Source organism: Colossoma macropomum, unplaced genomic scaffold (genome assembly GCF_904425465.1).
Source record: "Colossoma macropomum unplaced genomic scaffold, Colossoma_macropomum, whole genome shotgun sequence".
NCBI lineage: Eukaryota > Metazoa > Chordata > Actinopteri > Characiformes > Serrasalmidae > Colossoma > Colossoma macropomum.
In genome coordinates this window covers 19,945,918-20,018,006 of record NW_023494798.1, presented here as the reverse complement: position 1 = coordinate 20,018,006, position 72,089 = coordinate 19,945,918, and the positions used below count along the sequence as shown (strand labels likewise).

Here is a 72,089-nt window from a genome sequence, read left to right as displayed (position 1 = left end):
TAAAGGTATCCTCGGAGGAATAACACTCATAAACCTATAGTGGTTTAACTCCAAAGCAACTTGGCCTCAGTCTCAAATTACAAACAGCACACTAGAGGAGTTATACATTGTTAAAAAAAATGTAAAATGACACTGTAGTCATTTACTGTATTCCTTAAATACTTTAAATTCCTCAAAACAGTGCATTCTGGGAGAAACAGGGCAAGCTTCCCGTAAACAAAGTTAAAGGGTCAAATTTTACAGTAATTAGCTGTTAGTTGCAAAGCATATTGGGAAAATGACTGGTACTTTGTGAAGTCAGTTGCCTGTTTCTGAATACTGCAGCACTGTGGGTGATTTGGTTGGTTTCTGTTAATTAGCTTTTATATCTTTACCTTCAATTCCTTTTACATGAATTTGCTTTTGTTATTCTGACCTCAAAGATACGTTTGAATGCATTTTAAATTTTAAATAGGGCTGTAGTCAAGACCACCTTTGTCAAGTCCAGGAAAATTCCAAGACTGTAGTCGGGACTTAGTCAAGACAGAGTCTAAAGAGGAAAACGTCCAAGTCAAGACCGAAAGCGAGACTAAGTCAAGACAGAGTCTAAAGGGGACAAAGTCCAAGTCAAGACCGAAAGCGAGACTATGTCAAGCCCGAGTCCAAATAAGAGTGAGACAGAGTCGAGACAAAACCCAAAAAATCAAGTCCTCCTCAAGACCAGGCTTCAATTAGTCTTTATCTCCTTCCAGTCCAACTTACTGGAAAAAATATAAAGGAAACATTTTCTTTCCACAAAACTGCATCAAAATCTAACCACAATAAAATACCACCTCTTCTACTTACAAAAGTAAATGTGGTACGGATTGAGAACTTCTTTGCATTCAATGCCTGCTCTGAATGAATGCAACCAATGCCCATTTTAAATGAAAGCAACCAATGCCTGCTCTAAATGAATCTAACCAATGCCTGCTCTGAGTGATTCCAACCAGTGCCCACTCTGAATTAATGCAGCTAATGCTCACTCTAAATGAATGCAACCAACGTTCCTTTTAAATGAATCTAACTAATGCCTGGATTATGAAATATCATGAAAATGAAACAGCCTATCTGTTTCTGTCTTGGCTTAGTTAAGTCAATTAATTTACTTGGCTGTTTTAAATAATTCTTGTTAATCCGCTTTGGAATCCAAATTGTATCAAGATACCTTATTATTCTTTTCTGACAGAAAAGAAAGTCAAACTAAGGCCTTTAAATAGTGTGGAGTACAATACAGTTTAAACAGAATACTTGTAAAATGGTTCACATCTATGCAACACTTTACTGCCAGGTTCAACACCACCCAATTAAAGCAAACCAGCCTTCCTGCCTAACACAACTAACTAACTTAACTCTGATTAGCAATATTAAACTACAGACATGTTAGCTAGCTAGCTAGGTGCAAGTGTGTGCTTTCAGTGTACATTTAACAACAGTCAATTATCAAAAATGTAGACCAAGCATCATAGATTTGCTAGGCTCTCAAATTCAGTAAAACCCATTTACACACACAGACCCACTGAACAAATGTTTGAGTTAGCTTCCTCAGTCGTGACAGCTATCTGGCTACACAAACTCGACTAAATACCTCTGCGACTAAATGCGTTAAATTACTTCAAATTTAACAGGATAAACAACTGAAAATACTCTGGGCTACTTGTTGAGGTATAACGTTAAATTTAAACATCTGTATATGTAGTTAAAACATTATGAAATAGCAGGAATGAAACAACCAATAGTTACATGTTTGTGAACTCAACAGAACAGTTACGAGGAGGACCGTTTAAACGCACAGCGGCAAAAAAAAACAAATGAACTTGTGAACTTGTGGGGCAGGTTAGAGGTAATTTCTCACTGTGGCTTATTACAATGACCAGCCGTATAGATTTCCCAAATATTTTACACCAAATGGTTTACATTTCCATCAAATTGCAGCACTGGAGCTCAGCTCTGTTTGCTGTTGAAAAAAGACAAACCTGCTAAAAATCTGCTCCAGTTCACTCTGGCCCAGTTTAACCCCTGAGTTGTTTGAGTGCGAGTCAGCGCGTGCTGGAGACCATTAAAAAATAATTTTTTTAAACAGTAGTTGAACTCTGTCAAGACTAAAAAATAAATTTGGCAAGACTGATGGCCGAGTCCACGGACCCCACGACAAGTCTGAGACAATACAACCACAATAATGTTTTGTGTTTTGGTTAACTACTTCATGTTGTAGCATAACATTAACCAGACACTGGGTTAAAGCCAGCTTTGTGATGTTAAAGACTGCCATATATGAAACTGCTACAGTGCCTTGTGTAAATGCTGTGCATGGTAAACAGTTTAACACTGTAATTAGCATAATCACACTGTTGGCTTTAAGATCTTAATTATAATAGTTAATTAGCTAAAACACAACAATATGTAATATATCCTTGAAACATTTGGCAACAGTAAGCTATCCATAGTAAACTATTATTTAATGTACCAGTATTACTCTTACAGTATGGTGCAACAGTGCTGTATAAGCAATACTTACTGTCAAACAATACAGTTTTCTGTAAAATTACATTAATAATCTATATATTTAGATAACAGCAATGTGCTGTAATTGTGAACTGCAGTGTCAGTATTGTAAATAAACAGCACTTTTCTGGAGAAACTGTTGGCAGTTAATTACTGTCATTTTACAATTTTTTGCCAGTTAATTACTGTCATTTTACAAATTTTTGCAGAGTTGATATTGCGCTCGAAAATAAACATGGTCTACACCATAAAACAGATATTTCTCTGGTGTATTCCCTCTCCAGGCACTTCTTTAACCATTATAAGTTGCAACTATCGTCAATGATAATATTTATGAATTAGTATTTTGTTATTAAATGATTATTAATCATTATTTCACACTTGTAGACCAATAAAACAAGTGGAGACATTCTGTCAAAAGTGCAAATTCTAAATGTTCAATGAATGTCATATTTGTTTTCGTAAGAAGAAATTTTATTCTGATTTGCATTTGAAGAAGTAATTGTTATGCACATAGTCTTGTTTTACAAACAAAATAAAATTCTTCCCCTTTATCGCAGAAACAAAAAAGTGCAGAATGTTTCAGAATACAATTCAAATGTAAATATAATATAATATAACTCACTATAAAATAAAATATATATTAATGCATTTACATTTGAAAAGTATAGCAAAACAATAGTAATAGCTCTCAACTTCTAAGGGTTCATTGAATTTAATAACATTATTTGGTTGGTCCTTTGCCTAAACCTAACCTTAACCTCAATTCAAACTTACAGACCTGAGTCTCATCCTAACCCGCACCACAAAGCTACTGAGAGTCAACTACATTTCACCAGATGATTTGTTAGTAATTTGAGCATCTCTATATAATTTATAAATGACTATACGAATGAAGTGGGACCTTTAATTTCATTAGATGTTGATTCAGTGTTGAACTGCAGCCTTCTCTCCATCACAGTGGCCTAATTTCTGGTAGTGGTGGTTTCAATGGCAGGTGCCAAACCCAACAGGGAAAAATGCTCAACCATTACAGCTCCCATATCCGGAACACAGGCAATGCAACGAAACGTGGCATCTTTCTTCTCCTGCACCTTGTTTTGGAAGAAACGATCCTTCCAACCTTGTTGATCCAGGCCTGGGTGCACTCAAGCAGGGCTTAAAGAGGGACTTACTGTTCGGAGTGTCTGGAAATCATTACAAACTCCTCTCCTCCGCTGCACGCCCTAACTATACCCATATACGCTGTCCAAATGCTTCACGCAGCCTCTCAAAGGGCAACCCTCCGCCAACAGAGCAAGAGAGGGAGAGAGTTGAAATTTGGCAGAGCCTCATATGACATGGTGTGCAGTGCATGTGCTGCTAAACAAACACTGGAGGGCTGCTGTCTCCAGAGTTGAGGAGTGTGGGGGGGCAGTCATCAAACTGACTCACTACATAAATAAACACTTAATAACTCCTAATGCCAAAGCTAACACCAGCCTGCCAGTGCATGTGCTTATATATATACACATACATGGCCTTCATGGTAGCCACACTGCTTTTGGAGGTGGATCACAGGCAATAGCATGTCACTATGCATACAGCAGTAGGTCAAACACTAACTGGAGGAAAAACTGTGGCTTGATTGTATGTTAGCTCAGTAATCTATAAGCAATGGTCAGGAAGCGGGGCCAATGGGCAGCGTGCAAAGAACGATGTGGTCCGGCTTATTGAAGAGGTAAGGAACGGACACTGTGTAAATACACGCAGCCGGCTGGCGTGACACTGCATTTAGGGCTTAGCGTTTTAGCTCAGGCTGCCAACACACACACCCCTACTACAGCCTGCCACTCAAAAAAATGACACAGCAGCACAGATCTGCTGGGATATGGTTACACTGCAACTTCACTTCAAAGCCAATCACTGTCAGCACAGGGGCCGCGTCCAGCAATGCACTTGACCGCATTCAGTGCCCCCAAAAAGCAGCACTGCGGTGGCATCCCGAGGGCAGCCAATAAAGAGTCAGAACACTGCATCGTCAAACTGTACCAATCTACACAGTCATTCTGTTACAGTGTCTCCACGGCAACCAGCAGGTTCAGAATGGGGAAGGCTTTATTTACAAAGCTTCATTCAGTTGCTGGTACAGAGTGCAGTGTGCATAAAATGAACGCATAAAGTTCTGATTGTGTAAAAAATTCAGGTAAAGTCAGTGGGGGAAGCTCATCAGACGCAGCACATATCCATGTGGACTGATGGCATTCTGTATGCCATTGAAGGTCAAAAAATGTACAACCCCATTTCCAAAAAAGTTGGGACACTGTGAAAAACGTAAACAAAAACAAAATGCAATGATGTGCAAATCATTTTAAACTCTATATTTCATTGAAAATAGTACAAAGACAACATATCAAATGTAGAAACCGAGAGATTTTATTGTTTTTTGAAAAATATCTGCCCATTTCGAATTTGATGCCAACAACACGTTCCAAACAAGTTGGGACAGGGGCAACAAAAGACTGGTAAAGTTGTGTAAAGCTAAAAAAAAAAAAACACCTGGTGGTTGATTGGCAACAGGTCAGTAACGTGATTGGGTATTAAAAAGCAGAGACTGATGAGGAGGGGTTCACCACTGTGTAAAAGACTGCACAATCAATTGTGCAACAATTCAAGAGTAACGTTTCTCAACATAAAATAGCAAAGAACTTTTGTTTTTCATCATGTACGGTACATAATGACATCAAAAGATTCAGAGAATCTGTAGAAATCTCTAAATGCAAGGGCCAAGGCTGAAAACCAGTATTTGATGGCCATGATCTTTGGGCCCTCAGGCAGCACTGCTTCAAAAACAGACATGATTCTGTAGTGGAAATCACTGTATGGGCTCAGGAACACTTCTGAAAACTACTGTCTGTGAAAACAGTTTGTCACGGCATCCACAAATGCAAGTTAAAACTCTAAAACACAAAGAAGAAACCATACATAAACAGGATCTAGAAACGCTGCCGCCTTCTCTGGACACGAGCTCATTTAAAATGGACTGAGGGGAAGTGGGAAAGTGTCCTGTCGTCTGACGAATCAACATTTGAACTTCTTTTTGGAAATCATAGACACTGTGTCCTCCGGGCTAAAGACCACTCAGCTTGTTATCAGTGCACAGTTCAAAAGCCAGTAATCATGACGGTATAGGGCTGCATTAGTGCACATGGCATGGGTCACGTGCACATCTGTGAATGCAATATTAATGCTGAACAATATATACATGTTTTGGCAACATATACTGCCATCTAGACGATGTCTTTTTCAGGGAAGGCCTTGATAATTTCAGCAAGACAATGTAAGACCACATTCTGCATGTATTATAACAGCTTTGCTCTGTATTAAAAGAGTGCTAAACTGACCTGCTTGAAGTCCAGACCTGTCACAACTGATAACATCTGGCGCATTATGAAATGAAAAATATGGCAAAGGAGACCCTGAACTGTTGAGCAGCTGAAATCCTATATCAAACAAGAACAGAAAAACATTTCACTCTCAAAACTACAGCAGACAGTCTCCTCAGTTCCCAAACACTTACAGAGTGCTGTTAATAGAAGAGGTGATGAAACACAGTGGTAAACATGCCCCTGTCCCAATTTTTTTGGAACATGTTGTTTGCATCAAATTCAAAATGGGCATATATTTTTCAGAAAACAAGAAGATTTCTCAGTTTCAACGTTTGATATGTTGTCTTTGTAGTATTTTCTTTTAAAAATATGGTCTACATGATTTGCATGTCATTGCATCCTATTTTTATTTACATTCTGTATAGCGTCCAAACTTTTTTGGAAGTGGGGTTGTACAATTAAATTATTTTTTTTACTGTGTAACTTTTGTGGATGGTTTATTTATTTTTATTCTTTTAATTGCTGTGAACGGGTCCAGGCTTCCATTCCTCACCACAATAAACAAAAAGAGCCCAGCCAGTCTGCATTGATTTCCATGTAATTACTTATTAACTTTTAGGATGTTATGCACCTAAGAATTAGGAGTGGGCAGATCAATACTGAAATGCTGATGCTTTCGATCCTGATGTTTCTTTTTAAGAAACAATCATCATATGACAATATCTAAACAAATGTGAATAAGTATTATTAAACTGATAGTGAAAAAGTAAAAAAAAAAAATCATAGCAATTAAATGTGTAGGATAGAAACAAATTTTTCTTCTGCCTTTCCCTCTGCTTCTCATACACACAGGCACAATGTTAATGTCCACAATGTTAATACCCCCCCCCACCCTTTAAAAATAGTGGTTTCACAAAAGTCCTAATAGCAGATAAAGAGAACCAAATTAAACAAATCAGACAAAAATATTAGACTTGATCATTTATTTATTGAAGAAAATAATCCAATATTACATATCTGCAAGTAGCAAAAGTATGTGAACCTTTAGGATTAGCAGATAATTTGAAGGTGAAATTAGAGTCAGGTGTTTTTAATCAGTGGGATGGCAATCAGGTGTGAGTGACCACTCTGTTTTATTTAATTAACTGGGATCTATCACAGTGTGATCTTCACATGTCTGTGGAAGTGTATCTTGGCACAAACAAAGGAGATTTCTGAGGACCTAAGAAGAAGAGCTGTTGATGCTCAATAGGCTGGAAAAAGGTTACAAAACTCTCTAAAGAGACTGTGTAGAAATGGAGGAAATTCAAGACCACTGTTATGCTCCCCAGGAGTGGTCAACCAACAAAGATCACACCAAGAGCAATGCATCTTGGCCAGGATGGCCTGCCATCATTGACGGAACAATGAACTCTGAATTATACCAGCAAATTCTAAAGGAAAATGTCTGTCTGTGAGCTAAAACTCAAGAGAATGTGCGTCATGCAGCAAGACAACGACCCTAAACATACAAGTCTTTCTACCAAAGAATGGTTAAAGAAGAATAAAGTTAATGTTTTGGAATGGCCAAGTAAAAGTCCTTACCTTAATCCTATAGAATGTTGTGGAAGCACCTGAAGCAAGCAGTTCATGGGAGGAAACCCACCAACATAACAGAGTTGAAGCTGTTTTGTCTGGAGGAATGGGCTAAAATTCCACCAAGCCGATGTGCAGGACTAATCAACAGTTACCAGAAATGTTTAGTTGCAGTTATTGCTGCACAAGGGGGTCACATCAGATACTGAAAGCAGAGGTTCACATACGTTTGCCACTCACAGATTTGTAATATTGTAACATTTTCCTCAAGAAATAAATGTCCAAGTCTAATATTTTTTGTCTCATTTGTTTCATTTGGTTCTCTTCATCTACTATTAGGACTTGTGTGAAAATCTGATTAAGTTTTAGGTCAAATTTATGCAGAAATAAAGAAAATTCTAAAAGGTTCACAAACTTTCACACACCACTGTGCATGCTTTTTGTATAAAAAAACCACATTCATTTGTGAGGAACCTTTGTTAAGAACAATGTTTGCTCACTCCAAACCACTGTATAATCTTAGTTTAATGTCATTTCAATGTATTATGGTAGTTTTCTTCATAACAAGCATAAGAAAATAGCATGCTAATGTCACGGTAGCTAGCTAGCTAACTTTCCCATTCCACCTTAAATAATAATAAATAATTGTCGAGGTTGCTGAACTTTACCATTCTCTGCTAGCACTGAAGATGGGCTGGGTCGCCTACAGAGCACCGCTAGTAGCCTATTAATGAAGCATTGTTTTTTTTTTTTATTTGAGGTTGTCCCATTTTGTAGGGCAAGATTTCAACCACTACCCCTTGTAACTCAGTTCCAAGGGGTTAGGGTGACATTCGAAAACAAGAGGTAGGGGTAAAAAGAAGAAACGTGATTGGGCCTTAGTCTTTGAAATCAGTAAAACCTTAAAATCTGTATCAGTGGCAATTTTCTCATTTAGTTTTCATGTCATGTCAGCCCTAATTTAAAGAACTGTGCGGTAGTGCGATTTTGCCTAATGTGAAGAGCAGCTTTAGAAAGCTGAATCATCAGGGTTCTCTCTCATTCCAAGATTGCTCTGAATGATACTGCTCTATTTGTAACACATGCTGAGTTCCTCAGCTCAGCTATTGACAAGCTTGAGCTTAAACTCCTTTGGTTTAATTTTATACTTCATCATCTGTTCTTGTGTGTATATATATATATATATATATATATATATATATATATATAGGGTATTTGCAGTGTGCATTATACAGTAGTATAATATCTTACTGTTAACAGAAGTTTGAAGGAAATACTCTATATTATTATTATTATTTAAAGCCAGAAGTATGATTGCACAATCAATTAGTGTTTAACTCTTTTAATAAAATATTACAGCAGTTATGTGTACATACGGATATTTTTAAGATCGCAAAGCTGACAGTAACCTGATGCCCTTTTTAATATAATACAACAGGATCAACTGGTTGACCGAAACACAAAACACCATCATAGTTAGAATAACAAAATATTTTAAATACACTGAAATGTTTATTTGAGGTAAGAATAACATACTAAAACAAAAACTCATGTAAGAGGAATTGTAGATGCAGAAATTAAAACTTCTTAGCAGAAACTAACAAAACCGCAATGAATGCTAAGAAGCTCCACCCCCAGTGTTACGATATTCAGAGACAGGCTGCTCAAGACTGTCATTTTCCCAATTTGCTTTGCAAACAGCAGCTAACTACTGTAATATTTGGCAATTACACTTCTTAGACAAGATGCCTGACTGGTTTCTCCCAGTACGCATCATTTTTTACAGCAACCTTTTGAATTTAAAGAATACAGCATATTGATGTAGGATTTCCATCAAAAATAAAAAATTACAGAGGGCCAAAAGCCACAAAATGGCTTCATCTGGCCTGCTCACTTCATGACAGCAATGAAACTTTAGGTGGTATTTCAGCAAGAATGTGAACATTGTCAGAGTTCTTGCAGGTATGTAACTACGCACTCACCCGTGACACAAAAACAATCACTCACATCAACTTCATATACACACACACACACACACTCTCTTTTTCTCTCTCTGCACTCTGTCTGCTGTGTATCAGTGAACCCTGCTCTCCTGCGCTGGCTGTGATCAGCAGCTGTCTCTGCCTCATTGAGCTTCTCCACACCCATACAATAGGACAAGAGGACCTGATCTCTGAACCTGGATACAGCACTCACAGAGTAAATCACTCTTCATGAATGTGGATGTGTGTATGTCTCTACAGATGTTCAGCACATGCCCCCATAACACTGTTCACACTCTTTAGGAACTGCTGACCTGAATCAGAGTGTCACTGGACTCTCACGAGGATGCAAACAGACTGCTGATATCTGGGAAACCATCTCAAATGGATGCTAGTTTTAATTACATAATTTAAAGCACATCGTATGTAGACGTTTGGGTGCCTGGTCAATGACGTGTGTTGTTGATTTTATATAAGTTAACACACCCTCTACAGAGAACATATATTTGCACATTTAATACATAATTACTGCTTATTTGTTGCATTTAACCTGTTAACCCCCAGACTTGATTCAGTTTTTATGAGAGTGAACATTTTGAGCCCACATTTGACACTTGCAGTTTAAGGGGTTTAACATACTGGAGAAAAAAATACTTATGTAAAAATCATTTTACATTTTATATTCACTGTTTCATTTTTTCCAACAGGTTAAAAATGATTCTCCTAAAATTAACATTACATAAAAAAGAGACATGAACTACAGCAGATTATCCCTGCAAATCTGAGCACAATGAGTACCTTTACTAAGATCTCTACTCGAACTCAAGAGGAGACACGTGAGATTACTGAGGTCTTTTCTTTAGGAGAAACATCTGAGTAGTAGGTGACTTAAGCAAAAGCCTCCTTTATCTTTCCATCTGATCTCACTGTTGTCTAACAGACACTACAGAGATATTTCACTACAGAGAAACACTAAATTAATGGGCTGAGCCAAGGTTGCCGCCTCAGCCATATAAAATCCAAAAAAAATCCAGGAAAATCCTGGATAATCAAAAAAATCTTGGACAGGTGACAACCCTAGCCTGCGTGGCTACAGCTGTTTCAAAGTTGTTAGTAAGCTAAAGTAACATAGAGCAGCTAAAGTTACTCTAAGGCATTTGCTGAAATTTTCTGGCATAGTTACCATATACAATGACATTATAAACAAACAAAGTTGAGCTACAAGAATAAAGTAAAGATACTCAGACTGAAAGCATTGAGAGAGACAAATAAAGGCAGTAATGTATAGATCACAAAGAAAACCCACAAGCCACACTGCAAGGCTACAATACAGTTGATAAGTCTCTATGAAGCCGGATTATTCAGTGATAGATGCTTGTTGTAGCTATAATTTACTGACTTATCCTATCAGTGTCACTTTGCACATGGATGCAATTTAGTTATCATTTATTTGTCTGTTTATCTGTTTGATTATGTTTATTTAACAAGGACAAAACAGATAAACATTCTTACATATTTACAGCCCCAAGTATTGTAATGCTTGTTCAATCTGGTTCAATCCGCTGTTTTAAAAGAAGACATTTGTGTATGAATAATGGGAAATATTTTACAGTGTCAGTTTAGCAATACAGGGAACAGCACATGCAGTAGTTGTTGTGTTGGGCCCTGAAACTCATGTCCTTCCTGCTTTTTCCATTCTGGCCATACAGGCTAGAATGATCATGCTTCTGATATATAGATATGCTGCAACATAGAGGTCTACAGTCAAGAATGGACAGAGACTGAGATGAAGAAAGACACCGTTGTTATGTGTTTTCTATCTCTGACTGATGTATGCCCATGTTTCCATGCTGGATGTGCAGGTTGGCTTTGCAGTGATGGCCTGCAGTGCTATGTGTGGGTATACAGAGTAGAAGAACACCGCTAGCTGAATTTTCCATTACAGTGTGGGGCATTCTCTGAACCGTGATAAGCGAAGTCCTCTCCATTACACACATGGGCTTTCATGCTCTGATAAAGCTATGTCAATACAAGGCTAAGACAAGGACCCAGCCTGTAGGGCAACATCATTCTCAACAATGCTATGTGAAATGACTTGCGAGTAATATTGGCCTTTCAGAACATCCAAATACAAACAGGCATCGTACAAAGAGAATATGGTTTCAACATGATTGGAACTCGTTTTGCTGCAGCTCAAAACACAAGTTTCAAAACCCTGTTTTAAATAGAACTATCAAATAACTCAGACTTAATTATGATATATGTATTTAAACTACAAACCCTTATAAAAAATCCAGAAATGTTGGGACACTATATGAAATGCAAATAATATCTGAAACCTGTGGACTGTGTTCATTTAAATACATTTGAATCCACTTTGACATGTATTTAAATAAACACAGTCCAAAGACAAGATCTTTAATGTTTTACCTTCTAAACCTTTTTGCAAATATACATTCAATCTGAAATTGATGTCTGCCACACGATCCAAAACGGCTGGCACAGGGGCAATTTAAAACTAGAATTGCTGTAAAAAAAATAAATAAATAAATAAAAAATAAAAAATAAATTAATTAATATTAAACAGGTAATGCAATCATGATTGAGCATAAAAGGAGCATCCAGGATAGACATACTCTTTTAAGAGCAAGGATTAGCAGAGGCTCGCCACTTTGCCAAAAATATATAAATAAATAATCCAACAGTTTAAGAAATTTGTTCCTCAATGAGTGACTTTTTACTCTACTAAGCATAAAATCATCAAAATGTTGAGGTAATGCAGAAAAAAATCTGAGTGTGAAGGGCAAGGCCAAAAACTAGAGCTGAATGTCAGTGACCTTTAAGCCCTCAAAAGGCACTGCATTAAAAACAGGAATGTTTCTGTGTTGGATGGGCTCAGGAATATTTTGACAAATCACTCAATAAACACCACCCGTTGCTGCATCCACAAATGCAAGTTAAGTGTATTATGCACAGTGGAAGTCTTAGGTCAACAACATCCAGAAAGACATTATGTTCTTACAAATGATTACAAAGTTTCTTACATAGTTTTGCTTTTGTATTGAAAATATTTGCATATGTAGTGCAATACATTAGATGGTGGTGGTCTGAAAGACACACATACTTGTCACACAAATGGAACATGCCTAATGCCTGTCCATAAATGGAAGAAGCCTCGTTTGACTTGCTTTAGTCCCACAGGCCATAATTTCCAATGCCCAAACTGCACGCATGTCAGTGGTCTCCAAGGTTCATTCATCACATCACTATTGATACACAATCTCAGAGGTAGGCATGTTTATGGAGCGCATCTGTGTATACAAAGCATTTAGTCAGTGAGGTACTCATCACAACCTCTAACCTGGAGAAGCCTGACTTTTGGGCCACAATCTAGTATGGCAACATTAGCCTGCAGTACTGTGTTCATGTTTTCACCTGTCGTTCTATTTGTATACTTATTATATCAGTACATTATTTTTCATAACAAATAAAATAACAAATCTAGCCGCAAGCGGCAATGAGCGGGTTCAAGCATGCAACAGCAGTACGGGCCCTCCTGCAGGTTTAGCCCATTAGGCCTAAAAAGGCCTCAAGGTTTTGGTTTAGCTCATTAGGCCTAAAAAGGCCTCAAGCTTCTTGTTTAGCCCATTAGGCCTAAAAAGGCCTCAAGCTGTCGGTCTTATTCATAAGCAGAGTAAACAGAACTGAAAGGAAGTCAGTTCATCAAAAGGCCTTCCGTTGCCTTAAACAATGAGTAGAGGTCTTTAAACACATTATGGGTTTACATTAATATGTACTGATCTACACTGGTTTGTAGAACATTCAAGAGGTTGTCAACATACATATCAAAACTACATGACTAATGGTAGCATTTGTCACATAGTAGCACTTCCTCAGTGGACTGGTTCTATATTTAAGCCATTGATTTCATGTAGACCATAGAGGCCCTATTGGTGTGAGGAGCTCAGTGAAAGTGGGTCAGAATTAGTGAAAAGGCCACATAATGGTATCATTCTTGATCAGGGACCATATCCAAAGATGTTCACCAAGTTTTGGTCAAAATGACCTTTTGACCTTTGTATAATAAGCCTTTGTATAGTGAAATCTTTGAATGAATAAGCCAAAATAAAAGACAAGCAGTGCAATTTTTGACATAACGTAATTAGAAAGTTGTTCATGTGAGTGAACTGAGTCACATGGCATCAATTGTTTATATGTCGACCTTGTAATAACATTGTAATAGCATTTTAATTGAATTTTAAGTGTTTTGGGGTGCTAAAGCGCCCCCTAAAGGCCAATCTGGACCAAATTTGGCATACACCATTCAAGGCTAAATTTGTACATATCCGTAAAGTTTGGAGATGATCTGACCAATGACTGTTGAGTTATAGTAAATCAAGCTAGCAATGCCATGTTTACAGTAATTAATTGGTTGATGCTCAATACACTGAGTGGAACAGTCAAAATGTTTTTGATAATTCTTGAGGATCAGTGTCTTCTGAATCTTAAGATACTAATTTGATGATAATTGGCAAAACATCCTGAGACTAGTTCGCAAGAATAGGTTTTTCACATTATGCAAATAAGCTCAAAAAATAAGGGGCTGTGGCAAAAATTGACCGGGATGCACTTGTTCAGCATGTCCCAAGGAATCAGCAGAAAAAAGAATTTTGTCTCTATCTCACTCTGATCAAAAGTTACAGGCAAAAATATGAGTAAAGTTGAAAAAGATGAAAAATAGAAACATAGGACTAAAGTAAAGTATGAGCTCAGTGAAAGTGGGTCAGAATTAGTGAAAAGGCCACAATATGGTATCATTCTTGATCAGGGACCATATCCAAAGATGTTTACCAAGTTTTGGTCAGATTGACCTTTTGACCTTTGTATAATAAGCCTTCGTATAATGTAGTCTTTGAATGAATAAGCCAAAATACCAGACAAACAGTACAATTTGTGACAGAACATGTACTTGGAAAGTTGTTCATGTGAGTGGCCTGAGTCGTATGGCACCATTTGTTTATCTGTCGACCTTGCAATAACATTGTAATAGCATTTTAATTGATTTTTAAGTGTTTTTGAGTGCTAAATCGCCCCCTAAAGGCCAATCTGGACCAAAATTGGCAGACATCATTACAGTCCAAATATGTAAAAGTTTTTAAAGTTTGGACATGATGTGACCAATGACTGCTGAGTTATAGCTAATCAAGCTAACAATGCCATGGTCGCAGTAATTAATTGATTGATCCACACGACCCTGAGTAGAAAAGTCAAAATGTTTTTGATAATTATTTCCCTACACATGCCAAAGAATTTTTCCAGACCAAGTTCAAAAAGATTGGATCAAAATCCAGGGACTAGTTCGAAAAGTAGGCTTTTTAAACAGTTACGAATTACAAAAAAACTATGCACTTTTGTAATAAATATGCATTTGCAAAATTGTTTGGAATGATGTACTACATATGATACACAAGAATGTTCAAGCAAACTTGTAATAAAATAGTAATAATATGTAATAATATGTTAATTTTTATGAATAGCGCCCCCCAGTGGTCAAATTTTTTCAAACTTTATTGACTGTTAGAAAGTGGATATATGTAGAGATCATTCAAGTTTCATGATGACTGGTCAATGTAAAGCCTGTCAAAGCCTGCTAAATGCTGATTGGCCGATGGCAACCATGTACTTCAATTAATCAAGTTGTCCTAAAGGACTCATTTATAGTCTGGCCAACAGATGGTATTTACAAAGTTTCAGCCTGATCGGATGTACGGATGCTGAGAAACAGCCATGTAGCATTAACTCCGCCCCCTAATGACATATGCGCACAAAAATCGAATGGCTACGTCAGAATCTTCTTCCAAATGTGTCTGTCAAGTTTGACATTTTTTGGCTGAAGGGTTGTGGAGTTACACAATTTTCAATTAATTCTGAATTATTTTGAATTTATCCAGAAGGGTTCATTTGCATATGACAGCCATGATGTTTAGAAAAGTCAAAATGTTTTTGATAATTATTGACCTTCAGGCTCTTCTGAATTTTTTGACACCAAAAACATGAGGATCAGGCAAAAATTGTAGGACTAGTTCGCAAAAGTAGGTTTTGCATATTATGCAAATTAGCTCAAAATCTAAGTGGGCGGTGCTAAATGGTCCAAATGACAAAGTTGTTTGTTTGGACCCAAGGAATTTTGGCTTGTCTGGCAAAAATCTGGTTTAGGAGTTATAGACCCAAACGCGTTGACCTGCGCTATAGCGCCCCCTTGTGGCCGACTGGGCTGATTCCTTGTGCCTAAGTAGCGGGAGGGAGTACTACCTATTGACCAAGTTTGGTGTCTCTAGGACTTACGGTTTGGGAGGTGCGTTCCGTTTCAGGGAAGAAAAGGAATAGGAAGAAAAATCTTGACAATTACAATAGGGTTCAATGCATTGCATGCTTGAACCCTAAATATAACCATGTCAAGATAAAACAGCACAACTGCAACTTTCTTGTAATCAAAATAGTTGTGTACAACTGCCACTTACCTGCCTGCTCCCCTACATAGTAATGCATGTACATTTATACTGAAATATATTTAGTCAAGGTTGTTGAAGAAAAAAATGCATAAAGAGCAACAAGTGAGGGAAATGGGCAGAAATCGCATTTTATGGTTACTGTGAAAGAAGGCTAACCTTATTAGAGAACGGATATCGAAAAAGACAGGACCAATTCACATTCAGTACTGTTTCTTAGTTTTGGGTTTATTATAATAGAACAATTTTATAATCCTTCTACAACAGAGGTCTTAAAATATGGACCTTAAATCCAGTTCTCAAACCAGGACGTTGTAATTATTTTCTTACCACTAGTAGGTATGACACAATGAGGGCCAATCAGTTACATCAGTAGTTCAGTTTGCTACCAGTTATTACTGGTGATGGGCAAAATACTTTGGAAAAAATAGTGATGGCTGAATACTGAACACACTAGCTGCGTTCCAAAGCCTGGGATGCATTTCTCGGCCGTTATGTCATAGAAGCATGTTCCAAAGTGAAGCACCCTTCGTATACAGCCTAGAAATGCAGCCTACGTTCTGAGTGATTTCAAAGACGCATCAGATGTATCCTTAAAGGCCTTCAGTTACCCATAGCTCTCTGCGCACAAACAATGCGAAGGGAAAAAAAACAGCATCACGAAAATGTCGTAAAACAAAGCCGTTGGAGCCGAGTTTGTTTTAAAATGTAAGCTGTTCACGTACTTAAGTTCGTCTTCGTTACCGTATAAAGTGTAAAATGACTGATTAATTAAAGCATTAGTCCATATATCATATATCGTCCATATATTGTATTTTAGTATTTGTATATATGTAGTTTATTGTACTATATAAGAGCATCTCCATTTCCTGGAAGAAGTGAAAAAAGTGATGAACACAATACACAATGTTTTGCGCCGCTCTGGTGACATCACCACGCAGCCTTGTTAGGACTGTTCCATTTGTGTGACCAACAGGCTACTAAGGAGGAGTCTTCACAGGACAGTCCCACCGAGGACCCGCACTACCTCGGCTGCAGCCTAGGCTTTGGAATGCAGCTACTGTCTTCAATGTATACAGTAATGTATTCTGTTACAATGCATAAAGAAAGTAACATATTCAGAATACATTTTGAATACATATTGATCAGACACATACATACATATATACAAACACACACACACACACACACAAACACACATTTTCTAAGCCGCTTATCCTTCTCGTACGTGGGGGGAATGGAGCCTATCCCAGCAGTCACTGGGCAGAAGGCAGGATACACCCTGGACAGGTCACCAGTCTATCGCAGGGCAGACAGACCAGACAGATGGGAAATGTAATTTCTATTTATACTATGCTGTTCTTCACTGTTACTGGTTGGCAGTTTTGTTCATGTAATTTTTCTGATAATATATTTCATGAAAAAAGAATTTCAATTAAATACAAAAATTAATACAAAATTCTCAGTGTTATTTCAGCTCTCACTGCCTGCTTCAGTCCACTGCTGCTCCCACAATCCCACTTCCCTTTCATGACTTAAGCCAACAATTTACCATATCCCAACAACAAAATCAGGGAAATTTCACTATAAAATGAGTAGCTATGTGATTTTCAGTAAGTAATACGTATGTTGCCATGGAACACATGCACAAGTCCAGTACAACACCAAAGCTGAGCTTATCACTCGCGAACATATCCACTACTCAGTTCAGTCATCCCTCAAAACAGTTTAATAACACTCAGACATTAATGATGTTTCTTTTAAAGAAGGTATATAATTCTTACATTTGGTGGGTATGTATTCTAAAAGTATTCTCTTAAATTGTAAAAAGTAACTGTATTCTGTACATTGCCTTTACAAAATGTAACTTGGACTGAATACAGATACTTAATTTCTGTTTTCTGAATAGGTATTCCCAATCCTTATACTCCGTTACATCCCAACCCGGGTTATTACAAACTACATGGCCTGAAACTGGACTTAAGGTCTAGATTTCAAAACCTCTGTTCTAGAGAAATGAAATTTAAAAATAAGGACATTAGCCTTAAATGTATGTTTGTGTATGCACTGTGCTACTTTAAAACACAAGCAATTTAACAGAGCACTGGTACTGGATCAGAAATAAGTCCAGACATCAGAATCGAGAGGGAGAAAAATTAGATCGGTGCATCTCTACTTATTAATAATTTATTTCATTTCTTCCACCACTTCCTACTCTACACACTTCAGTAAGATAGTTCTTCAAGGGTTCTTAACCAAAGATAATGGTTCTATAAAGAACCAGGAACACTCAAAGAACCCTTTGCATTGTAAAATGCTTCTTCATATTGATGGAAAATGTGCTGTAGGTGGTTCTACATAGAACCTTTTTGAAAAGAGTTCTATATAGCACCAAAAAGAGTTCTTCTATTGTTACAGGCTTGACATTGTAACAATAGCAGAACCCTTTTATTGGTGCTATATAGAGCCCTTTTCAAAAAGGTTCTATATAGAACCATCTACAGCACTCTGCAATTTGTAATCTGAAGAGTCCTTTCATGATGTAAAGGGTTCTTTGAATGTTCATGGTTCTACATGGAACCATTTTGTTTACTAAAGTACCTTTGAAGAACCATCTTTTTTTAAGAGTGTAGTGGCTCTCACTTTCTCTCTCTCGTCATAGAGAATGTCTCTCAGTATAGTCAAACACCACTGCTTGTTCTCACACATGAAACATTGTTAAAACTTACCTACATAAAACCTACATAAAATTGGAAATTATTGAGAGCAGAAGTGGACGTTGCACAGGTGTTGCTTACACTACAAAGACAAACTGTTGCAGTAAAGCCAATTTGAGGTGTGTTGTTTTAATCCACCAGCAGAGGGCAAGCAAACCCTACCCATATTTTAGAAGCTATGCACTTACTTCACCACCAGATGGCAGACTTGTTTCATTCTCTCCCCCAGTCACGTAAAAACTTGAGCAGACTTCAGCTCTTCATAAAGAAATACTCAATTTAACTTTACATGTTGACGTATGGGTCTGTGGTGGTAAAGACAAGTTATCTGCTGTAAAGGTTCTATGAATGTATTGTAACAATTTTCCTTATTTGAAAACTGAAACTCTTCTCTGTCACTGGCAGCTCTGGTATAAAGCTTGGTTTATCTGAGGAGAGAGATCCTGACTGGCAACACGTAAAGTAATAATGAAACCTCAACTGAACAGGCCACCCTGCTTCCTGCTACATTCCACAGAGTTAGACCCAGATGTTGCCACCAACACTACTTCCTGCAGTAGCCTATACGATAAGGAACAAGGCTACTTTGTGTGGAGAATGGAAATGTATGAACATCAGCACAACACATACAGCCTACACACACTAGCCTTCCAGTGCACATTAGAGAACAAAAGCAACGGTGTACACTTTCATGCTTTCTCTGGATTTTTTTCATAGCAAAGTGTGCAATGCCACCTTGAGTAATCAGTAAATCTTAGCTGTTCAGCGGGTGACCACTCATCCTGATCAAATCCCAGAACTTAACTTTTTCATGTTCCCTGCCATACCTTTATAATTTATGCTAACAGCTCAAAATCTAAAGCAAACAAGCTGCGACATACAGCAACAGTGGCTGGCCTGTACTACTGTGGGACACAGGTGTCATGGGTCTATGGATAGGGGTCTAAGTGTGTACTAGGGTGGTCTAGGGGCATGGCCCCAAAATGTCTACTTTTATAATAGGAACAACCCAAAACATACATCAAAACATGGCAATTTTGTCAAACTGGCAAATAGTAGATCTGTCTCAGTATAGTTTATACTCAGCAAAGAGCTATGACTTAAATACATCTGTCCACTTAAAACAGGCAAAGATTCAGTACTGAATCAGTACTCTACAGTGCTATCTCCTCTCTCTTAGACAAAAGTCTTGAATATATTATTCAATTTACAGATTAAAGATCAGCTCAGTCTCAGTTCATGAAATCAGAAAGAGTGTGATTTTGCTCTGTAGCATGTTTAATGAGCTAGGTGACACAATTTCATGGTCATAGTGACAAATATTTTCTCAGTTAAATTCAATCAAAGTCAGTTCTAATTTTAATGAAAAGCTTAAACAACTCTCCCTCACTTTCTTCTTCACCACTAACCTCCATTAGATCTGCTCCTTCAGCCCTGTCAGTCTCCTTCAGCTTCTTTCTCTCCCTCTCTTCCTGTGTTTAATAATATTGTTTTTATTAAATTCAGATTTACAAGAACTCAAGGAAACAATGAGAGATCAATCAGTTCAGTTTTTCCATGTTTTAGCTGGTAAAAATCTCATCTGGCTGGCCTTCGACAGAGCTGCCTCCTAATGTCCATCTACACGTTGAGGAACTGAGGGATATGAAATTGTATTATGACCAACACTATGTGACCTTTTCACTGACATTAACTTGAACAACAACAACATATGGCTAATACTGGTGTCAAGGTTTCCAAATACTGAAGAAAAAATACAAAAACGAAGAATATAAAGGGCTGTCAATAATGTTTTTCTATCTCTGTGGCTCATTCACACTCTCACTAGAAGTTTCTTCATTTTTTTTAACTAGTTGGCTTGTTAGCAAGCTAACGTTAGTGTTAATCTAACCGTTTTTCTTTGCCTCACGTAAACCCAAAGTTAGCTAGTGGTTAACTAGTTAGCCAACAAGCAAGCAAGTAAAAACTCGATATCCAGATATACTGACCACAATTTGCCACAAATCCATGCTATATGTAAGTATCTTCACTCTGTAACTACTAACCGTTTCGCTCTCTAGCTATGTTGTAGATTTTGAACAACGTCTAGTGTTTTTTGGCGACCTTTTAGCCAAAACACTGACACAGGTTCAGTGGCTGCCGACCGCCAAGAGCAAGTTAAACCAGAGGCCCTCCCCCAGGTCTCATATGATTGGCTTACAATTTGCAAACACTGATATGATTAGTCAAGCGACAAGGGGCAGAAGCGGGAGGGGAGAGACTCATAATGCACTGCGTTTTTGTAAGTATTAAGCAAAAATGTATAAGTGTCCAAAATCGTTTACTACCATCACAGTTTCTGTTCCCTTATAATAGTGTTCTGTTTAGTGATCCAGATTTTCAAATTTAGGGTATAGTGACCATTTCGGACACAGCATAGATTTATGTAAAGCAGCACACAGTGCATCATGGGCATCCATTTTGTCAAGAGATCTGAATGTTATAATCTGTTAAGGTGGGGATAACTGTTTGATTTTTCTTTGTTAAAACTCTTCCTGAGTATGGGCATTACAGAAATGTTTTAAAAATAGACATTCAAAATATATTCATTTTAGTTAGAAATGACAATCATCTATATTTTGCTATTTGCTTTGAAAACCAACATGTAATGCTAGCTAGCTAACATGAAGTGAACAGTGTTAAGTATGTGATTGAAGTGAGAGTGGTGTTTTGATAGGGGTAGGTCTGGTTGGGGTGTGTGAGTTTAGGGCTGTTGTCACTATCATTATTTTAAATTATAAGATGCACACATACTAAGTAGAACAGTAAATAGTGAACTTGAATGCAGGTACCGTTACATTAAACAGACTGTTCATACCTTTAAGCGTTATGCTGTCTGAAGATATTTGAGTCTACCTCAAGATGAACCTGAAGTATTTCCGTATTTACTAACTTATTTGAAAATATTTAACTTTTGTATTTTAACTTATATTTTAATAAGTTAATGTTTACTTCACTGAATACATTAAGAATACAAAAGATTGTGATGTTTTAATATAGGCTAATAAAAGAAAAAAAAAAAGATTTAAAAATGAGTGTCCAAGTTTCATTTTATCTTCTTATTGTTTTTCTATGCAAGCCAATGATAAAATAAATAAAACAGAAAATTTCTGACTTTTCCTTGCTTTTTTAAAATAAGAGTTTGATGAAAATTAGAAAACAGGAAATTATTTGGTCGCCACTGAATGTTTATATTTGTGGTTTAGTTTGAAATGAAAGCTCAGAATTTCTTTGACATAATGTGCTCACCAACCCAATGTTGGGGCTGGTTGGCACAACAGCACAACATAAATTTAATTATGAATGTACTAATTCCAGCAAATATTTTCTGATATGGAAAGTGTATTTTTCTAGCTGAGGTTTAGCTAATGTTTTGGTTTCATCATGGTATGACTGGGATATACAGCAGAGAGCAAAAACTGTTCCAACCAACCCCGATCTCCCCTATGTATGTACATACATATACATTTTGCATATATTTAGAATTTGTTAATGACGCTTCCAGAAAGATTTTCAGACTCGCCACATGATACCTATTACAATGCTAAAGGGTCTGGCTTTTTGAATCATGTCATCGTCTGCTGAATATTAAGAAATATGTCTTTAGCAGCTGAATGAATATGTAAGAGAAAAACCTCTTTTCTCTACAAGGGAAGAAAAACAGCGCTGCACAGGAAACAGTCTGCCCTGCGTTCAGGTGCGTCAATGAGAGCAGTGTGAGCCCAACTGGCCTGCCAAACCAATGTGAAACAAGAACACACCAGCCCACCTCTGCAGAGCAGCTTCTTACAAGAGACATTTATTAGATCAGCAGAATACATGCCAAAACAAATAATTTACAGCAGCATTTTTTTCACCGTTCTGTTCTTTCTCCCTCTTTTCAATCCAGTTTGACCCAAGCATTGTGGAAATATCCTTTTCTGTCCGAAGTTCAGGTGACCGTGACCATATACTGTTTAGAGTTGCATTTGTAATTGTGTACTGTAATAGGATGAACAATACGAAGCCCCACTGGTGAAACTCCAGGTTACTGTAGTCTATTCGTTATTAGACTGAGCTACAGTGGGAGAGAGTACCATAGGCAGCAGTACAGCCCTTAGTGAACACTGTATTTGTCACATATCTAAGAGTAGGAGTATGTACACCTCGGAGTAACTGTGGACTGTCTGGAGCCTACAGCCAGACGTGGCACTTACAACATTACTAGCTAGCTACTGCAAATGCTAGAGAAACAAGTGGTGTGATAAAAGAGCATTCGCATGCAGTTTCTACACATCAGCATAAATTTCTTCCCAAATATTTTACAGTAAGTTCACAGCTACATTCTGGTGTGCTTGCGTGCTTGTGTGCTCATGTGATAGTGTGGCAGGTGAAGAAAAAAAATCATTATTAAACTACAAGCAATGGAGACTGTAAAGTGGGACTGTGGCCCTGTCTGTCCCTACTCGTTTATTTCTTTTCCTAAAAGAGGCCTTATGCTGTCCTGTTTTCAGCTCTCAGTGCACTGCCGGAACAATCGCAAGGCTTTCTTACTGTCTCTCTGACCCATATCGAGGACTGCCTGGGAAAAGCATAGCCATGAGAATAGAAGAACTTTTGCTGCTTACAGAATTAAAGTCTCCATTACACTCCAGGTCATGTGTCCACTTCTTAACGGTAATACATGGAAGGCTGAATACAGATGTATGTGAGAATTTTACAGCTTGAGAAACAGAAAACACATAAATAGAGATCTCATGAGGTCTGTTATTATTATAAAGAAGTCAAGCTTCAACAGGTTACCGCTTGATTCCGCTCCATTAAGAAAACAAACAATCCATCAAAATATGTGACTCATGACAGAGACTCATGATACATCCCATAGTTAAACAGACTAAATCACACTGATGATGTGCAGTTTTTATACCAGTGGTCACCAACCTTCTGGATCTACCTTCCAACCAGAGTCTGTATGGCAGCTCCAGATAATTGACTCCTTCAGAAGTCCTTGATTGACCGGATCAGATGCATTAGTGTTAGGTAACATATTAGATTCAGGCTAGAACTGAACTCTGCAGGAAAGTTGCTCTCCATGGAGAAGCGTTGGTGACCACTGTTTTATAACATTGTGTATAATATAAGAGATTAAAGGGCCCATATCCTACTTTTTCTTGCATTTTATTTTCTCCTGAGGGCCTTTTTTTTAGCCTTAATCCATTTTTACTGACCATTTTTCAGCCTCTCTTTATTCTTTAAAACTAAACCAGCAGTTTTGTTACTGTGCCTTTAAGACTGATGTATGTAAATGAGTTCTGATTGGTTTTGGCATTGTATTGTGCCTTATTCTGGGCTGAAACACTCTTTATAGCTTCAGCATGAAAGGGCATGTAAGGGCTTAATTGCTATAGGCTGAATAGGCAGATATATATTAATGTGTTGGTTTTAGTGACATTACAAAAACAGTCACTGCAGCTTAGTTTCCATTTATGGACTGAGCATTAAACGGCACGTTTGGAAACTAAGATTCAACCTTTTACATATATCAAAGCAAGGAAAAGTCAGGTTTTCATGATATGGGCCCTTCAAGCAATGTCAACGAGCAACTTGCATTTGGAAGCTCTAAAGGGATATGTGAGTACAAAATGTTTATCACCCCCCCCTAAAAATGCAGCAGTTTGAGTGAGAGAATGAAGAAACCCCATTAATAAAATAACTCTATATTATGCAGTACTTTAGACATAACTCTGACAAAAAAGGACAAAATTAAATATTAATCTAAAATATATCTAAGACATGTATTTGTGCTGAAAGAGCTTATTCAGAGGAGGAACACACATTATCCATTAATGGTCGGGACAGTTTTCACTTTTAGGACGGTTAAAAATAAAACAAAAAAGAAGCAAAAACTGGGTTGGAGAAGGAGGAGCGCAGAAACATGTTGAATCTTCAGCGAATGGCTTTCAGTTTTGATAAACAGATACATACATACATATATCATACCCTATACAGTTAACTGAAGAGGTTTCGTATGCAGTATATGTGCACAGGGATTGTGCTTAATCTGAAGGAAGGTTAAAACAGTGGTCTTCTGCTCTCCTGCTTTTATTGTTCTGTGTTCCTCACCAAACGAAACAGAGTCTTTGCTGAGAGACAGAAGCCTGTCAACCAGCCTGTCTCAACGAAGTTCCTTTTATTCTGCGTAATATTTACAGAATATTATTACTGGACGTCATTGTCCAGTCTGTGTGTGAGGGAAAGTTTTCCACTGGCTGCTCCCAGAGTCTGGCCCAGTGCGAGTGTGTTCTACCGCCGAAAAAGGTAAACATTCCTCCACTCACTCTGCAGGAGGGGTGGAATATTGCATTCACATTTCCTGTCTCTTTCTCCGTTTCAGCGACACAGTCTGCAAAGTCTTTTCTCTTTTTGTGTAATATTTCGGTCTATGTGTATTTGCAGTTCTGTCAGCAGGCTCACACACTGCGGGGCGCCCGCTGCGTCTCGTGCGTCCTGCGGTTGCGCCCCTTCTTGCTCTCTTGCATGAGCTTCCACTTGCTGGCGTGTGACTGGCCGGTGTGCAGTAGATGGGCGGTGTGAGATTGGCTGGCCTGCAGCAGGTGGGCCTTCTGCCGCCGCTGCTTCCTCTCCCTCTTCCACACCTGCTCGCACAGCTGGTCCACACTGTTGGGGCTGGGTGGGTCGATGAGGGATAGGAAAGTCCTGGTACCACAGCTTGGCGTGGGGTGTCCGGCCAGTGTCTGGCGGCTCATGGTGTAGCAGCTCGTCCAGCTGCTCAGTGGGGATGACGTGAAGGGTGAGACGCAGGATTGTCTGGATGAAGCCGTGCTCTACTGCGTGGCAGTAGTAAACACCCGAGTCCTTCTGCAGCAGCGCACGGATGAGCAAACCCTGCTCGGTGCCCATCACTCGCTCATCTGCCTTTATCTGAACACACACAAACATACACACATACAGATCAGACAACACAGCACTGTCAAAGCAAAACTTTCTATCGCAAAAAGCGTAACTTTTCATGAGAAGGAAAACACTTCTGACATATTCTGATATATATATATATATATATATATATATATATATATATATATATATATATATAGATAGATAGATAGATAGATAGATATAGATATAGATATATATACACTCATCAGAACTGCAGTTTCTGATCAAGCTGTGGTTTTAGGTTTGTGTAGTGGTTAGGGTTAGGGTTTCTTGGGCTACCTGTTATTAGTATAAGTTGTTCGCTAGTTAAAGGTAGCTAACTTAATTATTAGCTATTATTAACTAATAATCCAACCCCAAAATAGACCCTGAAATTAAGCTAGAATAACTGAAACTATCATAACTAAAGGTTGACCGGACAGCCTAAAGGTATACTAGTTAGCTACCTAAGTGTTATGCTAGCACAAAACTAGCTACCAAAGTGTTATGCTAGCACACAAATTCTCAAACTTCTATACAACCCTAGTGCAAGTCTAAAGCCTCATCATGCTCTAGCTCCAAGCAGAAGTCGCCCAGAACTCCAGCCCAAGTTCTCAGAGTTCTCTCCCCTCCCTCAGTCAGTCTTCCCTCATACTATCACCACATGTTGAAGGCACAGTCCGAAAACATATTTATTCAATTCCTTTAAAATCCCTGCTACAAAAAACAGCATAGTGGTCACCTGCAATTGGCAAATGGTGTGTTTGAGGCTGGCATACTAGTCACAGCAATGGAAGCTGTTATGCTGATCACCACCAAAACCAGCACATGTTGTGTTTTGGATGCTGGTATGCTGCTCAACCAGCATGACCATTCTGGGGAACCAGCTAAACCACCAGCAGACTGACATAAACCAGTTGAGACCAACACAGAATGCATGCTTGTCTAAGCTCTTTTTTTCAGCAGGGATTTTTGTATTGTGCTTTTTACAACGGTTGTCACAAAACACTTTTACAGAAATCCGGAACATGATCCAATCTTTTAACAGACAGTGTACACACAGACACACAGGGCACACCTCTTGCTTGCTGTCCTCTCCGTGTCTCTGGAACTGCCAGTAAATGAGAGCACGCTGTGACTTAGGACTGCACTCCAGGAAAGAGCTGCTGTTCTCTACCCCATACACCGTCTTATCCAGCAGCGTGTTCTCCCCATTCTCTTCATCTATTTAGGAGAATAAGAGAGAGATTTCATTTCAAGACAACACATTCCCCCCTGGGAAAGGGGCATGTAGAGGGGAATGAGTGTGGTTTGGCTATGTAAATGGCCTGTGTATGTGCCTGAATGTGTGCTTCAGATGAATGTATGAATGTGTCCATGCTCATTCCAATCACATTCTCACATGTCTGCAAGAGGCCTTCACATAGACAGCATGTCCAGCAAAGAGGATATGAGCCAGTAATTCAAACCATGAATATGAACACGCACACACACACACACACGCACGCATACACACAAGCACACACATGCATTCATAGCCACACACATACACAGGAGCACATGTCACAATATCCCTTCTCATTACCAAGTTTCAGACTCAGCTGTGGCTTTAGTTCTAGTGGCATAGAATTCCAGTGAGAATGGATATGCAGGTTTTTCCATATTGTAACCATTTAAAATCCATTTATCTCTCATCCTTTCTTTCTTTTATCCCTATTTCCTTGTCTGTTCCTTCTTTTTCGGCACTGTGTAACATCAGTGTGCAGCTTTGCAGACCTGCTCCACTGCTGTAATAAGGTGCGTGAGATCACAATGCTCTTGAACATGGAAATGTGTGTGGTCCCTGGGTGTATGTGTGCATGTGCATGCTTTACGTCCCATGAGTCTGAAACAGCTGTGAAAGAGTCCCCCTGAAGTTAAATACATGTCTTTAACTAGGCAGAACTGCATTTTTAAGTTTTATTTTGGGCTCAACCTAATAATTGTATTTATACCTACACATTACACCTAATAAAAATGAGGTTCTACACTCATTTAGGGAAAATATAAGGAATGTGGATGAAGCAGTGATGAAGCTTGTGCTCTGTGATCAGTGGAGTATGGGTTAGCTATATAACACTGAGTGAGGGGTTAGCCAGTGGGGAACCCTCACAGCCTTCTAAGCCTTCAGAGAAGGCTTATAATTTCTGGGAGCTAAATAATGTAATTTTTAGTTCATGTTTATTTAATAGTCTTATCATACTTGCTGTATTTAAACTCTGCACACATTGTAGTACTACTCTTATTTGGAGGGTTAAATTATTCACTGACCTACTGGGAAATCACACCATCATATTTCTGTTCTCTGTGATATCTAGGTAGATACAGCTGAGTGAGCTCTCCCCTTGGTTAGGCCTTCAGGAACAGGATTGAAGGCCTTACATATTAGTTTAACTACCAACATAATTAGGAAATTACAGCGGAATCAACCAATCACATTTTGATTTAGAATGGGTGGACCTCTTTAGTGAGAACAAAAGTCACTCTAGACCTTCTTGAAGTTCTAGATATGTGAATGAATACAAATATGAGTTTTAGTCTAACCCGCTGTTAGAAATGACAAACAGCAGCGGCAGCTTTTTGCCAGGGTTCCTTACTAAAAGAGTCAGTGTAAAAACTGCTACATGCAAGGTAAAATATATGTTAATGTCTGTTACAAGTTTCAAATAAAACATATGGAATGTCTTTTACAAGCTTCAAATGGCCACAAAATTTTCATATGCACCACTACTTGCTTAGTGCTAACTACTAAAAATCTCATAGTGGTGCTAGCAGAAAATCAGCATTGTTTTTTATCCTCTTGACATTAATACACCAAACTGAAGGCCTAGCCCTAACAGTTACGGATCGCCACTGCGGTAAGCATGCTAAAGATTTAGCTCCTACCATGGTGCTGCAGATCGGAGCACTGGGTTAGAGGGTCTCCATTCCTGATGTCCTGGCGCCGAGTCCTCCTACACAAACACACCCACACATATGGAACATGGTTAGAGAGCACAGGCAAGTGGGCTGCACATGCTTTTAACATTCACTACATACAGCAATTCTAAACGCTCCCTGTTTCTCTGTTTGAAACCCAGCTGTCATTCAGAGCATCTCTCACTGTTTAGCATGTGCAGTAAAATACACTATTAGATTGGTGTACATGTATGTGTATGTGTGTCTGTGAAATGGTACCTGTTTAAGATCTGGGCTATTTTGTCTCTGTAGTAAAGCCAACTCTACTCTTATGCCTGCCCTTTAAAAAAAAAATGCTGCCAAGCAACAGATGCCTCAAGTCTCTATGGATGAATATTCCTGTGAGGTTATTTCACCTCAATAATGTAGGCAATATGTGAGGCCTTGCACTTTAAAAGTCCTTATTTGCCTTAAGACCAAATAAGGTCTTTCTGTTATACCTCTACTGAAACAAAACAATATGTTGTGCACTTTACAGTTGTGTGATCCAGTCTTGTCTTACAACATACAACTATGCACTAATTAATATTTAAATTAAAGCAAAAGAAGTAAAATATATTGCGTATTGGTGCATATCTGTGGCACATATGTACTGAGTTTGAAGACATACATCCTACAAGTTACTATTTCAAAGGATTCAGATTGAAAGAACTGAGAACAATTCTCAGAGAGACACAATGTTCACTGTTCATCACTCAGTCCAAGCCATATTGGAAAGATGCCTGGTATTCTCCTACATCTACAAGGAATGGCACTGCAGGGGATTGCTTCAGAAATACTCACGTAACAGGCCAACAAAGGCATGCTCTTTAGATGCTCTAATGGGTCACACTCAATGCTATTCAGACAATAAATTTATGAATAGATGCAATTTATGATTAATATAAGGCACAGATTCTAAACATTGGCTATGTTTACATGCAACGATTTTTGCCAATCCGATTGAATACAATCCGATTACAGATTTAGACTGAGGTGTTTATATGCACTCTATTCAACAATCTGATGGAAAATCTTCGTTTACATGCTCACTACAAGTAATCCGATGCAAAATGACGCGCATGCGTGGAGTAGCGCTTAGAGTAAACGTTACCATGACAGCGAACATCACGTGAGGTCCAGACCAGTTTCTGCTCCGCCATGTTGAGCGGTGTAAACTTTCGCCGTGACGCGACGCACATGCGCAGAACATACTTACACGTTCCGATTGGAATGTAATCGGATTCAGGCGTTTACATGTCTATTATTCTTCTATTTAACGGATTATTTAGAAGTTTACCCACCTCGTTTAATCGGATAGAAATTGTATTCCGAATGGCCTCAATCGGATTAGACTATTCCGATTGAGGTGTTTACATGGACATATTCTATTCCGATTGAGCTATTAGTCGGATTATTAACGGATTATCAGGCTGCATGTAAACGTGGCTATTGTGTGGCACACCTTTTATGTAACATTCCTGTTTATTAAGTATTTCGAAACTCTTGACACACAGCCTACAATCCTCCTTTATCCTGTGTTACATTCTTAGTGTAATTCCCCCCTGCAGTGTTCTAGAAGTGTGCTGGAGTGGACTTCCAGGTTCAGGCTAGCTAGCTGTGAGAACCTTGCATACCTTTTGGCAGTGGGGAAGTATCGGGAACATTGGGACCCGTCCCAGGCACAATACGGATCTCGCGCCAAACAGCATTCGGCACAGGCCTTGCCATAAACGTCACAGCGATGCAAAGGCATCTGGGAAACCCCAACGGAGGAGCCCAGGTATAGCTGTTGCTGTGGAGAGACAGATAAAGTATGAGTAATTCTGTATTTCAGAGATCTGGGACAGTGAGACAGTGCTCATTCAACACTTTGTCTGAAATCAATGGTATTAATAGAGAGTTTGTCCCCAATTTGCTGCAGTAACAGCATCTACTCTTCTGGGAAGGCTTTGCACTAAATGTAAACATTGCTGTGAGGATCTGGTTGCATTCAGCCACAAGAGCATTAGTGAGGTCAGGTACTGATGATGGATAATTAGTTCTGGATCACAAACACTATTGCAACTCATCCTAAAGGTATTATAGAAGCTCCATCTCTCCAGAGAACACAGTTCCACTGCTACACAGTCCAAAGCTGGGGAGCTTCATACCCCTTTGGCCAATGCTTGGTTTTGGACATAGTGACCTCATGGTACTGAGTTTGGTTGGTTTGGTGTATAGACTTGCATTTCCTCTGTGGATATCTTTGTTAATGGGTGTTATTTCAGTCAATGTCTGAGGGACCTGGTGAGCAGGAACTTCAGGCAGACAGTCTGTGTGCAAGTGTTTAATTATAGATTCACTCAGATAACCTTTCAGTGTCGGCTTGATTATTCACACCGCTCAGCGCAGGAATCGCAGCTGCACACACACACACACTGCAGTCCTTAAGCTTGAAACCAACTGCAAAGGTGTGTGTGTATATGTAAGAAATAGGGAAAAGGAGAGAGAGACACACAAACAGAAACCACTAATGGTAGAAACTTATGTTGCTGCATTACATGAATAAGTGTGACAGGAGCCTCTAGTGTGTATAATGCAGAAAAACCTTTGTGTGTGTATTTGAGTGTGAGAGGGAGAGAGTGGGAGAGAAAGAGATACAGCCTGAGGCAAGGCCTATGTTGGGTTTTGTGGTACATGATAAATCTAGCAGTGCTACATCACTCCTGTCAACAGAAAGTGGTGTAACTGCTTGACATCCAGGCTGTGGCCAGTCTCCCACTGGACCCATTCTGTCTAGCACACTCCATGCTAGGAAAAGCTCTCCTTTACTGCTGCATTTGTGAGATTATGTGATTATCTGTTAGAGGTTTTGAGTTATGTCAAACATGTAATGGAGGTTACCTGTTTTGTGGACAGCTCCATAGCAGTTATAGCAGTTGGTTCCTATTAGAAAAAACATATTAAGTGAGAACTGAAAAACTGTTCACATACATTATTCAGAGGAACGCAACGTTCAGTTCAGAAATATGACTACACTATTACAGTGTTCCAAACATGATTAAGGCTACAAATCTAAATGACACAGTGTATTACATAACTAACAAATCACTATATAGCACATTCCATGTAGATTTCCAGAAACTGATCATACCCTGAACACAGTCATCTCCTCCAGTAAGACTTCCTCCAAGTCATGCCAAGTGCCTCTGGGAATCGATACCACTTTAAGAACCGTGCCAGCATCTAAAAAGATAATCAATAATCAGTGTGTTGTTTTATAAAAGCTGAGTGAACTAATTACAGTTAAATTGCTCAAAAGCAATCAATCATGTGGTGCTAAATTATCTTCAGCCACTGTACGAGTGCTGATTTTAAACAAAATAAAAAAAAATGAATTACTGACAGTGTAAAAACATTTACGGCTATGTAACGTATCCCTGGTCACACCAACCTGTGCCAATGAACATGACATCATACTGGCCATCCTCCGCCTCCACTCTGTCTACCACTATCTGAGTGAACTGGTAATCCACGTCAGTCTTAATAATGATTGGACGGTTGTTGATGGGAAGCACTGGGTTGTACATGGCAGGGTGACTTCGTGCAAAGGTGATGACATCATCAGGCAGGTCTTTTGTAGATTCAAATCCGCCAAAGGTTTTGCTTGGACACTGTCATAATGTAAATAAAGATTATTTACAGTAATACAGAATAGAGCAACAAGTAAAATATAAGCTTCAAAAAAGAAAAGAAATTGCCATCCTGTAGTGACCTAAAATTTTCGAAAGCCAATACCCTTTGGTGTGTTTTCTCCAAATGTTACTCTAAAAGATCCTCTAATTTACAATGTCATTAGGTAGTTGAGTTATGAACACACCTGCATACATGCTACAAGCACACTAAGTCTAATACTGTACTGTACTAATACTTAAGTCATATTTAACACTAGTCCAAGCAACAACAGGCAAAGCAACCTAACCACCACATTTGCTGGTTTTCATGGGGGATTTTGGAAAGGCTACCAGTCTTATGATATCAATTCAGTGTGCAGTAGTGTTAGCTGCAATAGTAGATTTAGGATTTAGCAATATTCATATTTTGACTACTTAACAACCCTGTAATTGAGAGGATCCAACAATATTCTGAGGAAGAATGTATGTAGGACAAAACGTATGGGCTTTGGAATATTTTTGTTCACCACAGGGCACGACAGAACTGCTACAACAGTTGTTTATAGTTACAAAACATTACACATACATTGGGTTTAAAGTTTGATTGAGTTTAAAATGTTATGCTACCGAGCTGGAGTGTATTACTGTCGCTAATCAAAAGTAGACAGGTTAGAAATGAGAGCATTTAATTTGCCATCATGTTAAATGTTAGCTCAATTACACTACAGATAAACTACCCCTAGCATGTCCTGACAGTGTGATCTCACAATGTAAGGGTATACTACGGTTAGTTTATCTGTAGTGTAATTCAAGTCAAAAGTTGTTATAAAAGTCGCTACAAAAAATGCATTTATGGACAGAGCATGGATAAGCATATTCAACTGAACTGAACTGAACAACAACTGTTTCAGCTGTGATTGCCAAGACTTACCGTGCCAGGCCGTGGGTACGGCACTCTGCCTAGGAAGGGGACCCACTGGTAGTTTGGCCCATCTCGGTGAGCATAGGGACCCAGAAACACCCTCCTAATGTCAGCCATGCTGTACATACATACTGCTGAGCCTTTAAAGATGTTACTGTGAACCCAACACAAGAAAATCAACATCTCGGCACATTTAATAATCTAATAAGCCATCAATAACCAGATGTAATTCAGGTAAATGATCTCAGCAAAATGTGTAGAAAAAGCACCTAGATGTCGTGAACACTGCATAGATGACAGGATTCTTGGGGTCCTTTGAGCTCATAAGAAAGACATCCTCTAAAAATGACCAAATCAACAAAAACAGACAACTGAGCATCTGACCAGATATTTCATGTGTCTACTAGCACTTTCTCTCACACATACATACATAGGCGCATGGCATACACAACTTACGCAGCTCATCAAAGTGTGTGTCGATGCCGTTGAGGCCGGGGACGGAGCAGATGAGCCGAGCTTTCAGGAAGGTGGTCCACTTATTCACCAAACTCCTGTGACCTCCAAAGTCATTCTGTTGACAACACAAAACTCATGAAACTCAAAAAGCTCAGTCTTAGAAGTTGGTTGCATTTTCTGCTTCTCACAATTCAAGTAATCCCAAGCATATTCAATCATGTTGAGGTGGAGGATGGACAAAAACCCCTGTGGATTTTTTCAGATCTGAGGCAAGAATGAAGCTTGATTTCCTCCTCTCTCTCAAAGATGAAAGTTGTCAACTGCTTATCTGACAGTGACAATTTTGGTGGTCTACCATATATACACACTCCCACACACATACATACACATATGTCATGGGCCGCTAGCACCCAAAAGTATGTATTTTCAGTTGATACTGTAGCAGGATATTTACTCAATACAATGCTAAAACGTTGCTGATTTGTTTTAGTGTGATGCCTGGTATGTGATCTATTAACACAGCGACATGTACCCTTACTTTGGATTAATATCACTAGAACAGTACAACAGTTCTAGTGAGAACAACAGAACAGTATGAAGATGTGCTGACTGAAATGTGCTTGGTGAACTGAATGGAAAGTTTCAATATCCATCAGCAGATCATCTGATGAAGCTGAAGATGTGCTCCAGCATGATAACTAACAGTGAAGCCTGACACACCTATCTACTGTTTATATTAGGAAATACTACAGAGGACTGAGGCAGGTATGTTTGTGTTTGTGTTTTATCAGAAAAGCTGGCAGCTGTGATGTGAAACACTGGAGCGTTTAAACACTCTCACGCACCCCCATGTTTATGTTTGTTCATTGGCAGGACAGCATACCGCATAAACTAAACATACACTTAGCATAATGAGACAATTGTCTGCGCCGGTGAAGAGCGGATTCCAGTCATACCGGAATGCCAAGCGCCACGTAACTGAGAACACCTTTCTCCCTTCTAACTGCTATAGGGTTCCACTTCAGCTAAGAATGACTGCCAAAGTCACACTTTAGATCTACAGAGGAGCCTTTGTTTTCCGCTTGCTGATGACTCCAGTGACATTTCAGACATCTCTTTAGCTTCATGGTGGGCGGTTAAGATTAGGATGGTAGAAAAACACACACAGTGCCAAAGAAATGTGGGTCTGTTAGCTACCACACCTACTGTGTGAGAGAGGGTAAAATGTGTGTGTATATGCATACATGTTTGCATGGATGTGTGTGTGGATGTGTGTGAATGTGTATGTGTGGGTATTTATCTGTATGATTTTCTTTCTGTCAGTGTGAATTTGTAGGCTGTAAGTGATATCTTACTTTACACAGCTGTCCAATTCTGGCGTGTGTGGCTTTGCCGGTTTGTTCTCCGTCAATGGCGTTTTCTCTAAAGAACAGGTAGATCTTATCATCTTCAGGGTTATCACTCTCAGGAATGAGGTGGACGCTTACAAACCTGGGGTCTGCAGACAAACAAACCAAGACAGTTTTGACTACAGCTAGCTTTTTACTGCAACTACTACTAATAATATTAATAATAATACTGATGAAAACAGAACAATACCACAACTACTACTGGTGCTTCTACTACCATTAGTGCTACTGCTGCTACTACTACCACCAGAGGAGGCACGTATAAATGGTTGGCAGGTCTAAGACCCTCCTTCTCTTTCAAAGTAAAAAAGGCATCAGAATAAAGTTTCATTTTTGGCATCCACAGCATTTTACTGCTTTTAACACATGAGAAGAAGCTGATTATTTTGGACTTCTGCGGACCTAAGAACATCAGCACCCCCAAATTGGCCAAGACAGGGCTGATTTACATCTAGCTCAAGCTGTAGATTTACACAGCCAATCTGTGATTCTGTTTCAAGTGCATTGTGACACATTAGACATTGTAAAACACCATTTTGGCAAATTTGATATGGTCCGCCTTTCCACAAGTCTGCAGACAGTACCAAAAGTGGCAGATATAATCCAATTGTATGTCATTACATGGCAATGTTTAATGCTGAAATGTTTTCATTTGCTTCATAAGAAACCCGTATTTGTCCAGGCCAGGAGGCAGGATGCAAGTGTGAGATTTTATTGCAATCCATGATGAAAATCAAAGAAATCCACTAATGAAACACACAAGAAAACAAGATACTTAAACTAAACCAAATCAAAAGACTAGTAAGAGTGGAGAAAATCAACATGCAACAGCAAACACAAAACAAGGCCTGAAAACAACACTGTTAAGCAAACTCAAGACAACCAGGGCTAAAAATACACTCAGAACAAACAAAAACACCTAGGACTAAGGAGAGGCCAGAGCTGCGGACAACACACAGGTGAGACAGAAAACAAGGAGGCTGAACAAGGGAGGACACTAGAACAAAACAACAAAAGCACACGGCACAGAAAACAGATTAGACTAAGAGAGAATCAAATGAAGGGAAAGCGGACTGGGAAATCCCTGACAATCTGATTTACACTACCGCAATAATGTTCATTTCCAAAAGGCACCTTATGGAATTTGCAGTATTATGTTCCATACTAACAGTAGTGCTACAGCAGCAGTACATGGACATTTGGAGATTTAACATGGACATTTAAAGCTTATAACTGCTTTTGACAATGAGGTAAGACATAATTTAAACTGATATTGATATCGTATTGCTGTATATGTCATGTTCTGCTCACTAAGAAGTGCAATGCTTCTGTGATATATACCATGATTGTTTTATCAGCTTGCTGTAACATCAACATTCAAACATTTCAGTGCTACTCATAGTTAACTAGACAGCTTATTTCACTCATTTATTTCTATAGCTGGAATGGGGCTCTCAAATGCGATGCCACAGCATGTGAGCCATTGATATAAGGGGTTGTTCTTCATTTTTTTAGCCATCTTTTCCAATATTATGACCAGTTGTCACTGACTACTACTAGTACTACTACTAATAAAACAATACTACAATTACTACTAAATAATAATAATAATAATAACAATAATATCAAAAAACCCCAAACAGTCACAAACTCAATGATAGAGCATACTGGAACAAATACAAACAGAAACAGGTAAGAGTAAACAAAAGGAAACAAGCAGACTGACATTCAGTAGAATGTCAACAGAAAAAGACATTCAAAAGAGCTACAGACCACAAATCATAGAGAAACAAAACAATAAGCATAACACATAATACAAATGGTGCAGCAGAATTGGCATGCTTAGGCTAAAGAACAGCAAGGAGGGGAGGGGCAGGACAGAAAGAAAAGACTTTATTCAGATTGTAATTAGGATTTAAAGGATGAGAAGATGCTATAGAGGCTCTGTTTAGGTGCCATGACACTGAATGACCTGCTAGCCATGCAGGAAAGTTATAAAATGATCTATATTTAATGGGATGTGCTGAGTCATGGCCACAGCAATTGCTTCATTAAAGATATACTGATTGTAAGCATCTATGCAAGTGTTTTTGTGATTACTCTACCAGTACTGCTTTTTTAGAGTTGTGTTTGTGTGTGTGCTGCATTATAAATGCTCTTGCCAGGCACTAATGACTGTGAGATGAGGCGCAGTTCTTCACGGCCTGTTTGCTGGTTATTCATGCTCATTACTTTCTTCACACACGTTCAAGGGCAGGCAGACTCAAAATGCTCATGACACACACACACACACACACACACACACACACACACACACACACACACACACAGCAAAACTCAACACATGGTGAACTGGCAACAGCAGACAGATTCACACATAGTCTTACTACATGTACACAGTTTTGTATGGGAACAAAATGACCCAAGGCTAAGCAATTACTCAATTAAACTCGATTACTCAATTTAAAAAAATCATAGATTAAAATGTATCTTCATAGTAGACTTATAGGTTTGCATAATAATATAATTTTAATCTTTCTACTGGGCTCTATTACAATGAAAAACAGAGTCTGATGGACACATCCATATGCATTTAATTTGGCCATGGAATTTTAATTGTATATTTTGTTAAGATGCAAAACTGTGCAAACATTTTAGGCATATGATTTTACAAACTACTTAATTTGGGTAGCAGGTCTTTATTGGCTTAAAAAAAACAAATATTAAAATAAATTCAAGTAATATTAATATGATAAGAAGTGATTTTATGTACAAACTCAATTCCAAAGAAATTGGGACAGTTTGTTAAGTGCCAGCAAAAACAGAAAGTAGTGATCAATTTTGTTGTATCAAAAACATGATATTTGATGTTTTGTATGAATTTTATTTATTTATTTATTTATTTGTAAAAATACACTCATGCCTGCAAAGAAGTTAGGACAGCAGCATGCTTACCACTGAGTTACATCAGCTTTCCCTTTAACAGCACTTAATAAATGTTTGGGGACTGAAGACACCATTTGATCCAGTTTTGAAAGCAGAATTTTTTGTCATTCATGAGTTACACACATCGTATTGAGCCTTTGTTGTGATATTTTGCACAATGTGACACGTTTTCAATAGGAGACAGGCAGGCCAGTCTTGCACCCTCATTCTCTGATTATGCCCTATGCTGCTGTAACATGCAGAATACTTCTTGGTGTTGTCATGTTAAAATGAGCACAAACATCTCTGAAAAAGGCAACAGGCAGCATATGTTGCTACAAAATGTGTATATATTGTTCAGCTTTAACAGATGTGCAAATTATCCATGCTATGGGCACTAATTCACCCCCATACCATGACAGACCCTGGCTTTGGAACTTTACACTGGTAACAATCTGGTTGGTCCCTTTGCTTCTTTGGCCTCAAGATCATGATGCCCATTATTTCCACAAACAATCTAAAAGGTTGACTCATAAGACTACAATACACATTTCCACTGTGCATCACTCCATTTCAAATAAGCTCAAGCCCATGAAAGTCTGCAGCGTTTCTGGATGTTGCTGACACATGGCTTTCTCTGTGCACAGTACAGTCTTAACTTGCATTTATAGATGCAGCAACAAACAGTGTTTATTGACAACATTTTGTCAAAGCACTCCTAACACAGAAGCATGCCAGATTTTAATGCAGTGCCATTTGAGGGATTTAAGGTCACAGGTATTCAGTTGTGGTTTGGCCTTGCTTTTTTTACACACAGTGATTTTGCCTCATTTCCTGAATGTTTGAATGACATTATGCAGTGTAGAAGGTGAAATATCTAAAATATTTGCAAGTGCTGATTGAGGAACTTTGTTCTTAAACAGCTGAACCATTTGTTGATGTATTTTGCTCATAAAGAACCAGACCTTTTCTGGACATGCCTTTAATACCCAGGCTATGATTACTTCTCCTCTTTCAAAATGTTTTATGAACAACATCCCTAGTTCTAAACTGCCCTGTCCCAACTTTTTTGGAAAGTGTTGCAGGTATCAATTTTAGAATGAGCGTACATTTACAGAAAACATCTTATATCTTGTCTTTCTACTGCTTTTGTTTAATAACAGGTCAAAGTGGATTTACAAATCACTGCTTTCTGTTTGTATTTGTGTTTTACATATTGACCTAACTTTTTGGGAATTAGGTATGTATTGGGTTTGAGAAGGCCCAGTATTATTTATAAATAAGATCCAATACGTGGCTTGAATAAGACTTAAATTAAATCAGGCCTGCGGTGGATATAATTTAACAAATCCATACAATGGCTGAGGGCATTGGTGTAAAAGTTCAGAACCCTACATTTGTTCTTCTGTAAGACGTGAACTCGACTACCGAATATTGACGTAACCATGCCATAAACATGTCATTTCAGATTACATATGCCGTCATGTGCTGTCATGACAGATTTTGTTCAGTAATATGAGAGTCAAGTTACCAAGAACTGTCAGGGCCAGTGCCATAATATTTGATGTCATGACAGCTTATGCCACATGCTAATCTTTGTTGAGTGTGTTCTATTTAGCCATCATGACATCGAACATTATGACATCTGTCATGATAATTACTGGTATTGGTAGCAATGCACTGTTTTGACAGCTCAAGACAGCATGTGACATTTGCCATGATGTTATGGAATGGCTATGTCAATGTTACGTAACAGGGTTCAAGCAAAGCATTCCTGTTCTTCTAACTAGCTCACATCATCTCATCACATGCTCATATAAGTCTGGCCTTTTGTGCAACTCTGAATTCTCTTTTACCTATCAGAATAATCATTTGACTAAAATAACTGGTAGTGGCAGATAGAATATTCTCACCATTGAGCCACCTGGAATCGTGCTGCTCCGTTCTGATTGGATGATGCTCTCCTAATGTACGGAAAATGGCAAAGTCCCGCCCCATGAAGTCGGCTGACGTCCCAGCATACAGCTCGCCATCTGTCAATCATATGTGCTGAATGTCAGACAAGGTTCATTACAAAGAGGGAGAAGACAAAGGAGAGTTGAGATGTGGCCAGCTGATCTGCTCTCTGGGCTTTGTCCAGTTTAATAATGACTCAAGTAAACACTCAGCGAGGCATGATAGTCATCACCGAAACATTATTTCATGCTAAGAGATTGTGCGAGTGAAACAGATCCCAGAGTGAAGAGAGAGAGAGAGAGAGAGAGAAAGAGAGACAGGAGAGTGTCTGTGAGAGTGACCTTTAAGCTGAGATGAGAGATTTAACAGTGGAACACTCTGCAGGTAGAGCACAAAGAGAAGAACAGACTGATCCCCTCATCCTCTTAGAGAGGCTGTTAATCAGAGGTGTTGAGTTTCTATTCAAAACAGCCAAACACCATACACACACATGCGCACGAGCACACACACACACACACACACGCACACACACCCAAAAAAAACATAAAACAAAACAAAAAAATAAACAAAGAAAAAACACTATGTAACTGTATGTGCAATGACAGAGTGAGTGAGAAAGATAGAATGAGAGAGAAAGAGAGAGAGAGAGAAAGAGAGAGAGAGAGAGAGAGAGAGAGAGAGAGAGAGAGAGAGAGAGAGACACTTCACACTTAGTACATCTCAAACACACACACACACAAAGGTTTGTTTTAATATTATGTCAGGGACAAAATATGCAAAGAGAGCGTAAGGTCATTTAGGCCCATTAAATATAGAGAAACATAGCTTTGTTTTAATTTTTTCCCATGTTATTTAATAAGCAGTGCTTAAATGCTTGAACAGATGCGCGATCCCTGATACATTCAGTACTGTGCAAATGTTTTAGGCACCTAAAAGCATTGTTTAAAACTATTTCTCTCAGCTATAACTGTGTGTGTTTGTAAAACACATTATTTGAATTTATGCAAATAAAAATACAGTAACAATACAGTAAAAAGTAATGAGAATTTCTTTCTTTATTTTTGTCAAGAAGTGTTATCTTGTAAGCTAGTCTGAATAACAAAATTTGGTTCCAGACTTCACCTCAACACTCCCAGCCATCTCACTTGTTTGGTCCATCAGCAGCACCCTGATTTAATTTAGTGATGTATTGACTAGCAAAACCATGTGTTGGCTACAATTAATACTGGGCTGCCACTAGGAGAGTTTTGGAAAGGGTTAAACAAGCACAATGACGTATGTAGAATCGATACTGTTAACGCTATTCGTATTTATTGTAATACTAGTGTTTTTTAAAAGCACAGTACTGTGTATAAAAATCCTCGTATATCTATTTTGTGAGGTTATTTACTTTTTGTTTTTTTTTACAGAATTGCAAAACTACCCTTAGCAATGTTACTTTTTTTGGAATGTTTTTTTTAATCTCTTGTAAAGTTGCCATTTTGGAGATACAAAGATACAAACAACCAACCAATGTCAGAGGTGAAGTGCACTAATAACTAGCTAAACTAAGTTTTTGTTAGATTGACTCTGGAATTTATATCAGGCTCTTGAACAGAGTTATAACTCAAAGTGGTAATTCTTAGTAGTTAGTTAGCGTAGTGGAAAATGTTACATCCTAGAATATACTAAATACATTTAGGACAGTGTATTCAGAATTCAACCATCACCACTTTTTCAAACGCAAAATACACACTCACCAATAAGTAGGGAAGCGGTCTGTAGTTTCGGGTCATAGGGGCTCTTTCCACGGCCGTTCTCAAACGACTCCAGCTTGAAGATGTTGTCCTAGATTCACACACGCAAACACACCCACACACACAGAGTAATCAGGGACAAACGACTTCAGGATAAAGAGAACAGTGGCCAACAGTGTTCGCCTGACACTCTATTCACACACAGAAAGAGTAGAACACAGCTTCTCTCTCACCCATCAGATCATGTCCATTACTTCCTGCAGTGCGGACAAACTAACAAGGGCAATGTGTGCGTGTGAACACTTCACTGCTCAGCACCATGTTCTCTCTCATTGCTGAACTAACCCCTCTTTACTGTTTGCAATCTATATCACACACAATGTATAGAGAGTGTGAAGGCAAAACTACAACTCTATTTGATAATGAGAACCTAACAAAGCAGCATACAGCACAAACCAGCTCTCAATTTTCCCCTTCATTTCCCCAGCAGAATCAGTCCTGAAAGAGCGCTCAGTCGATCAGTAAGAAGAGAGAATCTGGTCACGCTTGACCAGTGGCTGTAATTTGCTACAGTTAACAAAATGCTGATGTCACACATATCAAATATATTTGATATTACAAACACAGATAGAAATAGTGTGTATGTGACCATCAGGTCAGGCCATGTGTGATTGTTTTAATATTAATTACAGTTTTATGCAATAGCTTTGGACATGCCAAACCCCAGACATAACCTCTGTAGAGAGCACACCTAAACATGGCATTTTCTCTAAATTTTAGTTTAATAATAATAATAATAATAATAATAATAATAATAATAATATAGTAATAATAATAATACTAATGCATTGTTTATATAACACTTTTCCAAACTCAAGGTAGTACCAAATCTTATTTTTAGAAATGAGAAAGTAGAAATCCTCCCTGTAGGACAGTTGCTCTCTTACAGTTTATTATGTATTTCAGTGATTTTTTTCAGTTCAGTGAACCTGTTTTTATGTAACAAGTTAAATTTTGTTCGCTTTGAGTCACTTTAGTCTGCAGAGTTCTGTGATTTATAAGAAAATGGTGTGCTCAGAAATGTTGCTTTAAGAATCTCTAGAATAGGCTTTAAGACACTGAGAGAACGACTGGGAGAAGATATTTACCTCTGGTCGTTTGCCCACCTCCACATAAGCACAGACAGGGTGGAAGGCTCCTGTCCCACACGCATATAGGTGAGTGTGATTAAATGGCTGCAGCACCTTAATAAAGTTAGAGCACTCCTTCTGTAGAGAGAGAGAGAGAGAGAGAGAGAGAGAGAGAGAGAGAGAGAGAGAGAGAATTGTTGAACACTCACTCACATCTCCAAGAGAAAAAAATATCTTTACTCCTTACATTTTCATTTTCAACTATTCATTACAGATTTCAATGGCCAGTCAAGCACCAATGTTTTGTTTGTTTGTTTCAAGTTCACAGCAGCATGAAAATGAAACGGTAAAATGAAACTGTCCCTAATAATGCCAATTCATCTTTGCAGAAGGACTAGTACCACCCATGAGTCACCACACCACACACAGAGTTTGTAGAAAAAGCTTAGGATTCAGCAGACCAGCTAGTATGGGTTACAGAGAATGATTAGTTCATGTCCAGATGTTACTTTATTATTTAAAAAACTATATGCCCTGACTTAAATGCTGTGTGATAAATCATTTACTTGTTTCATATACTAGCAGTTTTATACAAAAGCTTGAATACCCCAGGAAAAATCACATGTTTTAACACATTCCTCTAAAGGGAAATTCTGCTATTTTTAGTGCACAATTTCTGTTTTTGCTCAGGTGAACAAACTGGGGGAAAAATAAATAGCACATGCAACATAAAACATGCCATGACCTTTGCACAGGCCACTTCTTATATTTGATTTTTGCCCAAGATGTCAATTCAGCAAATAAACAGTAATTGTGCATTTAAATGTGCAGAAGTGTGTACACTGTGAAAGATGTGTAAAAGTATTTTCACTTATAAAATAAAAAAAAAGTAATTTAAATGGGGAGCCTAAACTGTAGCACGTGACTGTATGTTTGCAAGTTTTTTTGGAACCAAACTTCCCTATTAGATCGACGATTTTGACACAGTGCCCACACTTTCACATAAGTATGTTTCTCTGCATTTTTGCACTTTTGTGCCACGTCCAAATTCATGTCCAGGGCTTCAGAATTGTGTTTTTTTTTTAAAGAATGAAAAAAGAAACATCTCTTATTGCACCCAGGGCTTCTTTAAAACCGGTGTGATTGATTGCATTTCCACAAGATCATGCTCTTTGCCTATTTGTAGAACAAAGGCCACGGAAGCAGTGAAGTGTGGGGTCAGAGAGGGCAGCGGCAGGGTTCCGACAGGCCACATTCAGAACAACAAGGCAAGAAGAATCATTCATTTTGCAGATTGCGCTTGTTGAGGAATGACCATGAAAGCCGAATCATTTGTTTGTACTTTAATTCTGTATGATTCTTGTGACTGTTGTCATGGATGGTGCACTGAATAATCTCCCTCAAAAAACACATTAACAGCCCACATTCGCTCACCCAGCACACACACACAGACGCGCAGCACACACACACACACACACACACCCACACAACCCACAGTGATAGAACTGCAAAATACACAGATACACATGGCTGTAGAAAGGGGGGAATGTTACAACAGCTGGAGCTGTTTTTCAGCAGGGCACATACAACATCAACAGAGGCAACCCTGTTATGAGCATCCAGAGATCCCCTGTGGCGAGTGTGTGTGTTCGTGTGTGTGTGTGTGTTTGTGTATGTGTGCGTGTGTAACAGCTCGTCTGTTGTGTGTTTACCCGTGATCTAAAGGCACGTGTCTGAACAAGCCTGACCTTGGTAGATATAACTGAGTCACAACGTGTGGAAAAGCTTTACAGAATAACACACACAGGACAATTACAACTAAAAGATGAGTCAGTGCTGCTGACACACATATGGCTTAGCTTTCCAAGGCTGTCCCTAAAACAAGACCACACTAAGCATGATGCTACCCTAACTAGATTACACGCCACTCCTAGACTCGACCATGTCTGGAAATCATTTCTAAGGAGACTATGCCAGTTTCTATCCATACAATTTCATCGATACTCCATCTATTTAACTCAACACAGTAGCTTATTCATTATTGTTAAGTGGGCTCTTCCCTGGTGGCTGTTTGCCCACCAGTGCCCAGAAAAGTTTGGCGCACATTTGACTTTTCAAGTAAATAATAAAAATAATAAAAAAAAACAAAACTGCAAAGTTTATGCTAAAGGGAAACCTGTAAGACATGTAAGCCCTAATTTGATATATATATCCAATATTATTACAGTATGCTGTATAAAGCAAGCAAAATCCTTAATATGCTATTTAAAATAGAGAAATCCCTCTACCAGTAGATTGCCATTTTTGTTGCAGCATCAAATGGTTGCTCTTGCTTTCATCTTGTTGAGCAAGCTAAATCTCATTTAACTCAAATATATCATTCAGTCTTTCCACCTTTAGTTAGTGTGACATTAACCAAGGGGAAAACACTTTTCTGGTTTATTTTCAGTAGAGCCTGAGTCCAGTCCAGTGCAACCACATGACATCATAGTGCAACAATGGCAACCAACCAGTGGGGATTTTGCTTCTATGCCATGTTCTTTAAAATAAACAAAATCTTTCTATTTGATTTATACATCATATTTTAGTAGTACTGGGCATGTAGACTATCACAAAACAGTCAGCGTTCTCTTTAATACAAAAAGCCATTTAACTTTGGATATTCGTCATATGTCAAAGTATCCCGTCACTCCTAATTACTGAATTTAGCTACTTTCATTTGCACCCATTGCTCAAGTAAGCATACATTTGTGCACACACAGCTTGTATAATCTCTATAGAAAGCTTGGCCAATAGAATAGGATGCTACGAAGAAGCCATACATAAGGGGCAGGTCAACATGTCGGAGGATAAAACCCCCTCGCACTGGGCTGTAGAGCAGTAGAACTGTGTCCTTAGGGGCTATGAAGTACCCATACCTTTAGGATGAGTTGGACACCATGACAAGAACCTTTCAGTACTGAAAAAAGTTCACAAAGCTCTTGGCATAATATCATAAAAAGGTTATTTAGTAATTTTATTTGAAGCATTTAATAGCTCTTAACTGAAGAACCATCATGTTTCCTGATGAGCATATCAATTTGTTGCATACTGGTTTGGTTTGATTGCTGCCATGTTTTTAGTTCTGTAATTAGCTGATTCGCAAGTCAGTCAAACCCTTTCCTGTCAAAGTAGGTGGTGCTTGTCCTTGTTAGGGTACAAAATGTAGCAGACTTTCTGACAATAGACAGAGATAGGACAAACTCACTATTAAGACCCTTGATTTTAGAAGTAACGTCGGATGATGTTTTCTGCAAAACTCATCTACTGAACAGTTTTCCAAACTGTTGTTAAAGGCACACCTGACAAGTTTGAGTGCTGACAACAAGTGCTGACATTACAGCAAGAGAATAATTTCCAAGGCAGTAAAGTCAAAACTATCATAAACATATGTGGTAAGTGAACTGGAAGGCTCTCATTCACTGCTCTTGTTTGGAGACGCTGCTGCCACTCATCTATGATCAAATGCGCTGTTACGGTGAAATAAGATCCAGTGGTAATGGATGACCACGCAGCACATTATAGCCGTCCTACCCGTTTTCTTTAGTGATTTTATAACTTCGGGTTTGGTCTCGTTGTAGAGACTGGGGTCGCTGTGTCAGTAAAATATCTTCGAGACGGGGCGTGTGCAACATAGAATCGGCAGACTGCAGGTCACCTAGCAACGAGGTTTCGCCTGGCTAATAGCGAACGAAAAAGGAAAAGAGAAAGACAGACGAACATTTGGAGACGAATGGACTCATTCGCATTTATAAGCAGCGCAGTTTCCTGATACGTTAAATCTGCAACGAGAGACTGTCAAACACTAAAAAGTTGCGAAGATGAAGTCGCTTCTCTTTCTAATTTTCCTGTTCCACCTTAAATGGTGCCGCATTTACCTTCGGCGCCTCAGTCAGAATTTAAGGTGGAACGGGAAAGTTCAGCAAGAAACTGGAGAATAAGAAGCGACTTCAGCCTCGTAAATCAGCCAAAAGCTGAAAGACATTTTACAAGAAACTATTCAACTTTTGAGGAAAAGTTTTCTGGCGGAGATGGGAGGAAAGCGGCTATAGCTAAAGCTTAAAGCAGAGTAGAGTATGTCCGCGTTTTCGTTTATATTGTTTAGTCTATACTAGGACATTAGCACATACTGGACATTAAATGTTGTGGCACCCAAGGTGGTTTGATTTTTGTTGACAGGTCAAAATGGCTCTTCTTAACATTTGTGTTGTGACTCCTGATTTAACCTGGCTTTTAATGCAGAGGGAGCTGGTCGGATTTCTCACTCATCCAGTTGTGTTTTTGTTATGTGCCGCCACAGACTGTCCGGGCGCTGCACTTCCGCACTTCCAGTTCCGCCAACGTTACGTTATAAATTAAAATTTAGAAAATCGATTTTTGACGTTGAATGAATCGATTCAGAATCGTGCACGCCCGCATCGCAATGCATCTAAGAATCATTTTCCCGCACCCCTAATATATATATATATATATATATATATATATATATAGTTAGTTAGTTAGTTTCTTTTCAAATAGACATGGTTAGTCTATAATAATATAAGGGATTATTAAATATAATATCTTAATCAGCTGTTTCTTCAGTTTTGGCTCTGGACAGCTTTCTATTTAAAATCTTAAGTGCTCACAAACCATCAAAGAAAACATTCGCATTTGTATGAAAAACATTTTGAAAGGCTAGGTGTTTCCAGTCCTTTGATGGGCAGTGTACTGATCTCAATGTTGAGTTGTGGAGTGCTAGATGAGTTGCTGTACTTCAGTGGGGCAGCTGCTCTCTGCTTTTAGCTACTTTCAATGGCCAAAAACTTGACATTGTTCCACTTCAGGAGTACTACGCTCGAGTCCGCCTGTCTATGAGTGGAACAAGCTTCAGTCAGTCTCTTTCTTTTCACCGGCCCCCACCTCTTCACATAAAAGCCATCTTTCATAGAGTCTCTGCCAGTCACAATCACCATGTTTACATCAACATCTCACACAAAGCCTTTTACTGCTATTCAGATGAGTGCTTTTGAAAGTCGAGCGAGCTCATGGTTTCTTTCTGGAGCTGAAAGGGCAGACGGAGCACTGCTATGGCTCTGTATTTGAGTGTATTTCAGTGGAGAGCCCTGGGCGGTATCTGTGATGGAATTTATGAGAGATGGAGTGGCAGCTACGCCTGGAAACGGTTTACCCTCCTCTAGCCCACAATGCAACAGTGATTTATTTATTCTTTCTCTGACAGATGTGCTGAGCTTGCTGAGGGCCCGGTCTGGGCTGGACTAGTATAGACAGCCATTTAGCATGTCGTGAGATCAGGTAGGCCTACCAACTTACTACAGCGATACTGTAAAAGCAACGTCTTTCATCAAGTCGTCGAACTTTACATTAGCTTTAAAGTGTTATGACTGGTTTGTATATCATTCTCTACTTTCTGTAAGAGCAGTTATAGTATTGACTTTCCCATGCTCTGTTCAGAAATGAAATAAATTTGTTCATATCAACTGCTGCTGAAGCATCTCAGATTAAAGACAATTGAAATGAACAAGAAATGCATTCATCAGTTCTTGTCAAAGATCTATATTTAGAGTCTGTCATTATAGAGTGTGTAATTTTAAATGTACTTTGTATGAGTGTAAAAGGTAACAATGTAAGAAGAGATTTTATGTTTTATTCTTTGTGTAATTAATCTAACACATGGTGACATGTACAGATGGGTTTTGGCACTGGTGTGCCTGAGAATGCCGAGGAAGGCCGTGTGCTGAAATATGTCTGTACTTAATCTGTGAACTTGATAAATATTCTGTAAATTAAACGAGCGCTGTCCAAACTTTTTCTACTCTTTAATTGACTCTTTTGGATTCAGCTCTTTATAAATTCTTTTTTATGAAGAGGGTTGTCTGTTAAGTCTTTTGACAATTATGTTAAAGTCAACCTGAAATCAAAATTTACCTTTTTACCATGTTAGTTCATCTCCCTGGACATACTAGGCAAAAATATATCATATAATTCTTTTCGTTTTCCTGTAATTCTACATCCAAGTGCAATGATTTTTGCATAGCCTCTAAAGCATCTTCTGAGTTTTGATGAGATAATAATATTATAGAAAAATAGTATTATAGAAAAATAATATTAACCGATAATATCATGTTTGACCGCCCCCTCCCACCACCACACCTACACTGAGTAAAATGCTTAGCCAGACTGGAGACCAAAATGCTGTGTTTTACTTGGAAATACGTCACGGTACTGATGAAAAATATGGCGTAATTCATGTTGACTTTTATAACATTTTTTTTTCATTTCATGTTTTGGAGATACAAGGTTTTCTTACAACAGTGAGAACATAAAAGACATTGAGGAATCAACCAGCTCACCTGAACATCTTTTCCAGCCCACTTGCACTCATCCCGACGCGCTGAAGACGGAGGCCAAGATATCTATCACAGAGCGAGAGGGAGCGAGCGAGCGGGAAAGAGACAGAGAGAATATAAGTGAGCATACAAAAGAGAAAAAAAAATCACAAACTGTCAAGTCATATTCAAGCCACTATGGGGGAAATATAAATAAATGCCTAACGCATGTTATATGTATTTGTTTAAATGTGTGCTGCTGAGTTAACGCATTGGGTTTCCGCCTGGGGAGTGTAATGTGCTTTCCATGTGAAGGTGAGAACCATCAGACAGGGTTTAAGTGTCCCAGTAGAGAAAGAAAGACCAGTGCACAGTAATCTAACTCCCTCCTGCTTTAGGGCTGTGAAAGAGCAAGCCAGTGTCCTGATTAGATAAACTACATCAACTTTCACCAGGTGTGTGCGTGCATGCACATGTGCGTGAGTCAGAAAGAGTGAGAGCTAAAGAGGCAGAAAGAATTCAGCAAAGCAGAATTCAGGACAGTATTCTACTTTTAGAGAGGGTGGATTCCTCTTGCTGTGAATTTAACATAAGCCCGACGGCATCTGTGTGACAGTACTCCACCCAGAAACAAGAACAGGCTGTCATACATATTTTAGTGTCCTGTATATGCTGTACATCCTGTCTACTGGCTGACACAGGGAATTGAGACAAAGACAGAGGGATAGAATCGAGAGGAATGAGGATAGTGTTGGCATCTCAGGGCAAGCTAAGGAAAAATCTGATATGTACTGGATATGATGCTGCCAGCATAATTGGCAATTTCACCATCAGATTAAAAAATTGCAATCTCAGTTATAACTGTTGCTGAGACTACGATGCTTCATCGACTTTCAGTTGCCCTCTAAGCTTCTCCAGTTCTGCAATTCTGGCACATTTTTAGGACTTTCTGGCCAAACTGAAAAAAACAACACACTGGATTTAAAAATTGATTTTTCTCTCTTTTTTTTTTGAAGTAAAAGAGTGTGAAAAAAGACACTGTTCAATTTTAATATGTACCATTCACTCTCCAATCCATAAAGTACGTAGCACAAACAGCCTATTTTGAATTCATTATTTTTGTGATGCCATAAAAACTGTGAATTTGTACATATCCTAGCCCTCCCATGCACACTGAATTTATAAAAGATTGTTTCAGCCCAAACTACTTTGCTGAATGAGGCAGAATACAAGACAGCCTAAATACATATAGCCTGATTTACATATATCAATCTTAAAGCTATAGTAACAAAAGATACACAAATATAAGAAAACAAATATATGAAAAATGAATGTCATGTCATGTGGATGTGGTAATGAAACATTTGTAACAGGTTAACTCAGTGCACTACTTTTTCAGTACTTTAATATGGCCTAATGAATCATTTTACCATTGCTAGCAATGCAACTTCACATTAACACAAGGTTATAACAGTGAAATGATGAATTCCTTCATTAAAACCTCCTTTATCTGCAGCTGTGTCTCTATGAAAGTGGCTTGTATGCACCACAGAGCGTGCTCAAGTTCAGTTCTTTGGGGAAACCTGCAGTGCAATTTGTCTGCACTTTGTTGCGTTTATTTTTCATTATTTATCCAGGTGAGCAGAGGACGGCTCTCAGCCCAGCGCACGTCTGATCAGCATGACAGCTTTAAGCTGAAATATTCATACACACTTTCCACTGGAAACAGATTCCCCTGGTGCTGGGAGTGTGTGTATGTGTGTGTGTACCTTACATTCTACTCACTACCCTTTATCAAAGGCCTTTGTACACGACATAAACCACAGCTAGATGCTATCACTCCTCTGTAATTTTCCAATCAGCCCCGCCATCCACTGTATCTGTTCACAGAGCGTATCTCACTTAACTGAGCGAGACAGCTTTAGCAACTACAGCGCTGTCTACTGTATGAACAGTGCATAGTGGGTGAGATTTTGTGTGTTTGTTGCATTTATTGTCAGTAAACCTTGCATTTATTGCCAAATTGCACGATAACAAAAGCATGGTATAATTTGATATTTGAAACAAGTCAAGAAATTCTGTGAAAAGTGCAGATTCTAAACTTTCAATCAAAACCATCTTTTGTGGTCATAAGTAGAAGAAGACTCATTTTATTATGAATAGAGTCTGAGAGAAGGTTATTGTTGGATGCACAGAAAATGGCTAAAATGTAAAGGATTTTTTTGGCATGATAACGAATAGAAAAAATGTATAAGTACAGATTCAACACAGAATGTAAACTGTACGGTAATTGATTATGTAAAAAATTACTAAGACATGTAATTAATGATGTAACTATCAAAGACCTTATAAATAATTCGAATGCTAATACTGAATAAAATACTGTTTGTTTCCCTGTCTGGTTCTGGTTAGTGCGGACACGTTCAAACAGTTTGAGCAGCAGCAGGTCAATACTGTCCGCATGGTCTCATTACAAGGTTTCCATGAGAGACAAGTGATTTGTAATCACTGTTCATTTAGAGAGTGTAGTGCCCAAGAGCTATACCACCACAGATGTGATTTCACTTGAAAACTAATTCATCTCATTTAATATGCAGAAAACAGCAAAACAGCAATGCTGCATCAGTTTTCAGCCCAAAAATAACGCTACAACAATGCAACACAGTCTCTCTTACATAGACCATCAGTATATATATAACAACATGGATGTGATAAGCATTATGTTAGTGGTGCAACACAAAGTCGAAGATGGATCTGACTCCATTGCTCTTACCAGCTGTTGGTCCATGTTGATATCAATAAGGTTGAAGGACAGGACATGGTCCTTCGCTCCTACAAAGAGCCGGCCCTTCTCCTCGTCAAGGAGAAAAGTGTGGTAGGCAGAGCTGTTGGCCAGTCCGTTGAAAGTAAGCAAGTTGTTTGATTCCAGCATTTCTGTGGGAAAGAGAAGAGACTGTCGTTCACATAGCAGTTCCAAAAAAGACACCACTTTACAGTAGAATAGCAGGAGATAATGACAAGCCACACATCTTTGCAGTGGCTAACAGCTCTAAGAAAACAGTTTAACCAAATCCTGCTGATCTTGCTCCACTTGCTCTATCATGTGATTAAGTTATAAAGATTTTTGTTCATATCTGTAGAACGGCTGAGAGACTTTTTCCAACCTCATGTACAGTGAGCCCTCAGTGTTGAGCTGAGTAGGCTGTTACAGGGCAGTAGGAGACAGGACGGATTGGGGCTTTGGCTCATTCATAGTGTAGTTCTGCAGGGTGGCTAGTCCGCTTTCTCTACCACTGAGTGTGTGACGCGCGAGTGCGGTTTTGGCCGTAATAAAGCTGAGATCACTGGCTGGGTTCTCTCACTCTCTGTCTCTCTCTCTTATACACATACAGGCAGAGGGATGTTTGCTTGTCTTTGGTGCTCTTGCCGTCATTCATGCTTCGTGGAGCAGAGAGTCGAGCAGAGCTGTGTGGCCTGTGGGGTAGAGGTGCCAGGTTAGGTTAGGGCCATGGCCAGGCCAACATGTCTGCCAAGCCTGACCTGACCTTTAAAAACCCTAGAATATGCTTTACTACCACAGTATGGAACATTAAGTGAAAGTAATATCCATGTATAAAAATAGCTAGAATAACAGCAGTACTATGTCTTTGCATCCAGGAACACAAGTTATGCCAGAGCAGAACCCATTTTTTTCTTACCCTTAATGTAGTCCATAAACCAAGACATGTTTGGTTTCTCTAGTTTTGCACTGAAGCTTGAGGCTAAAGTGACTAACAAGCAATTGAAGCTCAAATTAACACAGTTTAAATGGTTTGCCTAAATCACGATATACGCTTCCATAGACTAGTCAGCATATATGGTTCCTGACCACATACTTGCATGATGTAGGCCTGGGCTATACCTAAAAATAATTAGCATCTCTTACCTCCCCCAGAAACATGCACATACTGTCTACTTCCCCTAACATACTTTCTATGTTACCTTTAGCTTAAATGTAATATTTAATGAAAATCAAACATAATATAACGAATAACTCAACATCTTTGTTTATAAGCATTTACACCTCTTGTTTTGAAAGTTGTGACCACAAATACATGCATTTACAAGCTCCTGCTGGCAGGAATCCATAGCTGTTTCAGTGGATTCAGAGACAGTGGACAATACCCTGTAATAATATCTATCCAACAATAATTCAATCCAAAACCAATAGTGTCCTAACAAAAAAGTTAGACTAAACATTATCTGTATCTACTTTTTAGCAAGTTGTTCTAATGCATCATCACTGGATTACCTGCCAGTCATCGTCAACATCAGATTACATTGCTCTATCAGCCAGGTTTAGTATAGCATACCGCCATTCAATACTGGAGTGGCTAATCAGGGGAGGTGTGAGAATTCCTGATAGGCTGGTAGTGTTTTGGACCAGTTACCCATCCATAAAAGTACAAGAACTACAAATGTAACAAACTTTAAATGTTAATCAAAGCGTATATCTGTAGTAAAGTAGATCATTACCGATGAAGCCATTTTCATACATGAATCATGTGAAGGTCACAATAAGAGGCAATAATAAAAAAGCTTCTTAAGGAGGATGAGGACATATCCGAGCAGGTGGGCAGTGAGAAATGCTGACAGAAATGCCCCACTCCGGCCCTGCTGTTATCTATAAGAACAGACAAAAGTACAGATAAAGTAAGATTTCAAGTATGTTACTGATCCTGTTTTTAGCTATGCGACCCACTTTCTGATGCATTTTAATAGATGTTTTGATGATTTGATGTTGAACTAAACTACTGGTGTATTTCAGTTTCTTTTGATGGCTTTTGTGTTTCTGTTGATATTCCACCATCAGTACATTTCACTTCTTGATTCTTCTAGGTATGACCTTCAAGACGACACGCTGAGACACAAACCCACACAAACTCACACACGAACAACACCTTGAGCAGTGCGAGAAAACAGAGGCCAGGCAAGCAACACATCCACCCCTATACCTGAACTCCTGCTGTCCGGATAATAGCACCCAGCTCTCTCTCTCTCTGCCATGATTGGTTGAGGTTTTTGGAATCAGATACGTTATTATACATTCTGAGCCACTGGGAATAGAAAAAGTTCTCTGTCATATTGGGTTGCATAGAAAAAAGCTTAACATGTTCCATTTCAGATATTAGTTACAAATAATCCTCAACACATCAGTGAACATAGGAGAGCATTTGTATTCTGCAGAGGAAGCCAGAGAGTTAAAAGATAAAATGTACATGTCAAAAGGCTAAGACCAAGCCTGAGACAGGCTGGGCTGTAAGAGCCCGAGCAGTAGAGGTGGCGAGGGTGAGAGAGTGAGGACTCTAATTACAGCCTGTGACCTGAAGGAAAATGAGATTTTCCCCTGAGCCCACACTAGCGGCTTTTAAAACTGCACCCCAGAGCAACATTAATACCAAGCAAAACGCATTGGACACCTCAACCTGTTATTACAGCCTGTGTGTCCGTCTATGTGTGTGTGTGTGTGTGAGAGAGAAACATGTTAAAGCTCAACTGGGCTGTGAATGGAAACCTGCTCTTAACATACCACAGCTCCCTCTCATACACCCCCCAACTCATTCACACTTCAGCTGGGTTTATCACATAGAGGCAGCAGCTGGACTCTCCCGACTCAGTGGCCAAGGCCAAAGTCACTCCCATCAGCCATCAAATTTTTTAAAATTATTATTTATTTCTTCTTATTTATTTATTTAGTTTTTGAGTGATGGAATCCACCATGAATTTTTCAGGAGATAAAGAAATACTCCCCCTCCCCAAGACACACACAACTTACATGCCAGCATTAAAGAATTTGAAGAAAAAAATAATGGAGAAAGTGGGGCAAAGGAGTGAAGAGAGAAAAAGATGGGTTAAAGATGGTCAGATAACCACAGTCATATGCAAACAGAGATAAAAGAAGTAGTAGAAAATGAGACAGAGATTGGAGGAGAGGTACGGCGAGAGAGGGGGATAAGGAGAGAGAGACGGAGAGGGAGAGAGAGGGTGCGCAGAAAGAGTGAGTGAATGAGACAGAGAGAGGAAAAAGACAGTGAGGGAGATGGAGAGAGACAGAGTAAGAGAAGAGAGTGGTGGAGAGAGAGCAAGTGCAAGTAAAGGAGAGAGAGGGGAAGTGAAAAAATTGAGAGGAAGACAGAGTACGAAAGCAAGCGAGAGAAAGAGATAAGAGAGGGAAAGAGGGAGAAGGACAGAATGAAAAGAGAAAGAGATAGAAAGAAAGAGAGACAGAATGAGAGGAAAAGAAGAGGGAGTTAAGGAAAGAGAGAGAAGAGGGAGTTAAGGAAAGAGAGAGAAGAGGGAGTTAAGGAAAGAGGGGGAGAGGGAGAGAGAGAGAGAGAGAGAGAGAGTGAGAGAGAGAGAAGACAGAGATTCACTCGCTGTGAAAACGGTACTGTATCTATTTATTATAATGAGTGAATTCTTTCCAGCTCCAGAGTGACACTCTAACTCACTCTACACCTTTACACACAAGGAATTTATCTCACCATCACTCCAGTGTGCACAGGCAGCAAGCGCGCACACTCACACACACACACACACACACACACACTGAAATTACACTGTACAAGAAGACCTCAGACAGAATGAATGAGGAGAATCTACGTTCTATTCTGTCAACTCATTATTTGAAGTAACTCACTATTTTTAGGCACCCTGGTAACTAACCTTTTATAAGTTTACATTCAACGCTGCTATTAAGTACAAGATTTTTCAATATCAGGAAAAAAAAGCAGACAACATATATTTAATAGATAATTATGCAGAAGCCTCAATAACTACATATAATATCAAAAATGCTTTCAGTTTTTCAAAGAAATCGGCAGGGATATTTTTTCACCCCTCCAAAGTTCAGTTTTAGAAGTTGGTTGTATTTTCTGCTTCTCATGATCCAAGTAGCCCACACATTCAGTGATGTTGAGGTCTGGACTCTGGTGTGGCCACTCCGTTGTTCTGATAACACCAGTATTTTAATTTTCCTTTAGAATTTTTTTCTTCTTTTTTGTCTATTGTCTTTTGTCAGTAATGGCTTCTTGACAGCTACACATCCTGTCAGACTTATGAGTTTGATCTCACAGTGGAAGGATGGACAAAAACACCTGTAGATTTTTTTTTCAGATCTGAGTCAAGAGTGGAGCTTCATTTTCTCCTCTCTCTCAAAGATGAAAGCTTTAAGGACTGTTTATCTGATGGGAACAGTTTTGGTGGAGTTTTGGAAACTCAACTTGACTTCCCCCTTCATTATGCAAGTGGATTATCTTATATCTAAGTTCTTTGGAAATGTCTCCTGAAAAATGAATACGCTGTACTGAATGACCCTTTTGACTGAAAACTTTATAAATGAAGGGTGTCTGACTTTTGCACAGTATTGTAGGTATAGAAGGTGGAACTGACTGAGAGGAAATCAATAACATATGGTTTCTCTGAGCTGTGCCTGAGCTGAGTTGTTACCCACACTGATAATCCCTCCATCTCCCTTTTTCCATGGTTTTAAATCCCCCTGCCCCACCTTATATAAGGAGACAGGAGTGTGTGAGAGAGGCCTGTGCATGTGTGTGTGTGTAATGTCTCAACCAATAGATGTATGAAGTGTTGCTGGAGTCTCATTGTATTTTCAAGTGTTTGCTTACATAACGCACTTGTGCTGTAGAGAGTTCCACTCGAACTTCTATCTACTCTGATGCACACACACACATACACACACTGAATTAAGCTGGTACATTTGTGTGTATGTGTACACACACCCTGAGTGTTTCACAGGGTGTCAGGCATGTGTCTGTGTGTGTATCTTTCTGTGCACATACATTACTGCGCAAAAGCTAGAGACCACCCTTTATTTACGGAATTTCCAGTCAAAACAAGTTGTTCAGTACAAGTTATTTATTTTTCAGGTGATATTTATGAGAAGTCCAATTTGCATTGGTAGAGGGTAGTGAAGGGAAAATAAGGAAAAAAAATGAAAAAAAAATGGGAGTTTCCAAAACTGGAGTTCTAAAAATGATTAAAAGATATAGTAAAAAAATGGGACTCCTAACTACGTGCCAGACCTGCTAGACCACTAAACTGTCTCCATCAGATAAACAGTACTTAAAGCTTTCATCTTTGAGAGAGAGGAGAAAATGAAGCTCCACTCTTGACTCAGATCTAAAAAAAATATCCACGGGTGTTTCTGTCCATCCTTCCACTGTGAGAAGACAACTCATCGCTGTGGGTTTGAAAGGATATGTAGATTTTCAAGAAGCTGCTACTGAGAAAGTGAAAAATAAAAAGAAGAAAATTTGCAAATCAAACAAAGAAACTGCTGGTGTTCTTAGAACAATGGACTGACCACAAGAGTCTAGACCTCAGCATCACTGAATGTGTTTGGGATTACTTGGATCGTGAGAAGCAGAAAATGCAACCAACTTAAGCTGTAAAGAAAAAGGACACACTAAATACTGAAAACAAATTGATGCTAGTCAATGCCAGTCAACTGCATCATACTCACATGCATACAACATAATTAACTAGACAATTATACTTAATTGCAGCTTCTTATTCAAATTTGCCATTGACTGTAGAGACAATACTTTGTCAGGTAGTGACGTTCAATAAAAATGTTGCTTATTACACAGAAAAAACTCGACAGTGAAGACACTCTTGCCAAGTATTTGCAGGCTTGTAACTTCAGGCAGGAGGATTTCAACCAGTTGAATTTCCTAGTGAGCAACACCAGGTGTGCTAGCATAATCACGGTCATGTCAACCAATTTTTGGTTCAGATTGCTTCATCCTAACGGGAGTTTCAACAGAATATTCGGGGCCTCTTTCGAGTGAATCTCCCTATATAATTAGATGAAAAGAATGTGAGCATGATATGCCAAGCAAAATAAACACTTTGCTGGGAGGAGAGCAGTACTTTATTCCTTGGTTGGCGCTCACATCTTTTAGCTGAAGTAAGCTAACCTATAGGCGGGGTATTCACTGTTTGTAACAACTTGTGAAATTGTTGTTCTAGCTATGAAAAGGACCGCATTCAATGTGCTCTATTGAGAGGTAGGGTAGTTCAGTATTTTGATCTCCTCTCAAGCAACATTAGCATTATGCCACAATTTTAACACTTATATCTTAATAATGAAATGAATGAATGCCCTTAATAAACAGATTATCACATCACTAAAAACTGAAGTCATGACAATCCTTAGTAATGCTTGCAAACTGTAAATGAACTTGACGCTGGGCACTGTCGCTAGGGGCCTGCGTTGTGTTGATGGGAGGGAACATGGGAGGTGGATTAAAAGTGTTGTCTATGTAACCATGCATTCCAAGTGTGTGTTTGTCTTCTCACTTTATAAACTCTTTTCAGCATGCCCCCATAGCAACATCCGACGGCAAATCTCAGTGTTTATTTTTATTCATGTATGCTGTTAAGATCCTCCGTTGCCAAGCTCTTGCAATAACACACTGTGTCATCAACCGAAACAAGCAAGGCAATATAGCATAACATGACTGTATAATCCTCCTTTGTGTGTTTGTATGTGTGTGTGCATGTGTGTCTTTGTTGGTTTAATTCTATTAAGCTCACCAAACCCAAACAGAAGCTCATTCGTCATCATGGCACATTAGGATGAAGCTGACCCTGCAGTGTTTCCGACATACTCAGGTACACCAGAAGCAACTCCTGTCCACAGATTTCTGAACACTGATAAGTCAACAATGGTGCAAGTAATTAGAGGTAAGATAAAGTTGTTGTGTCAGTCTATGACATTGTGAAGGCCTGTCACGGCATCCTGGTGCCATCATGACAACAAATACAGGTAACATACCTGAAGCAAAAATGCAGACGTGCACACTAAAACAGCTAGCTCTCACATATATGGTACAAGAGGATAAGCACTGTTGTAAAGTCAAAAAAGCAGACATTATCTAAATTGAGCGGTTTTAAAACTCAACAGCCAAAAAATGCAGTCCTCCTTAAGTGATTCCCCCAAAACCCCCCACCCCCAAAAACCCATGAATGGATGAGAGAAAGCCTGTGACAATGACATAAGTGGATACTAACACAGCTGAATAGCTAGTTAACATTGGCTAACACAGAAGGTAACCAGCTAGCTAAGATCAGCCTTGTTGGACTGAATCACTCAGAGTGTAGAGTCTACTTTGTTAGCTTCAGAAAGTCAAGCTAACGTAGCTATCTATCCAGCTAACATTAACATTTGCTATTTTGCTATGACAGCTGCACAGTGTTAAATGAAATGTTATTTTTGTTGCCATTTTTCCTTGAAAAACTGGCTGTTGCAGATCTTCACAACTTCAGGTTTGTAGCTAACTAGCTGTATGATGCTAAAGCTAAGGTAGGCCTATCCGTTATGAGATTGACAGACAAGCAGCAAGCAGAGACACCTCGTGTTCTGATAGGTTGGATGTTAGAGGTTTAATATGTATATATTGTTGGAGGATATATATATATATATATATATATGGCGATACGATCGATGGAAAACTGCACTTTGTTAAAATAAAATAGTCTGATGTTTTATGTGAACACTTAAAATTTCTATTTAAACTATATATATATATATATATATATATATATATATACACATACACACACACATATATATATATATATATTTTAAATTGACAACACCACCTTTAAATGGGTAAGTTTAGATTAGAGCTTCACTGCAGATGAAAACAATGAAAAGTGAAAGTCTCAGAAAAAAGAATCTGGCATTTGTAATAAATTATAATAGTCACAGTAACAGAAGTACCCAAATTTTACCCAAATTGTGTATGTATAAAATCTGTTAAAAGTGTTACTCTGGAAATCTGGAACACAAAGATGGCTCTTAAGTGAAACAGGAAAACTAGGCTAATGACATGTTCGGTCTCCTGTTGTGCTATGACAGAGACTTTCCACAACTGTCTCAGCATGGCAGCATTTGTGAGTTTGTGGCAGTTTGTGAGCTGAATGAGTGAGGGTACTTTTTCTGTTCTCTGAGGAGACGAGAGCAGAAGGAAGCTCCAGGGTGGCTGAGCAACCCACTGGAACAAGCCTACGGGAGAAAAAGTGTCTGAAAAATGTCCCCAATGACAGTTCAGATTTAGTCTTATTCAGTTCTTTTCCTTAGTAGCTAAATTTTGATTTTCCTTTAGACAATCTGTTGGTGACCTTTATGCAACCCAGCTCTGGTGACGTACACCTGTATCACTCTAATAGAATTCATCTGCTCTTTCACCAGTCTTTCTAAATAGCTTGGCACATGAAGACTAGGGAGAAATCTCTCTCTCTCTTTCTCTCTCTGCTATTGTTATGAAAAACATCAGAGAAAGAGAAGGAGAGAGGGCAGATGGAGGCAGAGGAGTATTCCCATCTGAGACTGATAAAAATAAACTCCGCTACCCTACATACATCCTGCCCTCCCTGCACTGCAGGCCCAATGCGTGTGCGCAAGGGGAAGTGGTGGGTGCAGAAAAAAACATCCTTATTGTTGTCTATTCACTGCGTCCCTAGCAAGAAAATCTAACAAATGCACCTGGGTTGCTTTGTGCTTCCTGTCTCCTTCCAAACACTTCCAGCTATTTCCAGCTACACAGCCTGTAATGCAGGCCCTCTACAGGCCTTAGCAAGTCTCAATGAGGAAACTGGTCTCACGTGTGCTTTCACTTGGTCAGATTTAGAGGCTGTTTCATTGCATTAATGATTATTCAGTATGGAAGCAGCCACAGCAGTTGGTGCACATGCTCAAAGCAGTAAGCATTTCAGCACAGCAGGCATGGCTTCAAAGTGTGTCACCATTAACTGCACTGTGTGTCAAAGTTTGTAGACACCTACTCATCCTATGTTTCTTCTGAAATCAAGGATATTTTAAAGGGAGTTTACCCCCCTAGTGTAAAGCTTCCCCAGAAGGCTTGCACTAGATGCTAGAACATTGCTGTGAGGATTTGATTGCATTCAGAGCCACAAGAGCATTCGCGAGGTCAGTACTGGATGGAGCTCCACCATAGGTCCACTGCTCCATACCTTAATGCTGGGGGGCTTTATACCCCTCTAGTTAATGCTTGCTATTGGGCATGGTGACCTTAGGCTCAAGTGCAGCTGCTCCAGAGCATCCCACTCTGTTGACAGTACTTTCCTATGGAGATTATACAAGCTGTGCGTGCACAATCAAATGGCGGTGTCAGCAGCTGGTGCACATTAAAGTAGCTGAGTTCACTACTTAGAAGGAGTGCCTGGATACTTTTGGGCATCACCACCACTTAAGTATTAAAATAATATAAGCACTGTTAAAGCTTCAAAACATACAATTCACTCCCAGTCCTTACGGTTATTTATAGAAACTAGTCATTTATAGAAACTAAGCCACAATACATTTTGAATTCATTGTTTTTGTGATGTCAGGAAAAATCAATGCATTTGCATATATTCAATTTATTTAGCCCCACCCATTCATGCTAAAGTTATAAGTAGCGTTTAAGCCCAGACTGCTTTTTCGAGTGAGACACAATACAGGGCAGCCAATCAGAACATTTACTGTTTACATATATATCGGTCTTAAAGGTACAGTAACAAAAGCAGACTGTTTAATTGTGAGGGATAAAGAGAGGTTGGAAAATGTCACGTAAAAATGAATTACTTTTTTTTTAATAAAACCACACAAACTTTATACACAGACCTTGGGGCAAAATTTCACAAGCAAGAAAAATATAAGACATGGGCCTTTTAAACAAAGAGCTATATTGTGAGAATCCCTGTGCATATTTATTCAGCCAATTCAAAAATATTACATACTGAAAATATATTAAATGTTTGCTGTCATATTAAGTCTCGTATTTTTTTCTGTTTCTATTTTTTTCTACAGTTTGAAAATGCTAGCAGCTCCCTGTACTGTGGGAACATTTCATGATAAATGGACCAAAAGAAATAGGCCAAAGTTACCAAATATTAAAGACCTCCTATAAAGTTAGCTATAATGTTTTCTCACAACAGCAGTGCTACATCCTATATTTTCATAACACACTAATAAATTACATTTTCATACAGGAGCTGTGTGTTTGTGTGTGTTCATGTTCAGCACACAGCCTATAAAAGGGTGAAGAGGACATTAAGAGTTCACATTCTCAGGCTGTAACTGAAGAACTCTTGTTAGATTCTTGGCGTATTTTTGGATTAGAAGTGTAATGAAAGCGAATTAAAACTTCCTCATTCTTTCAGGAGATTATGCGAGTCTCATCTATCCTGTGCTAATGCAAACGAATCATTTTATTTTCTGTAACGTTATATATGTGACACACTTTTTCTGACTCTCTCATACCCCTTACCAATCACACAGCCCCCCCATGCACTCACACACACAAACACACACGCACAATGTATGAGTGTTGATACGGTCAAGCCATATTGGTTGATGTGTATGTAAGGGTGTTAATGTTATCCTGCCCTGGGACCCCTGGGTTCAAAGGGGGTGTAGAACCGCCCACCCTAACACCCACCCACCCTTACTCTCTCTCTCTCTCTCTCTCTCTTTTTATACTCTTTCTCTTTTGCTTTCACTCTCTCACTTTTCTTCTCTCTATCTTTCTCTCTTTTTACACCCCCACCTCTCCCTTTTGCTATATCACCTCTCTCTCTCTCACACACACACACACTTTTTTGTTGTGCTCCGTCTCTAGCTCTCATTTTGCACTCGCACTCTCTTTCTCTTTCTCTCTTTTGCTCTCTCTCTCGTTATCCTTCAGGACTTCCTCATGGGTGGCATTCCCTCCACACACCCAGAACTCCCCCACAGGGCAGGTTCCCCCCTGTGCTGATGGAAATAAAGCCTTGGGAGCAGTCTGTGTGTGTGTGTGTGTGTGTGTGTGTGTGTGTGTGTGTGTGTGTGTGTTTGTTTTCTGAGTTACACTAACCTTCTGAGCATTTCTTCAGCATATGATAGTCCTGTGATAGTCCTGTGATATTGTTTCAATTTCAGTACCACTGTAAACAGCCCTTCATCTATTATATAAATACATGCACTCAGTCATGTAAAAGCAGAGCTGTAGCACTGTGAGCAGTGTGAGCAGTGTGTAAAGCCTGCCTCAGCTAGACTGTACTGACCTGCGCTCACAGGTATGTGCATGTATGTATGTGTATGTGTGTTTGTGAGTGTGTGTTGGGGGAGTTGATGCTGGTGGGCGTCTTAGCAGTGTATCCAACAGGGCAGCGTGGGAGGAAATGTGAGCGCATGCAGTACAAAAACGAATATACATTCACTAAAAAAAGTAAAGCATTGAATTTACTTGATCCAACCGTGTGCATAATTTCTACATCAACTTAATATGTTAACATCAACACAGATATTGACAAAAGTAAACAGGAACACAAAACTGATGTTGCACATTCTATCCATAAGGAAGTGATGTATACATCTGAATCAAGTAAATTCACTCATCACTGTTTCCTTGTACAGGACTGTGCAAAAGTCAATGACAACCCTTCATATAGGCCCAATCCCATTTAAACCCTTGCCCCTATCACTTAGCCCTTAGCCCTCTGTTTTGCATGTTCATGCCTAGGGGTAGGGTGTCCCAATCTTTGTTGAGATAGAGGGGCAGAGTGAAGTGTTAGGGCTACATGGCCCTCCAAATGGAGGTTTTTCAAAGGCACACTCCAAACAGAGTATTATGGGAAAAAAGACTGGCCAAATTGCTGTGCAAGCAACCAAAGAAACCCACAAATGTGAGTGTTTTCACCATTTAAAAATTACGATAACCAATGTAGCATTAGTACCATTAGATTAATGGCATTTCAATGTATTATGGTCCTTAACTTCATAACAAAAAATAAGAAAAAATCACTAGTAGTATGCTAATGTCTCGGTAGCTAGCTAAATTTCCCGTTCCACCTTAAATAGTCCAGCAGTACTGACTCCTAAAGCGCCAGAACGTAAGTGCTGCTCCATTTAAGGTGGAACGGGGAAAATTCACACAAGAAGCTGGCGAATAGCTGACTTCAGCTTAATATCACCAAAGAATTAGGGGTGGGATAAAAATAAGAAATGGGATTGGGCCTTAATGTCCAGTGGCCATAAAATACATTTGATATAAGCCAATCCACTTGCACAAACAAGGGGGAAAGTCAATGATAAGTTAAAAAACAGGGGTTTTCAAAACTGGGGTTCAAAAAAATCACAATATATTAAAGGATGTAGAGAAAATCAGACTTCTTACAAAAGGTGCAAGACCTGATAGACCACCAATACTGTCACCATCAAGTAAACAGCCATTAAAGTTTTCATCTTTGAGAGAGAGGAGAAAATCAATACTTCAGATCTGAAAAATCCACAAGTGTTTCTGTCCATCCTTCTACTGTGAGAAGACAACTCAACCCTATGAGACTGAAAGGATGTGTAGCTGTCAAGAAGCCATTACTGAGAAAAGCAAATAGATAAAATAGAAAAAATCAACACAAACAAAGAAGCTGCTGGTGTTCACAATGGACTGACAACCCCAGAGTCCAGACCTCAGTGTCACTGAATGTGTGGGCAATTGCTTCAATCGTGAGAAGCAAAACTTCTAAGACTGAACTTTGGTGGTGTGGAAAAATATCCCTGTAAATTTCTTGAGAAACTAAAAGCAAGTCTCCTAAACAGAATGGAAGCTGAAGTAGAAATGTAATATTGTATTTAGCTGTTAAGGCTGCCCCACGACCCAGAAGGATTTAGATGATGTGTGTGTGTGTGTGTGTGTTAAGACTGTAATTTTGTGGTAAATTCATTGTTGCCGTTGGGCAAAAACCTTGTATCTCTGTTTTTGTTTTTTTTTCTTTTTTTTGCACAATTGTTAAAGTCCAGTTACCCTGTGCCTTATGTTAGAATTGTTTGTTGAATCCGCCAACATAAATAGTGCAAAATTACTTAGAAAAAATCTTGTTAAGAATAAGAAAAGTCAAGAACAATTTTTCCTTCTCCTGTAAATTAACCATTTTGGGGGACAATGTTTTGTTCCGACAATAACATGTTTTCTGTTTCTAAAAAAACAAATACTTAATGACCGTTTTGACTAGAAATTACATTACTGAATGGTGGCGTCCAGGTTTAATGGAGATCACCTAACAGTTTCAGACAGGAGTAAGTCGTTCACTGTAAACTCAGCATTCTAATGCACATTCCAGAGAGTCCTCTTTCTTCACGCTCCTCCATCCATTCATCCATTCACAAACTCCCCACATATATGTGACACCTTTGTTTATCAAATCAATCTCTACAGTAGACACACACACACACACACACACACACACACACACACACACACACACACACACACACACACACACACAGTATTTCCATGCTGGGCATACATGCTGTACAGGTGCCTGTAGGTGTCAGTATTTGTTGCAGGGAAAGTCACTCAAATCTCTCAATCTCACACACACAGATGTGTGAGAGATAGTACTGATATCACAGTGGCTGTCAGACACTCAGGTTCATGACGAGCTCTGTTTCCTCTGGCTAGCTAATGAGGATCTGTCAGTTGAATCAGAAAACTAACAGAGAGAAAGATGGCTCACTTTTACTTCAGCATCTGACCTTACTGTCAACCTCTCTCACTCAGTCTCTCTCTCCTGAGAGTTCATTTTATTCTGGTTAACAGAGAATAAGTGTGAGGAAGAAAGAGAGCCCACAAACCACACCATAAAAATCAATTTTCCACATCACTGATAATGTCCTAAGGCTGCTCGTCATTTAAAATTTTTTGATACTGGTATAAATAACTTGACTTCAAAACTGATTCCTGAATGATACTTTATTTTAAATTGCACACTGAAAGTGAGTGTGGCTTAAACCAGTGTGTGAGGTGCTGGAAGTGGGTATATTTAATGACCACCGTGGACTGCAGACTAATAAACAAACATAGATAATAATAACAACATGCAAACAGCATGTAATTTAGCCTGAGAACATGAATGCCTACTGTCTCACAGACGCTATGACTTAGTATTCAATTTTTCAGTTTTTCTTGGTAGTATTGAAGTAATTTGGTCAGTAATTTCAATACCCAGTCCTACATATAACCATAGAAAAAGAAGTCCTTCTAAAGATACCAACCAGCAACGTTACAGTGACAGGCTTTTGAGACGTATGACCAACACCAGAAGACAAAAAAAAAAGCAGCGAGCTCGTAATGTGGTGAAAAAGCAGAAAGCAAGCACATATTGTGGTACATCGTAGACATATTTTGTGTAATGAAATGGAAAATTATGACTGATTATGACAAGATGTTGTTGACAGAGACTATTAGTCATTCATGTTACAGAAGTACAGACAAAAGCGAGATAACTACATAAATATAGTGAGATACATAGATAAATATTCACAATAAGGGCTGAATTATACATGCTAATACAACCAGAGAGCAGTTAAAGCATTCCCATCTGTCTCCAGTTCTATTCATCTATCACACTTTGAGCACATTCGTACCTACATACCTACTAATACAGCTTTCACAGCACAGTAAATCTTTATATGTTCATGTGCTGTTATATATATTGCATAAATTGTCATTATACCCAGATAAAAACACTCCAGTCCCAAATGTTGTTCTTTCCTCTCTCTTCACTTCACCACCCATGCATAGTGTGGGACTTATAAAGGTGAAACAGGGAAACTTAGTAAGATTATGCTTATCTAAAAGTGAATACTTGTTTAATCTGAGACAAAAATGGCAATTCAGCATCAGTACAGGCTATATAACAGCATGTGCTACTCAGAGTGAATCCCACTTTAATGAGATAATAGAAAGTGAACGTTCTGCCTGCTGAGCTCAGAGAGTGGAAACAGGGAGCAACAACTAAAATCAAGCACACACACATCTGCTTCAATAAAACACGCCTTTTAAATCACTTTGCTGAATGAAAAATTAGTTATTAATAATAATAATAATAATAATAATAAGTTTCAATCAAATGATTAGAAGCCACTGGTAATTACAATCATGCATACATAAGTCTTTTCTTTCTGTCTCTGACTTTGTATTTTCAGAATGGCAACTTTACAGGAGAAGGGTGAAAAAGTGTTCTTAACTTCAATAAATTGATTATATTCCAAGTAATTTTGGGCCATTTCTATTGGTCCGTTTCTCATCAACATTTACATAATGTAAAAGGCAGTTTTTAAGTGGTGCAAAAAAACATATGACAATGAAAATGTATTGATGTTGTATTATACATGATAACGCAAGTCTACTTGAGTCAAATTTAAGCATTAACTATTTGTATAAACAACACTACTCTATTTAAAGCCCATAAGCAGTAGTGGTCAATAGAAGTACTCACCTTTATAGGAGAGCTTGAGACGAGGCACGTTGTTTTTGGCCTGCCGTGCGTCCACTCCTCTCTCGGGCGCACTGATCCCAAACAGCAGCACAACGAACCCCCACAAGTAGTCCATGATGACCCCCTGGCACTGTGCAGTCCAGTCCCCAGGGCTCCAGAGAACACAGCTAATAACAGTGGTCCAGATCAGAGCAGCAGCACCTGAGGGTGGAGCAGGTGTGAACGTGTGGATGTGTGGTCAGTCAATGTGTAAAACACATGGCGATCACATCCCTCTAGGTAAAGCGTTCAGAACACTCAGAAACTGACCATCAACGAACGCCAGTGCCTCAGCACACTCGCTTTCTCTTCTATGAATGTGTTTGTGTGTGTGTGTATATGTGTGTTCTTTCCGAGCCTTGAGGCTGTTTATCTACTCAGCCCCCCTTCTGTTCTTTCCCCTCTCTTTTCTGCAACTATCTAAAGTAGCAGCCCAGCTGAAAGCGCACTGAGACTAAACTGAACTCTACCACTCTCTCTCTCTCTCCCTCACACACTCTGCCCCGCAAGAGCTCAGCGCACGCAAGTCCACACCGCGCACAGCCGAAGAGAGAGTGGAGACAACTGAGAGAGCCTGGGCAAGCGAGGGAGGGAGAGATAGAGGGGGAGGGAGGGAGGGGGGCTGGGCTTGGAGGAGAGGATCCTGTAGGTATAGTTTTCTTTTTTCCGCCTGACACAACAGCCCCCCCAACATCCACCCACACTCACTCACTCACCCACTCTCACTCACCCACATGCTATCTATTGCTCACTCTCTCAAAGATTTTCAATGATTGTTGTAATAGCACCTGACTTTCTCTCACTATAACCGGTCCTCCTTGACTTTATCATAAGCGTGAGTTACACAGCAAATCTAGGGAAGTATTGAGCTTAGCTTCTTCTCTGTCTGTAAAACAAAAGCTACTATTACTTTTTTACATATCATCACTGTCAGATCAAAACCTTTTAAAATGAACTGATTTAAAACCTTTTTAAAATTAATCAATTAACTTATTTTGTATCAATTTTTGTATCAACTGAAAATGGCAGCCTTTTATTTTATGACAATAGACCAATCGAAATGGTCCAAAACTACTCAGAATAAAAATATGTTACTTTAACTTATATTAAAATTTAAGAATATTTTTCCTTCTCCTGAAAGTCATAACCCTTCATTTGAAGGAATTAACACCCACATTAGCACTGATATATTAATAAAACATATAAAGCAGTACTTACATATTTATAAGCAGCTTATGCCAGTAATCACAAGATGTTTTATGAAGTAAATGATATTGTATTGAAAATGGATGCTTCATAATAGTCTTCTATTTATAACATTGTTATGAAGCATCATTCCCTAGTAATGGAACTGGTTAGGCAGAGGACTAGGTAAGAAAACTATGAGTAAAAGTACAAAAATACAATACTGTGTAATAGAATTTGTTCATCAAAATAATATAATAAATATTGTAATATAACTGTAATAACTGTTAATTACTTTTGATTATTAAGTAAATGTAAGTACAATTAAGAACCTAAGTACATTCCGTTACTTAGGAACGACGTATCATAATAGTGCTATTCATGGAACAAATGTCTATCACTTTACTTTCTGGCTCCTTATGTGTAAACTATCATTTACTTCATCGAGCATGCCCTCTAGTGACTACTGGCAGCTGTTCATAAATTCTCAAATTCTATCTAAATACTTTATTCAAGGTGTGACCATGAAAACAATATACAAAACTATAAAACGTTTCAGGCAGCCATGAAAATTGTTAAACCTATTTGTCCTGGCAGTAAGTGTGTTACTGTCAGTTACACAATATAATATCAGAATAACAGAATACTTTGTTAAATTCCACCAGCAGCACACCTGATTTAATTTACTAAAGGACTGATTAGCTTGGATGGTACCTGTAAATATTAGACTTCCTTATGGGGAGGTTTTGAAATGGTTAAGCTAACTGACAGCTATGAAACCATAAATTCACAATGTATTATTTATTAGTTTATTTGTATTTGTTCTAACTGTAGTATTTTTTAAACATAGAAAGCATATGTTTTCTGCATTTGCTGTGTAAATCATGCTTTTCCTCTCACTGTCCTTTCTGGCTTCCTGACCAAGACACTCTTGAAGCTCCTGCTCAGCTCCACCCTCACATCAGACACTTATTTTTAGCCTGCCCCACCACAAGAGGTGAAGACAGCAAAAACGAGAGAGAGAGAGAGAGAGAGAGAGAGAGATTCAAAAGTCATGTTCAACACTTTTAAAAATGTTTCTTAAAAAAGAAAGAAAGAAAGGAAGAAAGAAAGAAAGAAAGAAAAAGAATTGGGATATATATACTTTTTGAACAGTGTACCTGTGTTTGATTGACACTGATAGCTGCTGCTTAACCTCTTTCCCACAGTCACACTGACACAACCTCTCCCCCAACCCACTCTCTTCCACACTCACTCACTCACACCCACCTCCCCCACACACACTCCATGAGAGACACACAAAGTTACGCTTAATACCAATACTTTCAGTACAGTATTTTCTTATTATTGCCCTATTACTGCAAAGCCCAAGTGGAGTGGCACACTGATCCTGACCTACAGCAACACTTTCCTCCTCACATTTCCATTTGGCAGTGCCTGAGTGGATTATTTGACTGGCACTACTAGCCTGTATCCTGGGCAGGGCAGGAATCCTTGAGTAATTGGATTTTAATATGGTGCAACACAGGAACAGTTCTAAATAAATGTGTTGTTGACAGGAGCAATCTCTCAATAGTCAGATTTATGAGAGCAGAGAGCAAGACAAGAGACTGAAAACATCACACAGTGATCGCCAAACAGCAGCCTCCTCCAGACCCAACAGTGTGTGTGTATGTGTGTGTCACTAAAGACACAGGCTGAGCTTCAGTAAACTGAAGGAAGTGGCTCTAGTAGCAGTAGTAACGAAAGGCATTGGCAAAGAAGAACTCATTATAAAGTAAAAAGGAATAAATGAGCGAGTCATAAAGTAAGTCACTGAGTCCGTATCAGCTGATGCACATATTAATATAGAAAATGAAAGTATTTAACATTTCTCAGTATTTTTAATGCCTCCATAAAATGACAGGACTTTGTCATTCTGAAAGTGTAGATTATCACAGTGAATCCAGTTTTCCTATCCATGCTTTCACCACAAACAGAAACTGCTGCAAAGTTGGACAAGCTTTACAGTACTTTGACAAAAATCTTACTCATGAAACTCTATCAATAAATTTAGCATGTGTTATTAATTTGAAATGAATTATTTTTGTATGCATGTAGAAAGAGACACTGTTAGGATAGATAAGATACAGTATTTGGTCATGTAATCTAATGTTAGCATGGTGGCAAATACAACCTACCCAGTTTTGATCATAGTATTTTACTGTAGGGCAGTGTTCATAAACACTATTTGACACCTACATAAGATCATGTCAGTCGATGTAAACACATGCAAACACTTATAAATGTTTATTCGAACAGGCAGTGTCTGCCGTAAAAGCTGGTTTTGTCAACTTTTATGTCAAGTTGATATAGCACCATCAAGTGACATTGATTTTTGTTCTGACTTTGGGTTGCATCAAGACACTTTTTTGGGTGAAAAGACAAGCATGTTATAACAACTCACTGTTTAGCTTGGTGTATATCACAGTGACATAATGCTGATGATGTGACATTGATTGACCCCTTAATCTCAGGCTTATTACATACCAAGGCTTATTATTCGGACTACAAGGACTTCAGTGCAACCGGCTGAGCTATTCTTAAGTTATAAAAGTCAGCCCACTGGTGGTCCCTGGCCATTGAAGGGATTAAATAAATCATAAATGGCAAAATTAAACTTACTTTATCTAAAGCCTACAAATAATGCTCATTTTTGTTCAATCAGCCTGATGTGGCAAGCAATGTCATTATCAGCATTAAGGTTTGTCATTTCACCCCAGAATGTCACCTGACATGAACTCTCAAAAAGAATGGTATGAACCTGTCACTGGGGCAGTACCCCTCTTGTCACTGGGGTGGTACCCTCAACGGTACATCGCAATACCTTCAGTACCTCAGAACATAATTGTACGATAATCCACTGAAATTATATTTTCTAAGTGGTATCGACTCCACACACCCGTCTCATCTCCAGGCTTTTTATTTTATTGTTCTGTTTTAAAACATTAGATTACGAAAAGGCACAAATATGTACTTTTTCACTGGGGAAAAAAACACTTATTTAAGGTACACAATTGGACCTTAAAACCACTGTTGTACCTTTGAAGGTACATTTACATTGTTTGGACCCTGATGAACAAAAAATGAAACCCACACAACACCTTTATTTTTAAAAGTGTAGATGTGTCAACTTGATCAAAGTTGGCAATCTTTATGACAAATTATGCCTATTGTCTACAAATGTTTGTGTAGGTCTATGTCAGATGCCATGAAGGGTTTATGTAAGTGTCATATAGCCACCACATTACCATTCTGATTAGCTTCAGAAGGAATATAGCATGGTGGTATAGCATTTTCATCTATAAACTCGATGTTATGTAGCATCCATTGT

The 72,089-nt window shown here is 38.8% G+C and overlaps 1 protein-coding gene across 1 annotated transcript; it reads right to left on the bottom strand.

The window, feature by feature from the left end:
- Positions 1-22,491: 22,491 nt before the first annotated feature.
- Positions 22,492-68,078, bottom strand: sema3ab (sema domain, immunoglobulin domain (Ig), short basic domain, secreted, (semaphorin) 3Ab). Its single transcript, XM_036584679.1, is given in 18 exon segments — positions 22,492-25,405; positions 25,407-25,634; positions 26,707-26,852; positions 28,554-28,621; positions 30,242-30,399; positions 31,491-31,532; positions 31,741-31,832; positions 32,041-32,260; positions 33,192-33,336; positions 33,452-33,521; positions 33,639-33,753; positions 34,994-35,136; positions 39,886-40,005; positions 41,668-41,755; positions 42,813-42,932; positions 49,187-49,249; positions 51,936-52,096; positions 67,493-68,078. Coding segments are annotated over 18 exon segments (2,337 nt in total). The 5' UTR covers positions 67,608-68,078; the 3' UTR covers positions 22,492-25,162.
- Between the last annotated feature and the right edge of the window lie 4,011 nt (positions 68,079-72,089).